This window comes from Scyliorhinus torazame, chromosome 4, assembly GCF_047496885.1.
Source record: "Scyliorhinus torazame isolate Kashiwa2021f chromosome 4, sScyTor2.1, whole genome shotgun sequence".
NCBI lineage: Eukaryota > Metazoa > Chordata > Chondrichthyes > Carcharhiniformes > Scyliorhinidae > Scyliorhinus > Scyliorhinus torazame.
In genome coordinates this window covers 80,500,175-80,572,263 of record NC_092710.1, presented here as the reverse complement: position 1 = coordinate 80,572,263, position 72,089 = coordinate 80,500,175, and the positions used below count along the sequence as shown (strand labels likewise).

The 72,089-nt window shown below is 52.8% G+C and overlaps 2 protein-coding genes and 1 long non-coding RNA gene across 3 annotated transcripts in view; 1 reads left to right on the top strand and 2 right to left on the bottom strand.

Annotated features, from left to right (window-relative positions):
- The window catches only part of cfap126 (cilia and flagella associated protein 126), a 49,886-nt gene extending 31,414 nt beyond the window's left edge, over positions 1 to 18,472 (bottom strand). Inside the window, exons 1-3 of the mRNA XM_072500515.1 lie at positions 17,242 to 18,472; positions 16,707 to 16,778; positions 16,520 to 16,600 (exon numbers count right to left, since the gene is read on the bottom strand). Of these exons, the coding sequence (XP_072356616.1) occupies positions 16,520 to 16,600; positions 16,707 to 16,778; positions 17,242 to 17,268 (180 nt within the window). The 5' untranslated portion in view covers positions 17,269 to 18,472. The remainder of the gene's footprint in view (positions 1 to 16,519; positions 16,601 to 16,706; positions 16,779 to 17,241) is intronic.
- A 10,714-nt stretch (positions 18,473 to 29,186) lies between these two features.
- LOC140410326 (uncharacterized) lies at positions 29,187 to 40,060 on the bottom strand. Its single transcript, XR_011940615.1, has 2 exons — positions 39,715 to 40,060; positions 29,187 to 31,364 (listed from the first exon to the last, which is right to left on the bottom strand). It is a non-coding gene; the product is annotated as an uncharacterized lncRNA (long non-coding RNA).
- A 128-nt stretch (positions 40,061 to 40,188) lies between these two features.
- Positions 40,189 to 58,601, top strand: eif3f (eukaryotic translation initiation factor 3, subunit F). Its single transcript, XM_072498318.1, has 8 exons — positions 40,189 to 40,365; positions 45,613 to 45,683; positions 45,877 to 45,956; positions 47,869 to 48,006; positions 48,133 to 48,224; positions 52,752 to 52,888; positions 56,070 to 56,183; positions 58,378 to 58,601. The coding sequence occupies exons 1-8, from the start codon at positions 40,254 to 40,256 to the stop codon at positions 58,453 to 58,455; spliced, it is 822 nt and encodes a 273-aa protein (XP_072354419.1). The 5' UTR covers positions 40,189 to 40,253; the 3' UTR covers positions 58,456 to 58,601.
- The last annotated feature ends 13,488 nt before the right edge of the window (positions 58,602 to 72,089 follow it).

Sequence of the window (72,089 nt, the reverse complement as noted above, 5' to 3'; positions counted from 1 at the left end):
CTGTAACCTCCCTCACTCCCTACACCCCTCCCTATCCCTGTAACCTCCCTCACTCACTACACCCCTCCCTATTCCTGTAACCTCCCTCACTCCCTACACCCCTCCCTATTCCTGTGACCTCCCTCACTCCCTACAACCCTCTCTAACCCTGTAACCTCCCTCACTCCCTCCAACACTCCCTATTCCTGTGACCTCCCTCACTCCCTACAACCCTCTCTAACCCTGTAACCTCCCTCACTCCCTACAACACTCCCTATCCCAGTAACCTCCTTCACTCCCTACAACCCTCCCTATTCCTGTAACCTCCCTCACTCCCTACAACCCTCCCTATCCCAGTAACCTCCTTCACTCCCTACAACCCTCCCTATTCCTGTAACCTCCCTCACTCTCTACAACCCTCCCTATTCCTATAACCTGTCTCACTCCCTACAACCCTCCCTATCCCAGCAACCTCCTTCACTCCTACAACCCTCCCTATTCCTGTAACCTCCCTCACTCCCTACAACCCTCCCTATCCCAGTAACCTCCTTCACACCCTACAACCCTCCCTATTCCTGTAACCTCCCTCACTCCCTACAACCCTCCCTATCCCTGTAACCTTCCTCAGTCCCTACAACCCTCCCTATCCCTGTAACCTCCCTCACTCCCTACAACCTACAGGACCCTACAGGTCCACAGGTCATTGAAAGGGGCAACACAGGTGGAGAAGGTAGTCAAGAAGGCATACGGCATGCTTGCCTTCATTGGCCGAGGCATTGAGTATAAGAATTGGCAAGTCATGTTGCAGCTGTATAGAACCTTAGTTAGGCCACACTTGGAGTATAGTGTTCAATTCTGGTCGCCACACTACCAGAAGGATGTGGAGGCTTTAGAGAGGGTGCAGAAGAGATTTACCAGAATGTTGCCTGGTATGGAGGGCATTAGCTATGTGGAGCGATTGAATAAACTCGGTTTGTTCTAAATGGAACGAAGGAGGTTGAGGGGAGACCTGATAGAGGTATATAAAATTATGAGGGGCATAGACAGAGTGGATAGTCAGAGGCTTTTCCCCAGGGTAGAGGGGTCAATTACTAGGGGGCATAGGTTTAAGGTGAGAGGGGCAAGGTTTAGAGTAGATGTACGAGGCAAGTTTTTTACGCAGAGGGTAGTGGGTGCCTGGAACTCGCTACCGGAGGAGGTAGTGGAAGCAGGGACGATAGGGACATTTAAGGGGCATCTTGACAAATATATGAATAGGATGGGAATAGAAGGATACGGACCCAGGAAGTGTAGAAGATTGTAGTTTAGTCGGGCAGCATGGTCGGCACTGGCTTGGAGGGCCGAAGGGCCTGTTCCTGTGCTGTACATTTCTTTGTTCTTTGTTCTTTGTTGAGTGACCTAATGGAGTGTAGGGCATCGGGTAGGACCTCCTGCCAGCGGGTGGTTGGGAGATTTCTCGACCGCAGGGCCAGAAGGACAGCCTTCCACACGGTCGCGTTCTCCCTCTCCACCTGCCCGTTTCCCCGTGGGTTATAGCTGGTCGTTCTGCTCGAGGCGATGCCTTTGCTGAGCAGATACTGACGCACATGAACGATGTACCCCGGTCGCTGTGGATATAAGCAGGGAAACCGAACAGGGTGAAGATGCTGTGCAGTGCCTTAATCACAGTGGCTGAGGTCATGTCGGTGCAGGGAATGGCGAATGGGAAACGGGAGAACTCATCGATCACGGTGAGGAAATAGGCATAACGGTTGGTGGACGGGAGGGGCCCCTTGAAGTCCACGCTCAGTCGCTCAAAGGGACCCGAGGCCTTCACGAGCTGAACCTTGTCTGGCCGATAGAAGTGTGGTTTGCACTCTGCACAGACCTGACAGGCCCTGACCATGGCCTTGACCTCCTTGGTTGAGTAAGGTAGGTTGCGGGACTTGATGAAATGGACGAGCCGGGTAACCCCCGGGTGGCAGAGGTCATTGTGGATGGCTTGCAGGCGGTCCTCCTGCGCGTTGGCGCATGTGCCGCGGGACAGGGCATCTGGGGGCTCGTTGAGCTCCCCTGGACGATACTTTATATCGTACGAGTAGGTGGAGAGTTCGATCCTCCACCTCAAAATTTTATCGTTTTTTATTTTGCCCCGTTGCGTGTTATCGAACATATAGGCGACCGACCGTTGGTCGGTGACGAGGGTAAACCTCCTACCGGCGAGGTAGTGTCTCCAGCGCCGCACAGCCTCCACAATGGCTTGTGCCTCCTTTTCGACTGCAGAGTGTCGAATCTCGGAGGCGGTGAGGGTTCGGGAGAAGAACGCTACTGGTCTGCCTCCTTGATTGAGGGTAGCAGCCAGGGCGATGTCTGATGCATCGCTCTCTACCTGTAAAGGGATGGTTTCGTCCACCGCGTGCATGGCGGCCTTGATGATGTCGGCCTTGATGCGGTTGAAGGCCAATTGAGCCTCAGCCGAGAGGGGAAAAGTGGTGGTCTTTAGGAGTGGGCGGGCTTTGTCCGCATACTTGGGGACCCACTGGGCATATTAGGAGAAAAGCCCCAAGCACCGTTTGAGGGCCTTGAGGCTGGGGGGGAGAGGGAGTTCCTTAAGGGGGTGCATGCGGTCGGGGTCGGGACCTAGGACCCCGTCTTCCACGACATAGCCGAGGATGGCCAGCCGGGTGGTGTGGAAAATGCATTTGCCCTCGTTATAGGTCAGGTTAAGGGCTCGGGCGGTCTGGAGGAACTTTTTGAGGTTAGCGTCATGGTCCTGCTGATCATGGCCGCAGATGGTGACATTGTCCAAGTACGGGTATGTAGCCCGCAAACCGTACTGGTCCACCATTTGGTCCATCGCCCTTTGAAAGACGGAGACCCCATTTGTGACACCAAAGGGGACCCTGAGGAAGTGGAAGAGCCGGCCGGCTGCTTCGAAGGCAGTATAGGGGCGGTCTTTTGGTCGGATGGGGAGCTGGTGGTAGGCAGATTTGAGGTCGACCGTGGACAAGACTCGGTATTGGGCGATCCGATTTACCATTTCCGCGATGCGAGGAAGGGGGTACGCATCAAGCTGCGTGAATCGGTTTATGGTCTGGCTATAATCCACGACCATCCGTTTCTTCTCCCCGGACCGGACTACCACCACTTGCGCTCTCCAAGGGCTGTTGCTAGCCTCGATGACCCCCTCTCCCAGTAAACGCTGGACCTCTGACTTGATAAAAGCCATATCTTGGGCACTGTAGCGCCGGCTCCTGGTGGCGACGGGCTTACAGTCGTGAGTGAGGTTAGCGAATAGCGAGGGGGGTGCGACTTTCAGTGTCGCAAGGCAGCACACCGTGAGGGGGGGCAAGGGTCCGCCGAACTTCAGTGTCAGGCTTCGGTGGCTGCACTGGAAATCCAGTCCGAGCAGCAGGGGGGCACAGAGGTGAGGGAGGATAAAAAATTTGAAACGGGTGTATTTGGCACCCTGGATCGAGAGATCCGCAATACAGTACCCCGTGATTTGTACCGAGTGGGACCCAGATGCGAGGGCTATGGTTTGGGATGTGGGATGGGTGCGTAGAGAGCAGCGCCTTACCGTTTCAGGGTGGATAAAGCTCTCCGTGCTCCCGGAGTCGAAGAGGCATGCAGTGTCGTGCCCGTTGACCTGGACCTGCATCATGGAGTTCTGCAGGTGTTTTGGCCGAGTTTGATCGAGGGTGATCGCACCCAGTCGCGAGTAGTCGGAGTCGTAAAATGGCCGCTGCCGTTGGTCGCACGTGTCGGGTCGAGAAGATGGCCGCCGACTAGATGGCCGCTCCCATGATTCGCACGAGGCTGATGACGCGTCAGAAGAGGACGTGTCGGGTCGGTGCGCAGCAGCATTGCGAGGCCTGCGGGCCTGAGAGCCTGATTTTTGGGCCGGCTGTTCTTTGTTTTTCTGGCCCCAGGGTCTGGCCAGGCAGACCCTCGCAAAATGCCCTTTCTTCCCGCAGTCGCTGCAGATCGCGGAGCGGGCTGGGCAGCGTGGGCGTGGGTGCTGGCCCTGCCCGCAGAAGTAGCAAGGTGTGCCCCCATGGTGAGCGGGTCGCCGCGTGGCGCAGGCCTGTAATACGGGCAAGTCTGAGGAAGTCCGGGGGGGGCTGGCAGAGTCCGCGGGGTACGTACCCAAGTAGTGTCGGGCCACCTCCAGCGAGGAGGCGAGCGTTAGCGTCTCCTGGAGGTCTTTTGCCCCGTTTTCGAGCAGTCGCTGCCGGATGTAGGTCGAGCTGATTCCGGACACGAAAGCATCCCTGATGTGCAGGTTCATATGGACTTCCCCTGTCACATCCTGATAGTCACAGTCCCTGGCCAGTGCGGTGAGTTTCTCAACAAACTCGTCGAGCGATTCCCCCGAGCGCTGCCGACAGGTAGAGAGCAGATGCCGGGCGTGCACCTCATTGACGGGTTTGACAAACCGCTTGCGGAGCAACTCAATCGCTTCCTCATAAGTCGTTGCCTTTTCGAGCGTGGCGGAGATTCTGTGACTCACCCGGGCGTGGAGTAGGCGCTGCTTGCGTGGCCCCAGGATGGGAGTCTCTGAGGAGTCCAGGTAGGCCTCGAAGCACCGCAGCCAGTATTTAAAACTTCCCTTTGCCTCCGGCGTTCGTGCTTACAGATTGAGCTTTTCTGGTTTTAGGCCTGCGTCCATCCTGAATCTAGTTTAACTTAATAAATTGAGGTACCCTCAATAATGATGCTTGGAGGTTAAACTGTAAAGAAGGCTTTATTAAGCTAATAACTGTGCACCAGACATGTACGAGAGCTGACTGCTATACAGACCATGAGGCAGGCCTTTATGTATGGCTCCCAAATGGGCGGAGCCAGAGGCAGAGTCCCCAGGGTTCCAAGCCTGGTCTTAAAGGGGACATCACCTTACATGATGATAAGGCAGTAACCGTTCATCACAACAGGTCCAGCATCGAGTAAGATACAGAGTATAACTCGCTTACACTGTCCCCATCAAACACTCCCAGGACAGGTACAGCACGGGGTTAGATACAGAATAAAGCTCCCTCGACACTGTCCCCATCAAACACTCCCAGGACAGGTACAGCACGGGGTTAGATACAGAGTAAGTCTCCCAATACACTGTCCCTATCAAACACGCCCAGCCCTATCAAACACTCCCAGGACAGGTACAGCACGAGGTTAGATACAGAGTAACGCTCCCTCTACACTGTCCCCATCAAACACTCCCAGGAGAGGTACAGCATGGGGTAAGATACAGAGTAAAGCTCCCTCTTCACTGACCCCATCAAACTCACCCAGGACAGGTACAGCACGGAGTTAGATACAGAGTAAAGCTCCAACTACACTGTCCCCATCAAACACTCCCAGGACAGGTACAGCACGGGGTTAGATACAGAGTAAAGCTCCTTCTACACTGTCCTCATCAAACACTCCCAGGGCAGGTACAGCACGGGGTTAGATACAGAGTAAGTCTCCCAATACACTGTCCCTATCAAACACGCCCAGCCCTATCAAACACTCCCAGGACAGGTACAGCACGAGGTTAGATACAGAGTAACGCTCCCTCTACACTGTCCCCATCAAACACTCCCAGGAGAGGTACAGCATGGGGTAAGATACAGAGTAAAGCTCCCTCTTCACTGACCCCATCAAACTCACCCAGGACAGGTACAGCACGGAGTTAGATACAGAGTAAAGCTCCAACTACACTGTCCCCATCAAACACTCCCAGGACAGGTACAGCACGGGGTTAGATACAGAGTAAAGCTCCTTCTACACTGTCCTCATCAAACACTCCAAGGGCAGGTACAGCACGGGGTTAGATACAGAGTAAAGCTCCCTCTACACTGTCCCCATCAAACACTCCCAGGACAGGTACAGCATGGGGTAAGATACAGAGTAAAGCTCCCTCTACACTGTCCCCATCAAACACTCCCAGGACAGGTACAGTATGGAGTAAGATACAGAGTAAAGCTCCCACTACGCTGACCCCATCAAACACTCCCAGGACAGATACTGCACAGGGTTAGATACTGTGGTGGTATGTATTAGGGGTCATGTGGGACCTGTGAAGCCGAGATGCTATTGGCTGACAGATCCCGGGTCCTGGTTGGATCTGCCGACTTCTGGCTCCGCCCTGAAGGCGGAGTATAAGAACCCGAGCTTCTACCTGCAGCTTCATTCTGTTGCTGAGCTGCTGGGGACAAGCATCGCTTAATAAAGCCTGGATTGACTTCTTCACTTCTCGTCTCTCGTAAGTCATTGTGCGCTACAGATGTTTTACAGAGTAAAGTTCCCTCTACACTGTCCCCATCCAACACTACGAGGACAGGTGCAGTATGGTATAAGATTCAGAGTATAACTCCCTTACACTGTCCCCATCAAACACTTCCAGGACAGGTACAACACTGGGTTAGATACAGAGTAAAGCTCCCTCTACACTGTCCCCATCAAACCCTCCCAGGACAGGTACAGCACGGGGTTAGATACAGAGTCAAGCTCCCTCTACACTGTCCCCATCAAACCCTCCCAGGATAGGTACAGCACGGGGTTAGATACAGAGTAAAGCTCCCTCTACACTGTCCCCATCAAACACTCCCAAGACAGGAACAGCACGGGGTTAGATACAGAGTAAAGCTCCTTCTACACTGTCCCCATCAAACACTCCCAGGACAGGTACAGAGCGGGGTTAGATACAGATTAAAGCTCCCTCTGCACTGCCCCCATCAAACACTCCCAGGACAGGTACAGCACGGGTTTGATACAGTGTAAATCTCCCAATACACTGTCCCTATCAAACACTCCCAGCCCTATCAAACACTCCCAGGACAGGTACAGCACGGGGTTAGATACAGAGTAAAGCTCCCTCTGCACTGTCCCCATCAAACACTCCCAGGAGAGGTGCAGCATGGGGTAAGATACAGAGTAAAGCTCCCTCTTCACTGACCCCATCAAACTCTCCCAGGACAGGTACAGCACGGAGTTAGATACAGAGTAAAGCTCCATCTACACTGTCCCCATCAAACACTCCCAGGACAGGTACAGCATGGGGTAAGATACAGAGTAAAGCTCCCACTACGCTGTCCCCATCAAACACTCCCAGGACAGATACTGCACGGGGTTAGATACAGTGTAAATCTCCCAATTGACTGTCCCTATCAAACACTCCCAGGACAGGTCCAGCATGGAGCAAGATACAGAGTATAACTCCCTTACACTGTCCCCATCAAACACTCCCAGGACAGGTACAGCACGGGGTTAGATACAGAGTAAAGCTCCCTCTACCCTGTCCCCATCAAACACTCCCAGGACAGGAACAGCACGGGGTTAGATACAGGGTAAAGCTCCTTCTACACTGTCCCCATCAAACACTCACAGGACAGGTACAGCACGGGGTTAGATACAGAGTAAAGCTCCCTCTACCCTGTCCCCATCAAACACTCCCAGGACAGGAACAGCACGGGGTTAGATACAGGGTAAAGCTCCCTCTACACTGTCCCCATCAAACACAACCAGGACAGGTACAGTATGGGGTAAGATACAGAGTAAAGCTCCCACTACGCTGTCCCCATCAAACACTCCCAGGACAGGTACAGTATGGGGTAAGATGCAGAGTAAAGCTCCCTCTACACTGTCCCCATCAAACACTACCAGGGCAGGTACAGTATGGGGTAAGATACAGAGTAAAGCTCCCTCTACACTGTCCCCATCAAACACTACCAGGACAGGTACAGTATGGAGTAAGAAACAGAGTAAAGCTCCCACTACGCTGACCCCATCAAACACTCCCAGGACAGATACTGCACAGGGTTAGATACTGTGGTGGTATGTATTAGGGGTCATGTGGGACCTGTGAAGCCGAGATGCTATTGGCTGACAGATCCCGGGTCCTGGTTGGATCTGCCGACTTCTGGATCCGCCCTGAAGGCGGAGTATAAGAACCCGAGCTTCTCCCTGCAGCTTCATTCTGTTGCTGAGCTGCTGGGGACAAGCATCGCTTAATAAAGCCTGGATCGACGTCTTCACTTCTCGTCTCTCCTAAGTCATTGTGCGCGACAGATACAGATTAGATAAAACTCTGATTTACAGAGTAAAGCTCCCTCTACACTGTCCCCATCCAACACTACCAGGACAGGTGCAGTATGGGGTAAGATACAGAGTAAAGCTCCCTTTATACTGTCCCCATTAAACACTCCCAGGACAGGTACAGCACGGGTTTGATACAAAGTAAATCTCCCAATACACTGTCCCTATCAAACACTCCCAGGACAGGTACAGCACGGGGTTAGATACAGAGTAAAGCTCCCTCTGCACTGTCCCCATCAAACACTCCCAGGACAGGTACAGCATGGAGTAAGTTACAGAGTATAACTCCCTTACACTGTCCCCATCAAACACTCCCAGGACAGGTCCAGCATGGAGCAAGTTACAGAGTATAACTCCCTTACACTGTCCCCATCAAACACTTCCAGGACAGGTACAACACTGGGTTAGATACAGAGTAAAGCTCCCTCTACACTGTCCCCATCAAACCCTCCCAGGACAGGTACAGCACGGGGTTAGATACAGAGTCAAGCTCCCTCTACACTGTCCCCATCAAACCCTCCCAGGATAGGTACAGCACGGGGTTAGATACAGAGTAAAGCTCCCTCTACACTGTCCCCATCAAACACTCCCAAGACAGGAACAGCACGGGGTTAGATACAGAGTAAAGCTCCTTCTACACTGTCCCCATCAAACACTCCCAGGACAGGTACAGAGCGGGGTTAGATACAGATTAAAGCTCCCTCTGCACTGCCCCCATCAAACACTCCCAGGACAGGTACAGCACGGGTTTGATACAGTGTAAATCTCCCAATACACTGTCCCTATCAAACACTCCCAGCCCTATCAAACACTCCCAGGACAGGTACAGCACGGGGTTAGATACAGAGTAAAGCTCCCTCTGCACTGTCCCCATCAAACACTCCCAGGAGAGGTGCAGCATGGGGTAAGATACAGAGTAAAGCTCCCTCTTCACTGACCCCATCAAACTCTCCCAGGACAGGTACAGCACGGAGTTAGATACAGAGTAAAGCTCCATCTACACTGTCCCCATCAAACACTCCCAGGACAGGTACAGCATGGGGTAAGATACAGAGTAAAGCTCCCACTACGCTGTCCCCATCAAACACTCCCAGGACAGATACTGCACGGGGTTAGATACAGTGTAAATCTCCCAATTGACTGTCCCTATCAAACACTCCCAGGACAGGTCCAGCATGGAGCAAGATACAGAGTATAACTCCCTTACACTGTCCCCATCAAACACTCCCAGGACAGGTACAGCACGGGGTTAGATACAGAGTAAAGCTCCCTCTACCCTGTCCCCATCAAACACTCCCAGGACAGGAACAGCACGGGGTTAGATACAGGGTAAAGCTCCTTCTACACTGTCCCCATCAAACACTCACAGGACAGGTACAGCACGGGGTTAGATACAGAGTAAAGCTCCCTCTACCCTGTCCCCATCAAACACTCCCAGGACAGGTACAGCACGGGGTTAGATACAGAGTAAAGCTCCCTCTACACTGTCCCCATCAAACACAACCAGGACAGGTACAGTATGGGGTAAGATACAGAGTAAAGCTCCCACTACGCTGTCCCCATCAAACACTCCCAGGACAGGTACAGTATGGGGTAAGATGCAGAGTAAAGCTCCCTCTACACTGTCCCCATCAAACACTACCAGGGCAGGTACAGTATGGGGTAAGATACAGAGTAAAGCTCCCTCTACACTGTCCCCATCAAACACTACCAGGACAGGTACAGTATGGAGTAAGAAACAGAGTAAAGCTCCCACTACGCTGACCCCATCAAACACTCCCAGGACAGATACTGCACAGGGTTAGATACTGTGGTGGTATGTATTAGGGGTCATGTGGGACCTGTGAAGCCGAGATGCTATTGGCTGACAGATCCCGGGTCCTGGTTGGATCTGCCGACTTCTGGATCCGCCCTGAAGGCGGAGTATAAGAACCCGAGCTTCTCCCTGCAGCTTCATTCTGTTGCTGAGCTGCTGGGGACAAGCATCGCTTAATAAAGCCTGGATTGACTTCTTCACTTCTCGTCTCTCCTAAGTCATTGTGCGCGACAGATACAGATTAGATAAAACTCTGATTTACAGAGTAAAGCTCCCTCTACACTGTCCCCATCCAACACTACCAGGACAGGTGCAGTATGGGGTAAGATACAGAGTAAAGCTCCCTTTATACTGTCCCCATTAAACACTCCCAGGACAGGTACAGCACGGGTTTGATACAAAGTAAATCTCCCAATACACTGTCCCTATCAAACACTCCCAGGACAGGTACAGCACGGGGTTAGATACAGAGTAAAGCTCCCTCTACACTGTCCCCATCAAACACTCCCAGGACAGGTACAGCACGGGGTTAGATACAGAGTAAAGCTCCCTCTGCACTGTCCCCATCAAACACTCCCAGGACAGGTACAGCATGGAGTAAGTTACAGAGTATAACTCCCTTACACTGTCCCCATCAAACACTCCCAGGACAGGTCCAGCATGGAGCAAGTTACAGAGTATAACTCCCTTACACTGTCCCCATCAAACACTCCCAGGACAGGTACAGCACGGGGTTAGATACAGAGTAAAGCTCCCTCTACACTGTCCCCATCAAACACTCCCAGGACAGGTACAGCACGGGGTTAGATACAGAGTAAAGCTCCCTCTGCACTGTCCCCATCAAACACTCCCAGGACAGGTACAGCATGGAGTAAGTTACAGAGTATAACTCCCTTACACTGTCCCCATCAAACACTCCCAGGACAGGTCCAGCATGGAGCAAGTTACAGAGTATAACTCCCTTACACTGTCCCCATCAAACACTCCCAGGACAGGTCCAGCATGGAGCAAGTTACAGAGTATAACTCCCTTACACTGTCCCCATCAAACACTCCCAGGACAGGTACAGCACGGGGTTAGATACAGAGTAAAGCTCCTTCTACACTGTCCCCATCAAACACTCCCAGGACAGGTCCAGCATGGAGTAAGATACAGAGTATAACTCCCTTACACTGTCCCCATCAAACACTCCCAGGACAGGTACAGCACGGGGTTAGATACAGAGTAAAGCTCCTTCTACACTGTCCCCATCAAACACTCCCAGGACAGGTACAGCACGGGGTTAGATAGAGAGTAAAGCTCCCTCTACACTGTCCCATTCAAACACTCCCAGGACAGGTACAGCACAGGGTTAGATACAGAGTAAAGCTCCTTCTACACTGTCCCCATCAAACACTCCCAGGACAGGTACAGCACGTGGGTTAGATACAGAGTAAATCTCCCAATAGACTGTTCCTTTCAAACACTCCCAGGACAGGTCCAGCATGGAGTAAGTTACAGAGTATAACTCCCTTAAACTGTCCCCATCAAACACTCCCAGGACAGGTACAGCACGGGGTTAGATACAGAGTAAAGCTCCTTCTACACCGTCCCCATCAAACACTCCCAAGACAGGTACAGCACGGGGTTAGATACAGAGTAAAGCTCCCTCTACACTATCCCCATCAATCACTCCCAGGACAGGTACAGCACAGTGTTAGATACAGAGTACTACTCCCGCTACACTGTCCCCATCAAACACTCCCAGGACAGGTACAGCACAGGGTTAGATACAGGGTAAAGCTCCCTCTACACTGTCCCATTCAAACACTCCCAGGACAGGTACAGCACAGTGTTAGATACAGAGTACTGCTCCCGCTACACTGTCCCCATCAAACACTCCCAGGACAGGTACAGCACGGGGTTAGATACAGAATAAAGCTCCCTCTACACTGTCCCCATCAAACGCTCCCTGGACAGGTACAGCATGGGGTTAGATACAGAGTACTGCTCCCGCTACACTGTCCCCATCAAACACTCCCAGGACAGGTACAGCATGGGGTAAGATACAGAGTAAAGCTCCCTCTACACTGTCCCCATCAAACACTCCCAGGACAGGTACAGCATGGGGTAAGATACAGAGTAAAGCTCCCTCTACACTGTCCCCATCAATCACTCCCAGGACAGGTACAGTATGGAGTAAGATAAAGAGTAAAGCTCCCACTACGCTGACCCCATCAAACACTCCCAGGACAGATACTGCACAGGGTTAGATACTGTGGTGGTATGTATTAGGGGTCATGTGGGACCTGTGAAGCCGAGATGCTATTGGCTGACAGATCCCGGGTCCTGGTTGGATCTGCCGACTTCTGGCTCCGCCCTGAAGGCGGAGTATAAGAACCCGAGCTTCTCCCTGCAGCTTCATTCTGTTGCTGAGCTGCTGGGGACAAGCATCGCTTAATAAAGCCTGGATTGACTTCTTCACTTCTCGTCTCTCGTAAGTCATTGTGCGCTACAGATGTTTTACAGAGTAAAGTTCCCTCTACACTGTCCCCATCCAACACTACGAGGACAGGTGCAGTATGGTGTAAGATTCAGAGTATAACTCCCTTACACTGTCCCCATCAAACACTCCCAGGACAGGTACAACACTGGGTTAGATACAGAGTAAAGCTCCCTCTACACTGTCCCCATCAAACCCTCCCAAGACAGGAACAGCACGGGGTTAGATACAGAGTAAAGCTCCTTCTACACTGTCCCCATCAAACACTCCCAGGACAGGTACAGAGCGGGGTTAGATACAGATTAAAGCTCCCTCTGCACTGCCCCCATCAAACACTCCCAGGACAGGTACAGCACGGGTTTGATACAGTGTAAATCTCCCAATACACTGTCCCTATCAAACACTCCCAGCCCTATCAAACACTCCCAGGACAGGTACAGCACGGGGTGAGATACAGAGTAAAGCTCCCTCTTCACTGACCCCATCAAACTCTCCCAGGACAGGTACAGTACGGAGTTAGATACAGAGTAAAGCTCCATCTACACTGTCCCCATCAAACACTCCCAGGACAGGTACAGCAAGGGGTATGATACAGAGTAAAGCTCCCTCCACACTGTCCCCATTAAACACTCCCAGGACAGGTACAGCACGGGGTTAGATACAGAGTAAAGCTCCCTCTACACTGTCCCCATCAAACACTCCCAGGACAGGTACAGCACGGGGTTAGATACAGAGTAAAGCTCCCTCTACACTGTCCCCATCAAACACTCCCAGGACAGGTACAGCACGGGGTTAGATACAGAGTAAAGCTCCCTTACACTGTCCCCATCAAACACTCCCAGGACAGGTACAGCATGGGGTAAGATACAGAGTAAAGCTCCCACTACGCTGTCCCCATCAAACACTCCCAGGACAGATACTGCACGGGGTTAGATACAGTGTAAATCTCCCAATTGACTGTCCCTATCAAACACTCCCAGGACAGGTCCAGCATGGAGCAAGATACAGAGTATAACTCCCTTACACTGTCCCCATCAAACACTCCCAGGACAGGTACAGCACGGGGTTAGATACAGAGTAAAGCTCCCTCTACCCTGTCCCCATCAAACACTCCAAGGACAGGAACAGCACGGGGTTAGATACAGGGTAAAGCTCCTTCTACACTGTCCCCATCAAACACTCACAGGACAGGTACAGAACGGGGTTACATACAGATTAAAGCTCCCTCTGCACTGCCCCCATCAAACACTCACAGGACAGGTACAGCACGGGGTTAGATACAGAGTAAAGCTCCCTCTACACTGTCCCCATCAAACACAACCAGGACAGGTACAGTATGGGGTAAGATACAGAGTAAAGCTCCCACTACGCTGTCCCCATCAAACACTCCCAGGACAGGTACAGTATGGGGTAAGATGCAGAGTAAAGCTCCCTCTACACTGTCCCCATCAAACACTACCAGGGCAGGTACAGTATGGGGTAAGATACAGAGTAAAGCTCCCTCTACGCTGTCCCCATCAAACACTACCAGGACAGGTACAGTATGGAGTAAGAAACAGAGTAAAGCTCCCACTACGCTGACCCCATCAAACACTCCCAGGACAGATACTGCACAGGGTTAGATACTGTGGTGGTATGTATTAGGGGTCATGTGGGACCTGTGAAGCCGAGATGCTATTGGCTGACAGATCCCGGGTCCTGGTTGGATCTGCCGACTTCTGGATCCGCCCTGAAGGCGGAGTATAAGAACCCGAGCTTCTCCCTGCAGCTTCATTCTGTTGCTGAGCTGCTGGGGACAAGCATCGCTTAATAAAGCCTGGATTGACTTCTTCACTTCTCGTCTCTCCTAAGTCATTGTGCGCGACAGATACAGATTAGATAAAACTCTGATTTACAGAGTAAAGCTCCCTCTACACTGTCCCCATCCAACACTACCAGGACAGGTGCAGTATGGGGTAAGATACAGAGTAAAGCTCCCTCTACACTGTCCCCATCAAACACTCCCAGGACAGGTACAGCACGGGGTTAGAGACAGAGTAAAGCTCCTTCTACACTGTCCCCATCAAACACTCCCAGGACAGGTCCAGCATGGAGTAAGATACAGAGTATAACTCCCTTACACTGTCCCCATCAAACACTCCCAGGACAGGTACAGCACGGGGTTAGAGACAGAGTAAAGCTCCTTCTACACTGTCCCCATCAAACACTCCCAGGACAGGTCCAGCATGGAGCAAGTTACAGAGTATAACTCCCTTACACTGTCCCCATCAAACACTCCCAGGACAGGTACAGCACGGGGTTAGATACAGAGTAAAGCTCCTTCTACACTGTCCCCATCAAACACTCCCAGGACAGGTCCAGCATGGAGTAAGATACAGAGTATAACTCCCTTACACTGTCCCCATCAAACACTCCCAGGACAGGTACAGCACGTGGGTTAGATACAGAGTAAATCTCCCAATAGACTGTTCCTTTCAAACACTCCCAGGACAGGTCCAGCATGGAGTAAGTTACAGAGTATAACTCCCTTAAACTGTCCCCATCAAACACTCCCAGGACAGGTACAGCACGGGGTTAGATACAGAGTAAAGCTCTTCTACACCGTCCCCATCAAACACTCCCAAGACAGGTACAGCACGGGGTTAGATACAGAGTAAAGCTCCCTCTACACTGTCCCCATCAATCACTCCCAGGACAGGTACAGCACAGTGTTAGATACAGAGTACTGCTCCCGCTACACTGTCCCCATCAAACACTCCCAGGACAGGTACAGCACAGGGTTAGATACAGGGTAAAGCTCCCTCTACACTGTCCCATTCAAACACTCCCAGGACAGGTACAGCACAGTGTTAGATACAGAGTACTGCTCCCGCTACACTGTCCCCATCAAACACTCCCAGGACAGGTACAGCACGGGGTTAGATACAGAGTAAAGCTCCCTCTACACTGTCCCCATCAAACGCTCCCTGGACAGGTACAGCATGGGGTTAGATACAGAGTACTGCTCCCGCTACACTGTCCCCATCAAACACTCCCAGATCAGGTACAGCACGGGGTTAGATACAGAGTAAAGCTCCCGCTACACTGTCCCCATCAAACACTCCCAGGACAGGTACAGCACGGGGTTAGATACAGAGTAAAGCTCCCTCTACACTGTCCCCATCAAACACTCCCTGGACAGGTACAGCATGGGGTTAGATACAGAGTACTGCTCCTTCTACACTGTCCCTATCAAACACTCCCAGGACAGGTACAGCACGGGTTTAGATACAGAGTAAAACTCCCTCTACACTGTCCCTATCAAACACTCCCAGGACGGATACAGCACGGGGTTAGATACAGAGTACTGCTCCTTCTACACTGTCCCTATCAAACACTCCCAGGACAGGTACAGCACGGCGTTAGATACAGAGTAAAACTCCCTCTACACTGTCCCCATCAAACACTCCCAGGACAGCTACAGCACGGGGTTAGATACAGAGTAAAGCTCCCTCTACACTGTCCCTATCAAACACTCCCAGGACAGGTACAGCACGGGGATAGATACAGAGTAAAGCTCCCTCTACACTGTCCCCATCAAACACTCCCAGGACAAGTACAGCACGGGGATAGATACAGAGTAAAGCTCCCTCTACACTGTCCCCATCAAACACTCCCAGGACAGGTACAGCACGGGGATAGATACAGAGTAAAGCTCCCTCTACACTGTCCCCATCAAACACTCCCAGGACAGCTACAGCACGGGGTTAGATACAGAGTAAAGCTCCCTCTACACTGTCCCTATCAAACACTCCCAGGACAGGTACAGCACGGGGATAGATACAGAGTAAAGCTCCCTCTACACTGTCCCCATCAAACACTCCCAGGACAAGTACAGCACGGGGATAGATACAGAGTAAAGCTCCCTCTACACTGTCCCCATCAAACACTCCCAGGACAGGTACAGCACGGGGATAGATACAGAGTAAAGCTCCCTCGACACTGTCCCCATCAAACACTCCCAGGACAGGTACAGCACGGGGATAGATACAGAGTAAAGCTCCCTCGACACTGTCCCCATCAAACATTCCCAGGACAGGTACAGCACGGGGTTAGATACAGAGTAAAGCTCCCTCTACACTGTCCCCATCAAACACTCCCAGGACAGGTACAGGCGGATTGATTGCACAGAGAGATGTTCTCACCTTTGACCTGGGGACCCCAGGTTTCAGGTACCCACGGTCATCGGCAATGTAGTAACTCGAACCCTCTCGCATTTTCGGCATCTGTGGAGAGAGAGGGGAGAGAATTGAGCACGGTGCCCATCCTCCTGGCCTTTGCACTCAGTGCCGGCTTGTCAGTTTGAGCAGGGTGATTGCTGGAGCTTCTCACCTTGGCTGTGCGGTCCTTGGCCTTGGGTACACACCAGCTGGACATGCGGGTGTTGTTGTAGGCGTTTTCATACTGCGGAGAGGGGAATGAGGACACCATGTTTAATTGAAGCTCCGTGCACAATCTTCCCGGGCCCTCTGTCAACCTGCGCCCCCCCCACAAGTCGCATAGCTCTTTGGAAGGCAGTGACGTTGAGGTGGAGATTTTACTGAGTGGCCCGCTGACTCCGAACGGACCCTGGTGTTCCCAGTGGCTGTGCTTTAAACCCCCTCCCCTACCCCCTCTCCCACACCATGGCCTCATATTTGTAATGCTCCGTCATGGAGGTGGACCATTTAGCCTCTGATTTTAGGTAAGCCTCGCTCAACTGTGCCCCCACCCACCCACGGTCATCCCCTGCCTCACTCAAGGCCCCAGCCTGTGAGCAAGTCGAGCTTCAAGCCTTTGCATCCCCTCTGCCCTTGTCGATGGGTGGCGAGGGTATGGTTTGTTGGGAGTAGAGATGTGAGGGCAGTGATGAGGGTGCCCGAGCTACCTGATTGGCATGGAAGCTGCGTGCCATTTTCTTGCCAGTCCCCTGTCTTGTTTACACTTTCACTCTTCCCGTCTGTGTGTCTCTCTCTCTCTCTGTCGGTCTCTCTACTCCCACAGTTTGTCTGTCTCTCTCTCTACTCAGTTTGTCTGTCTCTCTCTGTCTCTCTCTGTACTCTCGCAATTTCTCTGTCTCTCTCTCTCTACTCAGTTTGTCTGTCTCTCTGTCGGTCTCTCTACTCTCGCAATTTCTCTGTCTCTCTCTGTCTCTCTCTCTCTACTCAGTTTGTCTGTCTCTCTCTCTCCTCAGTTTGTCTGTCTCTCTGCCGGTCTCTCTACTCTCGCAATTTCTCTGTCTCTCTCTGTCTCTCTCTCTCTACTCACTTTGTCTGTCTCTCTCTACTCAGTTTGTCTGTCTCTCTGTCGGTCTCTACTCTCGCAATCTGTCTGTCTCTCTCTCTCTACTCAGTTTGTCTGTCTCTCTGTCGGTCTCTCTACTCTCGCAATTTCTCTGTCTCTCTCTGTCTCTCTCTCTCTACTCAGTTTGTCTGTCTCTCTCTCTCTACTCAGTTTGTCTGTCTCTCTCTCTACTCAGTTTGTCTGTCTCTCTCTGTCTCTCTCTCTACTCAGTTTGTCTGTCTCTTTGTCTCTCTCTCTCTCTCTACTCTCACAGTTTGTCTCTCTCTCTCTGTGTCGGTCTCTCGCCCCCTCTTCGTAACTCTCTGTCTGTCTTTGGAACTCTTGTCGCTCTTTCTCTTTATCTACCTACCTCTCCGGCTCTCTCCCTCCCTCCCTGACTCGCTCTCGTTTGCTGTCTCAACTTTCGCTGTCTCTATCAGTCCCTCTTCCTCTGTCTCTCACGCTTTCCGCCTCTCTGTGTGTTTGTGTATTTCGCTCTACTTGCTGCCTCTCTGTCAGTCTCTCTCCCTCAACATCTCCCCCTCTCTGATCTCACTGTCTCTCTCTCCCTTCCCCTTCTCTCTCTGTCTCTCTCTCTCTGTCTCTGGCTCTCTCCCGCCCTCCTTCAGTCCCTTCCTATGTCTCTCTTTCTCTGTCTCTTTCTCCTTCTCTCTGTCTATCTCTCTCTCGCTCCCTCTCTCTGTCTATCTCTCTCTCCCTTCCCCTCTCTGTCTCTATCTCTGGCTCTCTCTCTCCCTCCTTCAGTCCCTTCCTCTGTCTCTCCCTCTCTCTCTCCTTCTCTCTCTCTCTCTGTCTCTCTCTCCCCCTCTCTCTCTCTCTCTCTGTCTCTCGGATGCCTTTCTTCGGAATTGTTTACCCTTTGTTGTCGCAGCAACTGGAGGCCATCTCCCCAGCAACCGTGCCTCACCGCCCACAGGTATTCCAGTGACCTGCAGTATGTTTGAAAGCTGGGAGAGTTTCGACTGAGCAGTTATCAGAGGTACTGCAGGTGTGAACAGAATGTGTTCAGATATCGATCTATTTGTCTGTGCAAAATTGTCTGGCACAGCTTTACTGAACTCACTGGTCTCGACAGGATGTAATAGCCAACTCGCTCTCTCTCTCTATCTATCTCTCCCGTCCCTCTTTTGTCGTAGTCAGTGGTTTGTCGGTACAATTCACTCTCAGAAATTAGAGCACAGAAAATTTCGGCTGACACTCCGAAGTGAGATTTTTAACTTAAAAACGTCAAATAAGAGTGCAGTTAAAAAGGTCAATAAAACACCCCACTGGGCACAGGAAGCCTCGATGGTGCCCGTGGACCACAGCATGATCCCTCTCCAGGGAGACCTGTAGAAGCCAGGTATTTCGAATACAACTAGTATAGGTAAAAGATAGCTGTTTAAGCATAAATGTTGAGCCCCAGTTTTAAATACCCATTTATACAGCATAATTCACTTTTACTGAAGTCCGTTGTTCTGGCAAATGCATATTTTCAAGATAATGACACTGTCTTGTGCTAATTGTCAAGGTCAAGGGATTGAATACACAGCACCATTGTTCACAATGCAGATAACAGCTAGGTCAGAAAAGCTGATGTTGCACATTGAAGATGGACGGCTTGCCATCAAATCAAATGTGTTTGAGTCTAACCCAAACCAATTAGGATTATATTGGGGTGTAATTAGACGATTTAAGACAGATATGAAAGTGTATAACTAAAAAGTTTCTTCCGGCCATTTTAGGTTAGGTTAGGTTAGGTTGGGGTTTTGTTGTCTTTGTGAGTATTGTCTTTGTAGCTTAAGTTTTGTCTTTCTGTTAGTTTAGTCAGTTTTTGCCTTTGATTCTAGTCTCCATTTTAGTTTATGTCTTTTGGGGGTTGTCAGTTTAACAGTCTGTGCCAGTGATGTTAGTCCACTTTTGACTTTGAGTTTGAGTTTAGCTGAAGATTAGCTTTCTCTCTCTCTTCATGTTTCATTGCCAGACTTTGACCTTTAAAAAGTTACTTTCGAGCTGTCTGCCTAAGCAAAGAAAGATAATGTCTGTAATTCTCTGAAAGCTTCGAATTGTCTACGAATTGCCTTTTAAATGACTTTCAAATTGTCTACGAATTGCCTTTTAAATGACTTTCAAATTGTAATCAAGCGACTACAAATAAAACAATTCTTTTTGGCACCTGAGGAGTTTATACTGCAAATTTCTGCTGAGTTGCAGTATTCGCAAAGTGCTACTGATAACCGAATAGCAGAGATGATATAAATTCCTTCAACTTTACACAGTCGAATAATACAAGGAATCGAACAACTTAACACAGTCTACAAATAGTACAAATCTTATAACTTGTCGTATTGCGCCAGGACTTGATTCATCAACTAAGCTTCCCCCAAACTTGGCGTAGTTCGACAGGTTAAGATCCCATAAATTAAAGTTTCATTTTGGCGAGCCAGCCAGGAGTCGAACCTAGAATCTTCTGATTACAAGTTATTCCTTATAAATTAAAGATTCTTTCAAGACCCGGCCGCAAATGTAGCCGCGGAAGAGGGGCAGACAGTCTGGCCGGATGATGCCCTATCAATTACCACAAAGACGAGGGTAGTGGAATAATCGAGGCTTTATTGAGCAAAGATGTGCCTCCTGTAGCTGGAACCAGAATGGCTGCAGCACCGGCAAGCACACACATTTATACACCACCTATTGGGCGGAGCCAGCAGGCAGGGATTTACCCATGTACCTCTAGTAAATGTGTCTTACCGTAATACATATAATGCTGCTAGTGGTGACTACCACATTCACCCCCTGTTAAAAAAAAAAAAGAGTCCGGCGGGGGTGGTGGAAAACATTACAAGTTAAGTCTGTCGGGGGCCTTGACCCTCCTCTGCGATTGCCTCAGTCCTGGCGGTGATGTGGGCCATGACCTGTGACTCCGGGAGCCTGTTGTCCTCGTCCTCGTCACCCCTGAGTGGAACCAGTGGGAGGACGGATCCTACTGGTGGGGGCTGCGGTGAGGTTCGCTGGAGGGAGGGTGAGTGGCACAGGGGTGAATGAGGCAACGGGGAGGGGGTCGGGTCAGGGGCCGTGGGTGGGGATCCCGCGGGTGTCAGGTCCCGGAGGGAGACCGTGTCCTGTCGGCCGTCAGGGTACACCATGTAGGCATACTGAGGGTTAGCATGGAGGAGATGGACCCTCTCGACCAATGGGTCCGACTTGTGCACCCACACGTGTTTTCGGAGCAGGACAGGTCCGGGAGCTGCCAGCCAGGTTGGGAGCGAGGTCCCGGAGAAGGACTTCCTAGGGAAGACAAGGAGACATTCGTGAGATGCTTGGTTGGTCGTGGTACACAGCAGTGATCGGATGGAGCAGAGAGCACCTGGGAGGACTTAAGCCAGCGGGAGACTGGAAGATTCCTGGAACACAGGGCCAGTAGGACGGTCTTCCAGACCGTTCCGTTCTCCCTCTCCACCTGTCTGTTTCCCCTGGGGTTGTAACTGGTCATCCTGCTTGAGGCGATGCCCTTGCTGAGCAGGAATTGACGCAGTTCGTCGCTCATAAAGGAGGACCCCCTATCACTGTGTGTGTAGGTGGGGAAACCGAACAGTGTAAAGATACCCTGGAGGGCCTTGGTGACGGTGTTTGTGGTCATGTCTGGGCAGGGAATGGCGAATGGGAACCGGGAGTACTCGTCAATCACGTTCAGGATGTACGTGTTGCGGTCGGTGGAGGGGAGGGGCCCTTTGAAATCCAGACTGAGACATTCATAGGGACGGGAAGCCTTTATCAGGTGTGCTGTACCTGCAAATCCATCTCGACTTTTATTGAGGCCAGACTGACGGGGAAAGAAATTTGGGATTTGTCATTTGGTGCCAAAAACCCGGGATTTCTCAAGACGGTTCTGACCAACTGCGAAATCAGAATTAGACTGATTATGAACAGGAGGATGGGAACAAGGGGCCCACAATGTACAGCTGGAAAATGACCGCGCATTGATTTTTCCCCTCTTCTTATCGTCTGATTAGTCTGGTCACTCGCGGTTGGTATGGAAAGATCGTCTCGACGAAATCAAAGGTCAGTGGTGGATTAGAAATTTAATTGATGGGATTTCATATTGTTGATTCGGCTTGGGTTAGGTTTTGGGTTGATGGGACATCTAAAAGATGATTCAATTCCAAGTATAAGTGTTTTTAGGGCTGATGTGACTTCAGTAGATGGAGGTACAGTTCAATAAGTGTTTTTAAATCTGAAGATGATTCAATTCCATGTGTGAGTGTTTTAAATCTATAGTTGATTAAGCTAAAATTGTACCCTTGGACTGTAGTGGTGAAAAACGCAGTTCTGAGGACTAGTTGAGATTATGGGAAATTCCTTGGATAGCACAAATGATCCAGGCATGCCACTGCAAATATTATGCGATATGTATCCGGATAAAGCAAAAGATTTCAGGAAAATGTCAGCAACGTTAAGGAGTAAAATGGGGGATGAATGGCCACTAGGGGGCACCAAAGACCTAGAGATTATTAAGAAAATTCAGGGACACATCTGGAAAAAGAGTCAAAGTATGAAAGCAAAAGAATTAATTGGATTATGGAGACAATATTGTCAAGAGGAAAGAGATAAGATCATGTTATCAAGTTGGCAGGACAATGCCCTTAAAATGGGAATTCCAATTAGGGTAACCAAAAAACATTACAGGTCTCGAAAAAGGAATGTGCATTCAAAAAACGCGCAAGTAAAGACAGGAAAGGCTCGGGTCAAACAAAAGATGGGCTACGTAGTTCAATGGCTGGCCTTGAATTGACAGAAAATGATCAATCCGATGATTTAAAAATGTCAGTAAAAGTTCCGACTGCACCTGTAGCATTGTCTGCACTAATTCCAGAACCACCAGAGTATAATAATTTATATCCAGTCACTGATCCCCAGATTCCAATCATGCCAGTAACTCCAGCCCTTTTGGTTGATAGTGTGGGTCCCGATTTACCATCTTCACGATCAGTAGGGGAAGAGGAGCTCTGTTCCGCAAGCCCAGTTAGCTCTCGGACCCGATCTCGGACAGCGAGAGAAGGGTTTGATCCTAACCAGAAACAATTAAGCATACCACCTAAATCCCTCCAGACCAAGGGGAAACCGCAAATTTCGAGAACAAAGGGAGATGCAACAGATGATTTTGAAGAGAAAGAACTCCCTCTAGTGACAGGGAGGGACGTCGAAGTCTTGGAAGAACCAGAGGAAATAGCTAGAGTGCCCCCTGGTGAGACTCGGAGACAGTTGCCGATTAGGAAGATACCAAACCCGGACGCGGTGACTGCCGGGGCGCAGCCCACGATCGACGTTTACTTCCCATGGACACCCAGTGAGATGATGGCTATTATGGCTACAATCCCAGATAGAAAAAAAATCTCCTGCTGCTTTCGTGGATTCCTTGAGAACTACCATCTCAATTTATCACGCTGATTCTAGGGACCTCTGGGCCCTAGTCCAGCAGGTTTTAACCCCAGCAGAGTACCGCAATTATCTTAATCACTTGAATTATGCTAGCCACGCCGCACTTCAGCAAGCCCATGCATTAGACGACGATAGACGGACACAGATCCTGAATGCGTTGAATAGCACATTTCAAAAGCCCATAAATATTTCTGCTATCTTAGACCTAAAACCTAAGAAGATTGAAGAGCCAGAGGAATTTCTGGAGAGTTTTAATGAAATCTACCGTGGGCAGTCAGGCGACTTGCCATATCAAAATGGTCAGAATTCCCCTCAATATTGTGCTATGTTAATGCATTGCCTACCACCTTCTGTGGCTACTGCTGTGAAATGTAATAACATGAATTGGACAGAGAACGACCCTTCTCAGATGGCAAGGGCAGTCAGATTTTATTGGAAGGAGGGTGTAGGCCAGGAAGGAGTCTCAGTTACAAAAGTTAAGACTGAGCATGTAATGAAAAAGGATGATCTGCGACCCCAACAAGCGGCAGAAATGGTAGTTTACCAGCAGGATCCCCAATATTGTGACTTTGGGTGGGTGGATCAGCGAGGGGGAGGATATCAAACCCACCCAAATGGACCCTCAGCTCCTCTTTATGGCCCACCATATGCACCAACAGCTTCACAACCGCTGCCCCCTCTGAGGGGCCATTGGTCTACTGGGAGACGAGGACGGGGCAGATATAGAGGGAGCAATGCATGTTATAATTGTGGCCGTGCAGATCACTGGCAACAGGAATGCCCCTTTAAAAGACAGGCAGCAGTGTAATGCTTATGTACGTGTAAAAAAACCTTGGGATTTTCCTTAACCCTATTTGCTAATGACTTTTTGTGACCCCTTCTAACCCTCCTGACTCTTTGCTTAAGTTCCTTCCTACTTTCCTTATATTCCACACAGGCTTCGTCTGTTCCCAGCCTTTTAGCCCTGACAAATGCCTCCTTTTTCTTTTTGACGAGGCCTACAATATCTCTCATTATCCAAGGTTCCCGAAATTTGCCGTATTTATCCTTCTTCCTCACAGGAACATGCCGGTCCTGAATTCCTTTCAACTGACACTTGAAAGCCTCCCATATGTCAGACGTTTATTTACCCTCAAACATCCGCCCCTAATCTAGGTTCTTCAGTTCCCGCCTAATATTGTTATAATTAGCCTTCCCCCAATTTAGCACATTCACCCTAGGACCACTCTTATCCTTGTCCAGCAGCACTTTAAAACTTACTGAATTGTGGTCACTGTTCCCGAAATACTCCCCTAATGAAACTTCTACCGCCTGGCCGGGTTCATTCCCCAATACTAGGTCCAGTACCGCCCCTTCCCTAGTTGGACTGTCTACATGTTGTTTTAAGAAGCCCTCCTGGATGCTCCTTACAAACTCTGCCCTGTCTAAGCCCCTGGCACTAAGTGAGTCCCAGTCAATATTGGGGAAGTTGAAGTCTCCCATCACAACAACCCTGTTGTTTTTACTCTTTTCCAAAATCTGTCTACCTATCTGCTCCTCTATCTCCTGCTGGCTGTTGGGAGGCCTGTAGTAAACCCCCAACATTGTGACTGCACCCTTCTTATTCCTGATCTCTACCCATATAACTTCACTGCCCTCGGAGGTGTCCTCCCGTAGTGCAGCTGTGATATTCTCCCTAACCAGTAGCGCAACTCCGCCACCCCTTTTACATCCCCCTCTATCCCGCCTGAAACATCTAAATCCTGGAACGTTTAGCTGCCAACCCTGCCCTTCCCTCAACCAGGTCTCTGTAATGGCAACAACATCATAGTTCCAAGTACTAATCCAAGCTCTAAGTTCATCTGCCTTACCCGTAATACTTCTTGCATTAAAACATATGCACTTCAGGCCACCAGACCCACTGTGTTCAGCAACTTCTCCTTGTCTGCTCTGCCTCAGAGCCATACTGGCCCTATTCCCTAGTTCTCCCTCAATGCTTTCACCTTCTGACCTACTGCTCCGGTGCCCATCCCCCTGCCATACTAGTTTAAACCCTCCCGTGTGACAGTAGCAAAGCAGGCTAGCCATTGGTCAAAAGCGGACATAGTGTTGGCTGCTTGAGGGCTCAGCTGCAGGGGATCAGGCGAAGATCCATCGTTTTAAAAATCTTTGCTCAATAAATTGATGTACCATCAATAACCACAAAGACGAGAGTAGTGGAATAATCGAGGCTTTATTGAGCAAAGATGTTGTGCCTCCTGTAGCTGCTACCAGAATGGCTGCAGCACCGCGTGCACACACATTTATACGCCGCCTACTGGGCGGAGCCAGCAGGCAGGGATTTACCCATGTACCTCTAGTATATGTGTCTTACCATAATACATATGTGGTGAATGTATTCATCATAATATAAGTTGTCTGTATAGTACTGTGGCCTATGGCCATGGAATGGTAATATGATCTCCTTCGGTGTATTGTACTGGAACCCTGGTGGGCTCCGCCTCTGGCTCCACCCTCCCGGATGGTATATAGACCGTCCGCCTGGTAGCGGCACTCAGTTGTTACAGCAGTCGCAGGCAGGCAAGTTCTTGGATAATAAAGCCTATGTTCACTCGCTCTCAACGTCATAATTGATGGTACATCAACATATAATTCTGATAGTTGTGACTACCACACAGGACGACCCCCTCGGTCGCCCACTGCCTAGACCTATAAATGGCGCGCTTCGCCAGGAGCAGGTCCACGAGGAGGTCCCCTGCCTTCCCCGCCCCTCTCTGCAGCGGATGCCCGTAGATTAGGAGCGTGGGGCTGAAGCACAAACAAAACTCCAGCAAATGATTGGTTAGAAAACTAAAATGGGAGTGCAGCCAAAAACATGTAACATAGACAAGGTCCACGGTCTCCACAAGGCCCCACGAGGCGGCTAGGATTGCAGGGCACCAGCACCCGAGGGAGGTTTCGGGGCCTGGGGCCAATGTGGAATTCCGTCCGGGCAGGGGTTCGTCCAGACGGGATACCACCACACACCTGCGCGTCCTCCAAACCACGAGTGCCATCGGGTCCGAGCACGACCGTTTTGAGGTCTCGGGTGGCATTGGCTGCAAGCCGGACGTCCACCGCTGCATGTTGTGCTAACTCGTGGGGTGTCATCCAGCCCACTCCTCCGCCCCCCCAGCACGCCCCCAATCCTGGTCACCCCGGCAGCCACAGCTCACTCCTCTGACAGCCACTCAAACTGGTATTGGTGGCGCTGCGTATTCCTGAGCAGCGGCTCCCTGACGACAGCCACCACTCCTGACGGGGGGAAGCTGCAGCGCGAGGTGACCATGTTCCAGACTTTGAGCAGGTCCTGGTAGAAGACGAGCAGCGCCTGCAGAGGGTAATGAAGACCCTGCAGATCTATGAACAGGAGCTGCACGTCATAGTTCAGGCCGTGCACCAGGTAGAAGAAATGCGTCCCCAGGGCACACCATCGTGGAGGGGGCTGAAAGGACCACCCCAATGCCCGGCCCGCGCAGAAGCAGTCCCGACAGCCTCCTCCGCAGGAGGCGCAGGAAAGGCTCCACGCAAATAGAATAAAGTTGGCCAGAGAAGGGGCAGCCCTGACGCACTCCTCTCTCAAAGCGAAGGGGCGCCAGTTAACCTGGGGATGTAAAAGGGGTGGCGGAGTTGCGCTACTGGTTAGGGAGGATATCACAGTTAACCTTAACGAGACCCTCTGCGGCAGTGTATAGAAGTCGGATCCAGGCGACAAATTGTGTCCCAAACCCGAATGCTTGCAGAGTCCCAAATAAATACTCGTGATCCACCCCGTCGAACGCCTTCTCCTGATCAAGGGACAGGAAGGTGCTCGACATACCAGCCCGCTGGGAATGATGGACCAGGTCACAGACCAGATGGATGTTGCCGTGGATCGTGCAGCCCGGGACCGTGTAGGACTGGTCAGGGTGGATCATGTGGTCCAGCACGGTGCCAAGGCGCAAACAAATTGCCTTGGCAAAAAATCTTGTAATCCGTGCTGAGGAGGGAGACCGGATGCCAGTTTTTAAGGTGGCGGAGATCCCCCCTCTTTGGCAGCAAGGTAATGGTGGCTCTGGACCACGAGAGGGGCATCTCCCCGGTCGCAATACTTTCCCCCAGGACCCCCGTATAGTCGCTCCCCAGCACATCCCAGATCGCCCTGAAGAACTCCACGGTCAGCCCGTCCAGCCCTGGGGTTTTGCCCCTGGATAGGCTGTCGAGGGCGGCGGTTAGCTCCCCTAGGGGTATCAAGCCTACCGGCGCCCTCCGGTCCGACGTGCGGCAGGTCCTCCCCACAAAACCCTGCAAGCATCCTCGCTGGACGGATCCGGAGAGAAGAGAGCGCTGTAGAAGCTTCGGATTTGGGCCCGAACGTCCTCCGGATCCGAGACGAGGGACCCGTCGTTGGCCAGCAGCGTAAGGAGCTGCTGATGGACCCGCCCTTTTTCCAGCGAGTAGAAGGGGGGAGCCGCGGTCCATGGTCCGTGAGGATCTGGATCCGCGACCTCACATCCACGCCCCGGGACCCGACGAGTTACAGGCCCCGCAGCATGCCCTTCTTCTCTCTGTACACCCGCCCCCGGGTCTTCGTCGGGCTGACCGAGATGTGACTCCAGGTCCCGCACCTCCTTCTCCAACTCCTCGATCCTGGATTTTTGCCTCTTTGTCGACCCCCTTGCATACTCCTGACAGAAGGTACGCACATGAGTCTTGCCCAAGTCCCACCATAGCCTCAGGAGGGGAAGCCTCCAACCTTCCTTCTCCAGCCTGATATGGGCCAGGGTTTAGAAAACTCCAAAGTATATCATGGAGTTCACCTGACCTACAACTGTTGATTGATTTTGGGTAGGCCGAGCACAAGGTGCTGCCTTTCAGGTGTTATTAACAGAGTTCTTAGGAGCTTTTAATGAAAAAATAAGCTTTATTCTACAAATTTAGTTAACATTTTTATGAACACACACAGTAAGCATTTTTATCAACTACAAACATAAATACCCCACACAGCTACAGTTCTCTATGGATAACCCTTAATAAATTCCCCCCTTGAACTGTTCCAATTCAATAACAAGATCCAAGTAGAAACCAGAAATCCCTTTTCAAAGGTGTGGCCTAGCACACAGCACTCTTACTGTCTTTAAGCTCTTGTTTCATTTCCAAAACAGCAAGTTTGAATTCCTTCCAGGAAACACTCATCTCTTTTAAGTTATCAAGTAATCTTAAAACAGCTTTTAAAATGCAGATTGAGACATGAAAGTAAAACCAACTCCCAGAGCCACAGCCCAGCTCCACCCACACAATGACATCACTGAAGCCATGTGATAAGACAAAAACATTTCTTAAAGGGGCACCCCCTATGACAAGCCGGTCCAGAAGTGACAAAACGAGCCCAGGAACCGCACGTCCTCCAGCAGCAGGTTGTTAAAATGCCAGTACGCGGACCGCGACTGAGCGCGAGACAGGGCGAGCCCCGCCCACACCAGACGGTGGTCCGAGCACGGCACCTGCTGCACAGAGGCCGTCGGGACACGGGGCACGTACGTCCTTGAAATGTAGAGGCGGTCGATTCTGGGCGCTCCGACCCCAGGCCTCACAAATGTGAAGAAGCTGGAGTCAGGATGGAGAGTCTGCCAGGCGTCCACCAAGTCAAAGAACCCGACCAGGTTCCTTAACGTCACCCCCGCACGAGAGCTGCACTGGGTACCAAGGCGGTCCTTTGTCCCGAGGGTGCAACTAAAATCCCCCCCCCTCCAGGACGATGCACTCGCCCGCGGCGATGGTGCCAAGATGAGTGGACACTTGCTCGAAGTCGTCTGCTGGCCAGCCTGGGGAGCGTCGACATTCACAAAGTGACCCCCTCGCGGACTGTCAGGTGCAGCAACCTGCCTGGCACTGGCTCCTTGACCCCCAAGATCTCTGCATGAAAACGTGGCGCCAACAAGATAGCTACCCCGCCTAAACGTGAGGTTAGGAGACTCATGTAGACCCCTCCCCCCCCATTGCCGCTCCAGGAGCCATGGGGCGACGTCTCCCGGAGCGGTGTGGGTTCTGTCGTGGTTCCCCAGGACGACAATTCGTTCACACCGATTAAAACAGAGAGTCTGAGCAGCAATCTTCCAAGCAGTAGACTTTATTCACCTAGCACAAGAGAATAAAATCGGGATGTCCGGAACAATCCGATGAGCCCTCAGGCTTACAGTCTTTTTATGTACATTTCAGCTCCGTATCTCAAGATTCTTATCTTTCTTATCTTACTTTACAGCCGGACCTTGCTTTGGCCACCATTGTTTTTAGTTGACTTTTATCTGTCTTATTCAAGATTGGTCGCTTCCTTTTTCCTCTCTTTGTCTCTTAAACCATGGTGGTTATAACTCTTGCCCTTATCTACACTTCTCTACTTGTGCAACAATCGTGGTTTAGCTGACTTAGGCCGAATGTGTGGAAACACCTGCTCACTTTATTCTCTCTTTTTTATTATGGTCAACTACTAAAGTGAGCCACTGAGCAGTATTCATTGTTCCCCCAAGTGACTATTGTTTGCCTTCGTTAATTAGTGACTGCTATACTACTTTTCTGGGTCCTCTGCTTTGATCATATCAACTATACTTGATTACATTAGGTCATCTATTCTATGTTTGATTACGTTAGGTCACACGAGGTTACTCTAAATTACATTAGGTTACATAGGTTACATACCCATTTCACTACTCACCTAAATCTGCTTTATCATTTCACTAAAACCTATGATTCTGAATTCCATACCTAGCTCATACAATATCCAGTACAAATTCCCAACATGTCCCCCCTTTGAGGCTATTTCCTAGCCTCATCTCAATTACCAAGCTCAAATAACCCCCTCGCTTGATCCCATTCGCATTTTTATTTTAATCACTCTTTGCAGGCAATGTGGAGGAGCCGAATACTTTGGTCAGGGATCAATGCCCCTATTCTAACTTTATCATAATGTGTCTATCCAGGTTCTGATTCTTGGGTTGCTCCCCCAGATTGCCTGCTCCTGACAGTCATCAGCCAAAAACCTTCCCACCCTTGTCGAGGGAAGGGAAAAAGACTGATTCCTGTGTACAGACTAAGTTCTCTTGGTCCCGCGGATTTCAGCAAGGTGCTTATCGTTGTCACCAGACGATCTTCCACTATCGTAGTTAGTTTACAGAGTGACGAGTTTCAACTTCGACCAAGGTCATGGTAAATTCGCTCAGCGGGGGCGGCTCAAAGTTTCCCCATTCCTCTGTTTTTCCTTTTGAGCGAGAATTGCGTATCACCCGAGTCACCATCTGCCGTGCTGCCACCCTGGTAAGGAAGGATCTCAGGACGGGTAGAAAGCAACAAAATATTAATCCCAGAATGATTATTGATGTGATTGCTACAGCTCCAGCCTTGACAAACCATGCCCCCCAACTTCCGAACATTCTATCCAGCCAACTCCGTGCCCCCTGTCCAAACCCAGCATTTTCTTTCATTTCTTTCGCAAGATTCTTTAACTTATTCATGGCTTGTGTAAATGACCCCTCTGGACTAGTGTTATTAGGGATAAATGTGCAACACTGATCCCCAAACATAACAGCTACTTGGGTGCGTGGTCTTTCTGCCGCACATATCACACAGTCTTTCCCATCACTGTTTTTCTTACCAGTATACTCAGCCCATTTCCACCAGATGTTTTTCTGTGCTTTCTCCCACATATTATCTGTGCTCACTGACCGTCTACGTCTTGCTTGTCTTAATACTCCACCTTCCTGATTCTGCACCCTTATGTCCTCTGCATCCCACTTTCCTTTGTTACGGGTCAATGAAGTCCTCAAAGGAAATAGTTTCCAAGTCCCAGGTGGGGAACGAGGCCCCCTCCCTGTTCTCACCTCCCCCGGCACCTTGACTAACAGGCCCAGGCTGGGCATTTGTATCATCAGCCAGCTCATGCACAGAATTACTTTCATCATCCTCTACTCTTTCTGTTCTACTTTGGCTCTGTTCCTCCTCCCCACGATTCTCCCCGTGTAGTTCTATCTCTTCCTCGCTGCTACTTCTATCCGCACTGCCACTGTCTTCAATCTCCCTTCTCTCCCCTACCCCTGTTATCGTTCTGGTACAATGGTTCAAGTGATACCACAGTGTACTGCCTTCCACTTGCAACGCCGTGGGAGACACTTTGGTGACTTCAAACGGTCCTTCTCGTCTCGGTTCGTTCCAACGTCTCCGGAACTTCCTGATGTATACTTGATCTCCAAGTTTGATCTGGTGTTCCGTTGCAGGGCTCTCCTCCTCCTTGGCCTTTTCCTGTTCAAATATAGTTTTATGTATAATAGTTAATTGTCGTACATACTCCCTTGCGTCCTGATCTAAACATTCCAGCGCGGGGCCCCCTGCTCCCCTGATCTTTGGCACCGGCATTACTCTTCCTGTCATCATTTCATGTGGGCTCAAATGTGTGATTCTGTTTTCCTGACTCCTGTATTGCATTAGAGCCAATGGCAGAGCATCCATCCAGTTTTTCCCTGTCTCGCTGCAAATTTTGCTTATTTTAGCCTTAAGGGTCCCGTTTGCTCTCTCCACCATTCCTTGGGATTGAGGATGATACACACATCCAAACTTCTGCTTTATTCGGAGCGCTGAGAGCGTCTCTCTCAGTGCCCTTCCTATAAAAGCAGATCCATTATCTGAACTTAATTGCATGGGTATGCCAAATCTTGGGATAATTTCTTTTGACAGGAAGTTAATCACCGTTCCAGATCCTTGATCTTTGGATGGTGTTGCTTCTATCCATCTGCTGAATCTATCAATAATCACTAGCATGTATCTTTTCCCCCTCACCACCTTTCCCATATCCACATAGTCCATGCATAGATGTTTAAATGGTCCTTCGGGAATGGGTATATGCCCTATTGGGGCAGTAATGCCCTTCCTGATATTATTCTGAGCACACACCTCACACTGACTTAGTATGTAGTCAATTGAATTTTGCAGGTATGGTGACCAGAATCCTTCTTTCTTGATCTTTCTAGCCACCTCTCCTCTGGCACAGTGGTCCACTCCATGTGCTTCGCTGATTAGTATGGTTAGTAATGATGTGGGTGCTATGACTAATCCCTCCCCATTTCTCCATATTTTGTCATGTTGTCCCTGTATTGCTCCTCTATCTTTCCACATTGTCTTTTCAGCTACAGGGGCTTCCTCCTGTAACTGTGCCACATCGTCTAATGTGATTTGAGGTTCGATATTCCCCACACCTGGCCCTGGGTGTGGCCTTGCTATTGCTACTGGGGCTATCGTAGCCTCAATGCATCCTGACGCTTCTTTAGCTGCCTTGTCGGCTTTGGTGTTTCCCTGTGTGATGCTATCCGTTCCCTTTTTATGCGCCTGACACTTAATTATGGCTAATTCCCTTGGACCCATCATGGCCCTTATTAAAGCCCTGATTTGACCTTCGTGGTGTATTGGTCCTCCTCCACTTTTCATAAATCCCCTTTGCTTCCATATTGCCCCAAACAGGTGACAGACCCCGTGGGCATAGGCCGAATCAGTATAAATTTCCACCGCTTCCCCGTTTGCTAACTCACATGCTCTGGTCAGTGCTTCAAGCTCCGCTAACTGGGCTGAGCATGGCTGCTCACATTCTTTTGCCTCTATTACCTCAAATGATTCCCCTCTCTGTTCAACTACTGCATAGCCAGCATGATTTCCCCTATGATCCCTATAACACGAACCATCAACGTACAACGTCCTCTTCTCTTCTGTGCTTAATCTATCTGCCTTCAAGTCTTTCCTCAGTTTCATAAACACTCTTGTCTCTTTTACACACTCATGCTCCTCTCCCTCATGTGGTAATGGCATATAGTCAGCTGGGTTGGCCCTATTACACTTCACTATCGTAATGTCCGGGAATGTGGTCAGCATTTGAAAATGATGAATTCTAGCCGGCGTCAGAACAAACTTCCCTTTTTCAATCAATTCAGCTACCTTATGGTACACATGTATGTTTATCGGATATCCCATTGTGACTGTAGCTGCCTTTTCGTACGCCCACCAAGCTGCTGCCAGGCCTTGATAGCACGGAGGATATCCCATTGCTACGTCGTCTAGCTTGGTACTGTAATATGCTACAGCCTGCCTTCGTCTACCCTTGCAATTTTCCTGCGTTAATACTGCTGTAGCAAATCCGGCTTCTCTGTTACTCACAAATAAGTCAAAGGGTTTGTCATAGGTCGGTAAAGCCAATGCTGGTGCCTGTGCCATCTCTTTCTTTATATTCTCAAATGCGTCTGAAGCATCTTTATCCCATCTTAGTTTGGTTCTTAATTCTTCGCACCCTGCCTCCTTCATTACCTTTCGTAGTGCCTGCGTTTTTTCCGCATAGCTTTCCACCCATTCTGAACTGAATCCTGTCATTCCCAAAAATGTCATCATTTGTCCCACCGTCTGTGGTTTCGGAACTTTTAGTACAGCTTCTATCTGCTGAAAAGCTATCCCTTTCTGCCCTGCTGATATTTCTCTCCCCAAGTACTCTACTTTTTTCTGGCACAGCTGCAGCTTTTTCCTGGATACTTTATGGCCCCCTTCTGCTAGTCTTTCCAATAGTTTTAAACTATCCTTCCTGCATTGTTCTTGTGTTTCTGTGCATAATAATAATAAATCATCCACATATTGTATCAGTGTTCCTTCCAACTGCACTCCTTTTAAATCTGCTCTCAACACCTGATTGAATACATGTGGGGAGTGTTTAAATCCTTGGGGCATCCTATTGTATGTGTATTGTTTCCCCTCGAACGTAAATGCAAAGAGATACTGACTTTCTTGAGCTAACGGCACACTAAAAAATGCCGAACATAGGTCTATCACAGTAAACCATCTACTTTCAGGTGGTATATTTGTCAACAAGGTGTAAGGGTTTGGAACCTCTACTGGCATATCTTCCACTACCTCATTAATTGCTCTGAGGTCATGCACCAATCTCCATTTTTCTCCGTCCGCCTTCTTTACCGGTAGCAGCGGTGTATTACACCTGCTCCGGGTTTCTTTTAATACCCCTGCTTCTATCAATCCCTTAATCGTCTCTCTAATTCCTTCAATTGCTTCTGTCTTGATTGGGTATTGCGGCCTATAAGGCCCCTGGCGTCCTGTCTTTAATCTGACTTCAACTGGATTAGCGGTTTTGACCCTCCCTACATCCGTGTCCCGTCTGGACCACAACTCCTGCGGGAGGGAGTTCAAATCCTGCTCTAAACTCTCTCTCCACTCCAGTTCCTGTTTCTCAATTTGCACTCCTATTGTTATTTGCTTTGGTTTCCCAAGCATCTTAACATCCAAAATTATTTTCATCATTTGTCCATCGCTGGACGTCCAAATATCTACATTGTCTGTCTGGACAAATTCTAAGTCTTGTGCTCTCAACACCATTGGTCCTAGGTCTTTTGATCTATATCCCGGATTCACTTTCAATGTGACATGTGGCTCCGCTCCAGATACAGAGAACCATTTGTCAACCCATTCATTCCTAACGATTGTGAGGGCCGCTCCCTCTAGTCCGATTAAAATACTTCTTGACTTTATTTCCTGTTCTCGTCCCGCCTCCCTTTCCCATTTCTCCTGTACCTCAGGTTCCTGTTTTTCATCAAATATCATGGTACTGTGTAATTCTGTTCTTGGCCATTTGGCTTGTGGTATCCAGGCGTCTATAAGTTTTCCCCAAACTTCCCATATCTGTTTTTTAACTTGTTCCTCTATATCTCCCAACCAATATACATTAACCCTTTCTTTTCCTGGTATTTCAAGTGGATACATTCCCATCAAATCAATTCCTTGTTCAGTGCATTCTAATTTCAGTCCTAGACCTAGGATTGCATCCCTTCCCAATAGATTTAAAGGAGTTTTATCACATACTAAAATAGGTACATGGGTAGTCTTATTTCCAATGGTAACAGGCACCGGCGTCGTCATTCGAGCTAATGTTACTTTCCCCGAGAACCCCACAGTTTTTACAAACTGGTTTGACAATGGTAAGTGATCCGCATATTTCGTTTGTATGCACGTACATGTGGCGCCGGTGTCTATCATCATGGGGACCTCGATCCCTCCTACTCTAACGTTAACTATAGGTTCCTGCTCTGCGGTTTCTGTTATTTGTACGTACTGTCCTACCATTTTGGGGTTCTCTGGGCCTCCCTATGGGGAACTCTGATGGTTTACCGGCCCTTGAAACATCGGGATGCTGTTCGGCGACACTTGGATCAGTTGCTGGCCTGTCTGCTGCTGGTTTTCTCCCTGCCTGTGGGAATTCCGCGGGCAATTCCTTTTTATGTGCCCTGCCTCCCCGCACCCCCAACACACACCTGGAGGGCCAGGCAATGGTCCCTGTCTCGGAGTCTGATGATTAACCTGTCCCTGTCCTCTCTGATTCTGATAGGGTGGCCTACCACCTCCCTGTCCTTTCCCATTTCTATTCCAGTCAGTCTGACTTTGCAGGGCGTATGTGTTTTGATAATTTAGGCCATAGGCTTCTGGGTTCATGGACAGTGGGAAGGCAGAAATGTTATAGGTTATGATGGGCCGGCCTCCATCTCCGCTCCCCCCTAATATTGGTGCAGGTATTTCCTCTGACTTTTGCTCCACCATCATCGGTGCTATTTTTCTGGGTGCGAGATCCTCTTTTGCCTTTATTTTATCCTTGCTTTTGATCTCCTCCAATTGTGCCTGAAGGAGTTTACGTTGTATCTCCTTCAGCTGTTTGTCTGCATTCTTTTCATCTTTGCGATGTCTTTCTACTGCATGGGCAACATAATCCACAAACTCTCGGTAGCTTTTTGAGTCCAAGCCCACTACTTCAAAGAACAAACAAAGAACAAAGAACAAAGAAATGTACAGCACAGGAACAGGCCCTTCGGCCCTCCAAGCCCGTGCCGACCATACTGCCCGACTAAACTACAATCTTCTACACTTCCTGGGTCCGTATCCTTCTATTCCCATCCTATTCATATATTTGTCAAGATGCCCCTTAAATGTCCCTATCGTCCCTGCCTCCACTACCTCCTCCGGTAGTGAGTTCCAGGCACCCACTACCCTCTGCGTAAAAAACTTGCCTCGTACATCTACTCTAAACTTTGCCCCTCTCACCTTAAACCTATGCCCCCTAGTAATTGACCCCTCTACCCTGGGGAAAAGCCTCTGACTATCCAGTCTTGTCTTAGCTGAGACTGGCAAGCCCTCTAGGATTGCAGCCCGGAACATGGAGTTGGTCAGCGGGTCTATTAGAATGTCCCTTTCCGTGTCCCTTCTCCATCTTTTTAACTGCTTTTCCACATACACAGCTGCATTCTCCTCCTCACCCAATGGCTCTCCCCTTAGGGTTTTTACATCCATTCGGTTGGGGTATATATCCCGCAGTGCCTGCCAGATGTCGTGGCGATACGGGTCCATGAGTGTCCCATCTACCTCTGGGTCATAAGCTGCGGTCGGGATGCCAGCACGTCTCATTACTTCCGCCATTTGGTCCATTCCTAGCACCTTTGTCAGGAGAGCTTTGATGTCGCCCAGTGCCATCCTTTTTCCCACCATTCCTGCCTCCAACTGTCCAATCCACCTTCCAGCTCCATCCAAAATACTGGGTAATTCATTAATTAAACAAGGCAAATCCAGACCTGACCAAGGGATATACTGCAGTCTGCCACCCTTCAGAATCACCGGGAGCATCCTTTTCTCTCTCCTATCCTCAGCTGGAAACTTCACAGGTTTGTGTTTTTTTCCGCGTTGATTTTCTTTGTTCCCCTAACACTGATTGTCCCCCTTCGTCTTCACTACTTTCTTCTGTCTCTCCTTCCATCTTTCCCTCTATTCTATTTTTCTCTGGGTGCTTCCACATCCATGGTTTCCCCAATCTTCGTCTGTCTGCCCCTTTGTGCACTTCCCAGCATATTTCCTCTCTTTCTTTTTCCTCTCTGTTCACTCCGACTCTCTTTCCTTCTATTTTTCCCTGTGATGTCTCACTTCCACACTCGGAGAGATCATCTTCTGTTCTCCACTCACATTCTTTTCTAACATTCTTTCCTTTCCCTTCTCGTTCCTTATCCACTTTCATTACCGTCTTTGCCCATTTCAAAAGTTCTACCACATTTACTTCTTCCTCCAACTCCTTTCTTCTTTGACTCAGCCCATCCAAATCCTCTTCTGTTTTCCTAGCCGCTTCTTCTATACCTTGTTTCTTTTCTCTCTCCCTTTGTGCCCATTCCTCCTTCGTCATCTGTTCTATGTTATATTCTCCCTCAAAATTCATTGTGCCTGATATAACTGGGTACAGTCCCGTGGAGCTCTGTTCCCCTAAGTATGGGGGCGGGGCTACGTTTGGATCTTCCAATTCTGCTTTTTCCTGAAGTTGCACTGGCATCTGCCTCCTACCTCCCCTCCATACCCTTCTTCTCTCTTTCCCCTCTCGTTCGAATAGTGCTAGTATCTCTAACTCCTTTTCTCGCTTCTCCCTTCTTTTGCTCGACCTATCCTTAATTTTATAGTTCTTTATCATTCCCTTCTGGTCCCCACACCTCTCTATGTCCCATGTGCCTTCCTCCGGCCACTGTGTATTGGTCTTACTTGTTCTTTTGGCCCATTTTTTAGAGACGTGTTCTATATCTCCCCTGAGGGCTGGGAACTTATCCCCTAGTATCTCCACTGGTGTTTTATCTTTGTGTGCCATTACTCGTCTTTTCGGACTACTGTCACAATTTTTATCACTTAATCTGTCAGAGTTAGGTATCACAGTGATTATTACTCGCTGTATTATTTTCCCGTGCTCAGTCCCCTGTTCACCTTTCTTTTGGGTTTCCCTTGCCAATATCTGTAACTCTAACCGGGGTCCCGATATCCACTTCCCCGTAGTCCCCTGTCCCGGCACTATCTTCCTCTCCCGGGCTATAGGGTAGTAGGTTTTCACTTGCTCGTCTATGTGTACAGAAACCCTGTATCGGTCAGATTCCTTTATTAATTTCTCTAGAGTTTCCAATTTTATTTCGTCTATCCAATTCCTATCGGCTATTCCTTCCCAGTTTACATACGGCCACTCATTCTTTATCTCCTCTAAGTTAGTTATATGTGTAATCTTTTTCCAATCCAGTGTTGCTTCCGTTTTTGTTATTATCCTTTTTAATCCCCTGACTTTTCTTCTCAACCGGTTGTACCAATCTCGCCACTAGGCGGTTTTGTCAGTGTAATTTTTCCAAGTTGTTAGTTATTACCCTACCTGTGTTCCGACTCTCCCTCTTATTTCTGTCCTCCACGCCGCTACCTCAGATCAGTTTGTTCAAATTGGTCTTTTACTTCCTCTATTCTAGCTGCTAATCCCCTTCTCTGGGTTAGATTCCACTCCTGTGCTTTTGACTACCGTATTAGGTCAGAGAGCGATCTCTCACTGATCTCTCTCCCTCTCGGTTGACGTCCCTTACCCGAGGCCCTGGGTAGGTTTGGACTGGCAGATTTTCCCACACTTACTCTCTTCTGGGCAAGTCGTAACCTGAAAAACCCGCTCCAAACCGCTTGACTTAACCTAATTGCATTACTTTAGCGTTCGGCCTTTTTCCCGTCTCACTTTTTACCCATTCACAGACAATACAGTATTCTCAGCGCGCTTTTGCATGCAAAGCTCTACTCTTCAGATCAGACTCAGTCTCTCAAAATATTTTACACAATTTAGTTTTACCTATGCAGGATATCTTTTGGGTTGGGGAGATCCAGGACCAGTAGAGAGCCGGGTGCGCCGAGCCTCGAGATCCCTTTTCCGACAGCAAGGATTTACATGCAATACAAATCTGCTCACCTTGCTGTCAGAATGCCGGCTTTGGGATGTCCAGCCCCGGTCGGACCTCCGCCTCCGCCACTCCTTCCAGATGCTTTTCTGGGCGATCTCTCACCAACCCTGCTCGCAGCGCCAATTTTGTCGTGGTTCCCCAGGACGACAATTCGTTCACACCGATTAAAACAGAGAGTCTGAGCAGCGATCTTCCAAGCAGTAGACTTTATTCACCTAGCACAAGAGAATAAAATCGGGATGTCCGGAACAATCCGATGAGCCCTCAGGCTTACAGTCTTTTTATGTACATTTCAGCTCCGTATCTCAAGATTCTTATCTTTCTTATCTTACTTTACAGCCGGACCTTGCTTTGGCCACCATTGTTTTTAGTTGACTTTTATCTGTCTTATTCAAGATTGGTCGCTTCCTTTTTCCTCTCTTTGTCTCTTAAACCATGGTGGTTATAACTCTTGCCCTTATCTACACTTCTCTACTTGTGCAACAATCGTGGTTTAGCTGACTTAGGCCGAATGTGTGGAAACACCTGCTCACTTTATTCTCTCTTTTTTATTATGGTCAACTACTAAAGTGAGCCACTGAGCAGTATTCATTGTTCCCCCAAGTGACTATTGTTTGCCTTCGTTAATGAGTGACTGCTATACTACTTTTCTGGGTCCTCTGCTTTGATCATATCAACTATACTTGATTACATTAGGTCATCTATTCTATGTTTGATTACGTTAGGTCACACGAGGTTACTCTAAATTACATTAGGTTACCTAGGTTACATACCCATTTCACTACTCACCTAAATCTGCTTTATCATTTCACTAAAACCTATGATTCTGAATTCCATACCTAGCTCATACAATATCCAGTACAAATTCCCAACAGTTCCTTGCAGGAAGCACGCCGCATACTCGCCGTCCCGGAGGACGGAGAAGTTGTGGAGCCCGCGGAGCGCGTCGCTGCCGCCGCTGATGTTGAGGCCGGCGATGGTCTGGCGGGAAACACTCCCGCCAGCGCTGCTCACAACCGTCCGCGTGAAGGTGAGGTTTGCGGGCTGTCGTCGAATGGGACGGCGAGTCTGGAATGATTGACAGCGGCAAGCGGCCCAATGGGCGTGCGGGAAATGGCTGGGGCACGTGGGCCCAACATTGTGACGCACGCAGGGTTTGTCATCCAATCACAAGCCCGTCGGGATCGGGTACTGGGCGTGGCGCAATCTCTAATGAGTGAGCTGACCTGGCTAATGGACGGCCGGTCTGTCGAAGGAGGATGGGGCTTGGCTGACGGACAGGAGGACTGACCAATCGCCGCCGGGCGCCCTCTGCCAGCCGCGCCCCTCCCGCACGCCCTCGTGTTGGCAGGCCCCGCCCCTCCCTCTCTCCGGCGCCATGGCGGGTTACGGGCCTCTGCTCCGCATCCACCCGGTGGTCCTCTGCTCCATCGCCGACAGCAGCGAGCGGCGCAACGAGGAGGCCAAGCGGGTGATCGGCACCCTCCTGGGTGAGAGGGAGGAGGAGACCCCCCCCGCCTGTCTCCCCCCCCCCCCCGCCTGTCTCCCCCCCCCCCCCCGCCTGTCTCCCCCCCCCCCCCGCCTGTCTCCCCCCCCCCCCCCCGCCTGTCTCCCCCCCCCCCCCCGCCTGTCTCCCCCCCCCCCCGCCTGTCTCCCCCCCCCCCGCCTGTCTCCCCCCCCCCCCGCCTGTCTCCCCCCCCCCCCCCCCGCCTGTCTCCCCCCCCCCCCCCCCGCCTGTCTCCCCCCCCCCCCGCCTGTCTCCCCCCCCCCCGCCTGTCTCCCCCCCCCCCGCCTGTCTCCCCCCCCCCCCCCGCCTGTCTCCCCCCCCCCCCCGCCTGTCTCCCCCCCCCCGCCTGTCTCCCCCCCCCCCCGCCTGTCTCCCCCCCCCCCCCCCGCCTGTCTCCCCCCCCCCCCGCCTGTCTCCCCCCCCCCCCCCCGCCTGTCTCCCCCCCCCCCCGCCTGTCTCCCCCCCCCCCGCCTGTCTCCCCCCCCCGCCTGTCTCCCCCCCCCCCGCCTGTCTCCCCCCCCCCCCGCCTGTCTCCCCCCCCCCCCGCCTGTCTCCCCCCCCCGCCTGTCTCCCCCCCCCCCCCGCCTGTCTCCCCCCCCCCCCGCCTGTCTCCCCCCCCCCCCCGCCTGTCTCCCCCCCCCCCCGCCTGTCTCCCCCCCCCCGCCTGTCTCCCCCCCCCCCGCCTGTCTCCCCCCCCCCGCCTGTCTCCCCCCCCCCGCCTGTCTCCCCCCCCCCGCCTGTCTCCCCCCCCCCCCGCCTGTCTCCCCCCCCCCCGCCTGTCTCCCCCCCCCCCCGCCTGTCTCCCCCCCCCCCGCCTGTCTACCCCCCCCCCCCGCCTGTCTCCCCCCCCCCCCCCGCCTGTCTCCCCCCCCCCCCCGCCTGTCTCCCCCCCCCCCGCCTGTCTCCCCCCCCCCGCCTGTCTCCCCCCCCCCCCGCCTGTCTCCCCCCCCCCCCGCCTGTCTCCCCCCCCCCCGCCTGTCTCCCCCCCCCCCCGCCTGTCTCCCCCCCCCCCCCCGCCTGTCTCCCCCCCCCCCCCCGCCTGTCTCCCCCCCCCCCCCCCCGCCTGTCTCCCCCCCCCCCCGCCTGTCTCTCCCCCCCCCCCCGCCTGTCTCTCCCCCCCCCCCCCGCCTGTCTCCCCCCCCCCCCGCCTGTCTCCCCCCCCCCCCCGCCTGTCTCCCCCCCCCCCCGCCTGTCTCCCCCCCCCCCGCCTGTCTCCCCCCCCCCCCGCCTGTCTCCCCCCCCCCCCCGCCTGTCTCCCCCCCCCCCCGCCTGTCTCTCCCCCCCCCCCGCCTGTCTCCCCCCCCCCCCGCCTGTGTCTCCCCCCCCCCCGCCTGTCTCCCCCCCCCCCCGCCTGTCTCTCCCCCCCCCCGCCTGTCTCCCCCCCCCCCCGCCTGTCTCCCCCCCCCCCCGCCTGTCTCCCCCCCCCCCCGCCTGTCTCCCCCCCCCCCCGCCTGTCTCCCCCCCCCCCCCGCCTGTCTCCCCCCCCCCCCCGCCTGTCTCCCCCCCCCCCCCGCCTGTCGTTCCCCCCCCCCCCGCCTGTCTCCCCCCCCCCCCCGCCTGTCTCCCCCCCCCCCCCGCCTGTCCCCCCCCCCCCCCCGCCTGTCCCCCCCCCCCCCCGCCTGTCCCCCCCCCCCCGCCTGTCCCCCCCCCCCCGCCTGTCCCCCCCCCCCCCCCCGCCTGTCCCCCCCCCCCCCCCCCCCCCCCCCCGCCTGTCCCCCCCCGCCTGTCTCCCCCCCCCCCGCCTGTCTCCCCCCCCCGCCTGTCTCCCCCCCCCCGCCTGTCTCCCCCCCCCCCCGCCTGTCTCCCCCCCCCGCCTGTCTGTCTCCCCCCCCGCCTGTCTGTCTCCCCCCCCCGCCTGTCTCCTCCCCCCCCCCCCCGCCTGTCTCCTCCCCCCCCCGCCTGTCTCCTCCCCCCCCCCCCCCCCCCCGCCTGTCTCCTCCCCCCCCCCCGCCTGTCTCCTCCCCCCCCCCCGCCTGTCTCCCCCCCCGCCTGTCTCCCCCCCCCCGCCTGTCTCCCCCCCCCCCCGCCTGTCTCCCCCCCCGCCTGTCTCCCCCCCCCCCCCGCCTGTCTCCCCCCCCCCGCCTGTCTCCCCCCCCCCCGCCTGTCTCCCCCCCCCCCGCCTGTCTCCCCCCCCCCCGCCTGTCTCCCCCCCCCCCCGCCTGTCTCCCCCCCCCCGCCTGTCTCCCCCCCCCCGCCTGTCTCCCCCCCCCCGCCTGTCTCCCCCCCCCGCCTGTCTCCCCCCCCCCCGCCTGTCTCCCCCCCCCGCCTGTCTCCCCCCCCCCCGCCTGTCTCCCCCCCCCCCCGCCTGTCTCCCCCCCCCCCCCGCCTGTCTCCCCCCCCCCCCCGCCTGTCTCCCCCCCCCCCCGCCTGTCTCCCCCCCCCCCCCCGCCTGTCTCCCCCCCGCCTGTCTCCCCCCCCCCGTCTCCCCCCCCCCCCGCCTGTCTCCCCCCCCGCCTGTCTCCCCCCCCCGCCTGTCTCCCCCCCCCCGCCTGTCTCTCCCCCCCCGCCTGTCTCCCCCCGCCTGTCTCCCCCCGCCTGTCTCCTCCCCCGCCTGTGTCTCTCCCCCCCCGCCTGTGTCCTCTCCCCCCCCCCCCCCCCCCCCCGCCTGTGTCTCTCTTTCCCCCCCTCCCCCGGCTGTCTCCCCCCCCTCCCCCGGCTGTGTCCCCCCCCCCCCCTCCCCCGGCTGTGGTCCCCCCCCCCCTCCCCCGGCTGTGTCCCCCCCCCCCCCCTCCCCCGGCTGTGTCCCCCCCCCCCCCCTCCCCCGGCTGTGTCCCCCCCCCCCCCCGGCTGTGTCCCCCCCTCCCCCGGCTGTGTCCCCCCCTCCCCCGGCTGTGTCCCCCCCTCCCCCGGCTGTGTCCCCCCCTCCCCCGGCTGTGTCCCCCCCTCCCCCGGCTGTGTCTCCCTCCCCGTCTGTGTCTCTTCCCCCCCCCCCCCCCGCCTGTGTCTCTCTTTCCCCCCCCCCCTCCCCCGGCTGTCTCCCCCCCTCCCCCGGCTGTGTCTCCCCCCCTCCCCCGGCTGTGTCTCCCCCCCCCCCCCCTCCCGGCTGTGTCTCTCTTCTCCCCCCCCCCCTCCCCCGGCTGTGTGTCCCCCCCCCCCCGGCTGTGTCCCCCCCCCCCCCCGGCTGTGTGTGTCCCCCCCCCCCCCGGCTGTGTCCCCCCCCCCCCCCCCCCCCCCCGGCTGTGTCCCTCCCCCCCCCCCCCCCCCCCCCCGGCTGTGTCCCCCCCCCTCCCGGCTGTGTCTCTCCCTCCCCCCCCCTCCCAGGCTGTGTCTCCCCCCCCCCCCCGGCTGTGTCTGTCGTCGTCCCCCGGCTGTGCCCCCCCCCAGCTGTGTCATCCCCCATCCCCCCCCCCCGGCTGTCTTCCCCCCCCCCCCCCCCCCCCGGCCTGTGTGTCCCCCCCCCCCCCCCCCCCCCCCCCCCGGCCTGTGTGTGTGTCCCCCTCCGGCCTGTGTCTCCCTCCCCCGGCTGTGTCCCCCCCCCCCCCCCCCGGCTGTGGCTTCCCCCGGCTGTGTCCCGTCCCCACCCCCGTCTGTGTCCCGTCACCCGGCTGTGCCCCCCCCCCACCCCACCGGCTGTGTCTCCCCCTCCCCCGGCTGTGTCTCTCCCCCCCCCCCCCCCCCCCCCCCGGCCTGTGTCTCTCTTCTATCCCCCCCCCCCCCCCCCGGGCCTGTGTCCCGCCCCCCCCCCCCCGGCCTGTGCCCCGTCGTCCCCCGGCCTGTGTCCCCCCCCCCCCCCCCCCCGCTCCCGTCCCCCCGCCCCCCCCGGCCCCCCCCCCCCCGTCCCCTCCCCCCCCCCCCCCCCCCCCCCCGCCCCCCCCCCCCCCCCCCCCCCCTCCCCCCGCTCCCCCCCCCCCCCCCCCCCCCCCCCCCCCCCCCCCCCCCCCCCCCCCCCCCCCCCCCCCCCCCCCCCCCCCCCCCCCCCCCCCCCCCCCCCCCCCCCCCCCCCCCCCCCCCCCCCCCCCCCCCCCCCCCCCCCCCCCCCCCCCCCCCTCCCCCCCCCCCCCCCCCCCCCCCCCCCCCCCCCCCCCCCCCCCCCCCCCCCCCGGCTGTGTCCCGTCCCCCCGACCCCCCCCGGCTGCCCCCCCCCGCTGGTCCCCCCCCCTTCCCGCTGTCTCTCTTCCCCCCCCCCCCCCCCCCCCCCCCCCCTGGCCTGTGTGTGTGTCTCCCCACCCCCTCCCCCGGACCTGAGTCGTGTCCCCCCCCCCCCCCGGGCCTGTGTCTCTCTTCCCCCCACCCCGGCCTGTGTCTCTCCCCCCCCCCCCGTCCCCCCCCCCCCCCCGTCCCCCCCCCCCCCCGCCTTGTCCCCCCCCCCCCCCCCCCGGCCTGTGCCCGTCGTCCCCCGGCCTGTGTCCCCCCCCCCCCCCCCCCCCCCCCGGGCCTGTGTCTCTCTTCCCCCACCCCGGCCTGTGTCTCCTCCCCCCCCCCCCCCCCGCCTTGTCCCCCCCCCCCCCCCCCCGGGCCTGTGCCCGTCGTCCCCCCGGCCTGTGTGTCCCCCCCCCCCCCCCCCCCCCCCCCCCCCCCCGGCTGTGTCCGTCCCCCCGACCCCCCCCCCCCCCCCCCCCCGGCTGTGTCCCCCACCCCCACCCCCCCCTTCCCGGCTGCGTGTCCCCCCCCCCCCCCCCCCCCCCCCCCGGCCTGTGTGTGTGTCCCGCCCCGGCCTGTGTCTCCCTCCCCCGGCTGTGTCTCCCCCCCCCCTCCCCCCGGCTGTGTGTTCTCCCCCCCCGGCTGTGTCTCTCCCCCCCCCGGCCTGTGTCTCTTCCCGCCCCCCCCCCCGGCTGTGTCCCTCCCCCCCCCGGCCTGTGTGTCGTCCCCCCTCCCCGGCTGTGTCTCTCTCCCCCCCCCCCCCGGCTGTGTCTGTCTCCCCCCCCCCCCCCCCCCGGCTGTGTCGTCCCCGCCCCCCCGGCTGTGTCCGCCCCCCCCCCCCCCCCCCCCCCCCCGGCCTGTCGTCTCTCCTCTTTCCCCCCAGCCTCCCTGTCTCTCCTCTCTTTCCCCCCCCCCCCCACCCCGTCTGCCTGTCTCTCCTCCTCCCACCCCCCCCACCCCCGTCTGCCTGTCTCTTCCCCACTTCCCCCCCCCCCCACCCCGTCTGCCTATCTGTCTCTTCCCCCTTCCCAACTCCCCTCAGTCTACCTGTCTAGCCTTGCTAGCACCCCTCCAAATGCCAGGGACTCATTCATGTCTGGCGATTGTATACCTTTGTCGGGTTATTTATTCCGTTATTTCTCTTTCTCAGGCACCGTGGATAAACATACTGTAGAGATCACAAATTGTTTCTCTGTTCCACACAACGAGTCCGAGGATGAGGTACGGTAACCTGGGACTGGAGGGGGGCAATGATTGTGGTTTAATTGAGGGACGTGTCAGTTTTGCAGCTTCATTGAAATGCACATTCTTTCTTGTTTAACTCGGGTAAAAGTGATGTTTTGTTGTCTGCGCTGTCCTCTCCCCTGCAGCCCCCAAATGTGACCTTGCACTTTTATTTTCATACAATTCGCAGGTGGCTGTTGACATGGAGTTCGCCAAGAACATGTACGAGTTGCACAAGAAAGTGGCACCCAACGAGGTGATAGTGGGCTGGTAAGTACAGCAAGCATGGGAGATGGAGAGAGCAACACCAGTCAGTGTACAGATATATCCCTGAGAGCGAGGGACTGGGAGACACCAGTCAGTGTACAGATATCTCCCTGAGAGAGAGGGACTGACAGACACCAGTCAGTGCACAGATATCTCCCTGAGAGAGAGGGACTGAGAAACACCAGTCAGGGTACAGATATCTCCCTGAGAGAGAGGCACTGAGAGACAACAGTCAGTGCACAGATATCTCCCTGAGAGAGAGGGACTGGGAGACACCAGTCAGTGGACAGATATCTCCCTGAGAGAGAGGGACTGGCAGACACCAGTCAGTGTACAGATATCTCGCTGAGAGACACCAGTCAGTGTACAGATATCTCCCTGAGAGAGAGGGACTGAGAGACACCTGTCAGTGTACAGATAGCTCCCTGAGAGAGAGGGACTGAGAGACACCAGTCAGTGTCCAGATATCTCCCTGAGAGAGACTGATAGACACCAGTCAGTGTACAGATATCTCCCTGAGCGAGAGGGACTGAGAGACACCAGTCAGTGTCCAGATATCTCCCTGAGAGAGTGACTGAGAGACACCAGTCAGTGTACAGATATCTCCCTGAGAGAGAGGGACTGAGAGACACCAGTCAGTGTCCAGATATCTCCCTGAGAGAGTGACTGAGAGACACCAGTCAGTGTACAGATATCTCCCTGAGAGAGAGACTTGGAGACACCAGTCAGTGTACAGATATCTCCCTGAGAGAGGGGACCGAGAGACACCAGTGAACAGATATCTCCCTGACAGAGGGACTGAGAGACACCAGTCAGTGTACAGATATCTCCCTGAGAGAGACTGAGAGACACCAGTCAGTGTACAGATGCAGATATCTCCCTGAGAGGGATTGAGAGACACCAGTCAGTGTACAGATATCTCCGAGAGAGAGAGAGTTACTGAGAGACACCAGTCAGTGTACAGATATCTCCCTGAGAGAGAGACTGAGAGACACCAGTCAGTGTACAGATATCTCCCTGAGAGAGAGGGACTGTGAGACACCAGTCAGTGTACAGATATCTCCGAGAGAGAGACTGAGAGACACCAGTCAGTGTACAGATATCTCCCTGAGAGAGAGGAACTGAGACACACCAGTCAGTGTACAGATATCTCCGAGAGAGAGAGAGAGTTACTGAGAGACACCAGTCAGTGTACAGATATCTCCCGGAGAGAGAGGGACTGAGAGACACCAGTCAGTGTACAGATATCCCTGAGAGAGAGGAACTGAGACCCACCAGTCAGTGTACAGATATCTCCGAGAGAGAGAGAGAGTTACTGAGAGACACCAGTCAGTGTACAGATGCAGATATCTCCCTGAGAGAGAGGGATTGAGAGACCCCAGTCAGTGTACAGATATCTCCCTGAGAGACAGGGACTGAGAGACACCAGTCAGTGTACAGATATCTCCGAGAGAGAGAGAAAGACTGAGAGACACCAGTCAGTGTACAGATATCTCCCTGAGAGAGGGGACTGAGAGACACCAGTCAGTGTACAGATATTTCCCTGAGAGAGAGAGACTGAGAGACACCAGTCAGTGTGCAGATATCTCCCTGAGAGAGAGAGAGACTGAGAGACACCAGTCAGTGTACAGATATCTCCCTGAGAGAGAGAGACTGAGTGACACCAGTCAGTGTACAGATATCTCCCTGAGAGAGAGGGACTGAGAGACACCAGTCAGTGTGCAGATATCTCCCTGAGAGAGAGAGACTGAGAGACACCAGTCAGTGTACAGATATCTCCCTGAGAGAGAGAGACTGAGAGACACCAGTCAGTGTGCAGATATCTCCCTGAGAGAGAGAGACTGAGAGACACCAGTCAGTGTACAGATATCTCCTTGGGGAAGTGAGCTGGAATTAACCTGTTTTTGAATTCCAGGTTTGCTACTGGTCATGATATCACTGAGCACTCGGTGCTCATTCACGAATATTACAGTCGGGAAGCCCAGAATCCTGTCCACATCACCGTGGATACGATGTTACAAGATGGACGAATGATCATTAAGGCTTATGTCAGGTAAGCACGAGTGGCCCAGGCTGGAGTTCAGGGCCTGCGCCATGTTGTGGTGCCTTATTTCAACATGTTTACGATTAGAAATGTATGGTGAATATTCTCGAAAAATCTCTCTCTTTTCTCTCTCAGCACGCCCCTTGGAGTTCCTGGGAAGACAATGGGAGTGATGTTCACACCCCTGACTGTGAAGTATGTGTATTACGACACTGAACGAATCGGAGGTAAGTGATTTCCCAGCTCAGGGCCCCCAGAGTCTCCCCTCGGTGAGACAGGATCGAGAGACCCCTGTCTCCAGACACTCCCCTCGGTGAGAGACGGGATTGAGAGACTCCTGTCTCCAGACTCTCCCCTCGGTGAGAGACGGGACTGAGAGGCTCCTGTCGCCAGACTCTCCCTCAGTGAGACGGGATTGAGAGGCTCCTGTCCCCAGACACTCCCCTCGGTGAGAGACGGGATTGAGAGGCTCCTTTCTCCAGACTCTCCCCTCTGTGAGAGACGGGATTGAGAGACTCCTGTAGAAAGATGAGGGGGGATCTTATAGAAATATAATATAATATACAATTATGAAGGGAATAGACAGGATAGATGCGGGCAGGTTGTTTCCACTGGCGGGTGAAAGCAGAACTAGGGGGCATAGCCTCAAAATAAGGGGAAGTAGATTTAGGACTGAGTTTAGGAGGAACTTCTTCACCCAAAGGGTTGTGAATCTATGGAATTCCTTGCCCAGTGAAGCAGTAGAGGCTCCTTCATTAAATGTTTTTAAGATAAAGATAGATAGTTTTTTGACGAATAAAGGGATTAAGGGTTATGGTGTTCGGGCCGGAAAGTGGAGCTGAGTCCACAAAAGATCAGCCATGATCTCATTGAATGGTGGAGCAGGCTCGAGGGGCCAGATGGCCTACTCCTGCTCCTAGTTCTTATGTTCTTATGTCTCCAGACTCTCCCCTCGGTGGAAGACGGGATTGAGAGACTCCTGTCCCCAGACTCTCCCCTCGGTGAGAGACGGGATTGGGAGACTCCTGTCTCCAGACTCTCCCCTCGGTGAGAGACGGGATTGGGAGACTCCTGTCTCCAGACTCTCCCCTCGGTGAGAGACGGGATTGGGAGACTCCTGTCTCCAGACTCTCCCCTCGGTGAGAGACGGGATTGGGAGACTCCTGTCTCCAGACTCTCCCCTCGGTGAGAGACGGGATTGGGAGACTCCTGTCTCCAGACTCTCCCCTCGGTGAGAGACAGGACTGAGAGGCTCCTGTCTCCAGACTCTCCCCTCGGTGGAAGACGGGATTGAGAGACTCCTGTCCCCAGACTCTCCCCTCGGTGAGAGACGGGATTGGGAGACTCCTGTCTCCAGACTCTCCCCTCGGTGAGAGACGGGATTGGGAGACTCCTGTCTCCAGACTCTCCCCTCGGTGAGAGACGGGATTGGGAGACTCCTGTCTCCAGACTCTCCCCTCGGTGAGAGACGGGATTGGGAGACTCCTGTCTCCAGACTCTCCCCTCGGTGAGAGACGGGACCGAGAGGCTCCTGTTCCCAGACTCTCCCCTCGGTGAGAGACGGGATTGGGAGACTCCTGTCTCCAGACTCTCCCCTGGGTGAGAGACTGGGTTGAGAGGCTCCTGTCTCTAGACCCCTCCTCGGTGAGAGACGGGATTGAGAGACTCCTGTCCCCAGACTCTCCCCTCGGTGAGACGGGATCGAGAGACCCCTGTCCCCAGACTCTCCCCTCGGTGAGAGACGGGATTGAGAGGCTCCTGCCTCTAGACTCTCCCCTCGGTGAGAGACGGGACCGAGAGACTCCTGTCCCCAGACTCTCCCCTCGGTGAGAGACGGGACTGAGAGACTCCTGTCTCCAGACGCTCCTCTCGGTGAGAGACGGGATCGAGAGACTCCTGTCCCCAGACTCTCCCCTCGGTGAGAGACGGGACCGAGAGACTCCTGTCCCCAGACTCTCCCCTCGGTGAGAGACGGGACTGAGAGACTCCTGTCCCCAGACGCTCCCCTCGGTGAGAGACGGCATTGAGAGGCTCCTGTCTCCAGACTCTCCCCTCGGTGAGAGACGGGACTGAGAGGCTCCTGTCCCCGGACTCTCCCCTCGGTGAGAGACGGGACTGAGAGGCTCCTGTCCCCGAACTCTAACCTCGGTGAGAGACCGGATTTAGAGACTCCTGTCTCCAGACTCTCCCCTCGGTGAGAGATGGGATTGAGTGACTCCTGTCTCCAGACTCTCCACTCGGTGAGTGTCGGGATTGAGAGACTCCTGTCTCCAGACTCCCCTCGGTGAGAGACGGGGTTGAGAGGCTCCTGTCTCCCGACTCTCGACTCGGTGAGAGCCGGGATTGAGAGGCTCCTGTCTCCAGACTCTCCCCTCGGTGAGAGACGGGATTGAGTGACTCCTGTCTCCAGACTCTCCCCTCGGTGAGAGACGGGATTGAGAGACTCCTGTCTCCAGACTCTCCCCTCGGTGAGTGTCAGATTGAGAGACTCCTGTCTCCAGACTCTCCCCTCGGTGAGAGACGGGACTGAGAGGCTCCTGTCCCCACACCCTCCCCTTGGTGAGAGCCGGGATTGAGAGGCTCCTGTCCCCAGACTCTTCCCTCGGTGAGAGATGGGATTGGGAGACTCCTGTCTCCAGACTCTTCCCTCGGTGAGAGACGGGACTGAGGGGCTCCTGTCCCCAGACTCTCCCCTCGGTGAGAGACGGGATTGAGAGGCTCCTGTCTCCAGACGCTCCCCTCGGTGAGAGACGGGATTGAGAGGCTCCTGTCTCCAGACTCTCCCCTCGGTGAGAGACGGGATTGAGAGACTCCTGTCTCCAGACTCTCCCCTCGGTGAGAGACGGGATTGAGAGACTCCTGTCTCCAGACTCTCCCCTCGGTGAGAGACGAGATTGAGAGGCTCCTGTCCCCAGACTCTCCCCTTGGTGAGAGACGGGACTGAGAGGCTCCTGTCTCCAGACTCTCCCCTCGGTGACAGGCAGGATTGAGAGGCTCCTGTCTCCAGACTCTCCCCTCGGTGACAGGTGGGATTGAGAGGCTCCTGTCCCCAGACTCTCCCCTCGGTGACAGGTGGGATTGAGAGGCTCCTGTCTCCAGACTCTCCCCTCGGTGACAGGTGGGATTGAGAGGCTCCTGTCTCCAGACTCTCCCCTCGGTGAGAGACGGGATTGAGAGACTCCTGTCTCCAGACTCTCCCCTCGGTGACAGGTGGGATTGAGAGGCTCCTGTCTCTAGACTCTCCCCTCGGTGACAGGTGGGATTGGGAGACTCCTGTCTCCAGACACTCCCCTCGGTGACAGGCGGGATTGAGAGGCTCCTGTCTCCAGACTCTCCCCTCGGTGAGAGACGGGACTGAGAGGCTCCTGTCTCCAGACTCTCCCCTCGGTGAGAGACGGGACCGAGAGACTCCTGTCTCCAGACTCTCCCCTCGGTGACAGGTGGGATTGGGAGACTCCTGTCTCCAGACACTCCCCTCGGTGACAGGTGGGATTGAGAGGCTCCTGTCTCCAGACTCTCCCCTCGGTGAGAGACGGGACTGAGAGGCTCCTGTCTCCAGACTCTCCCCTCGGTGGGAGACGGGCTGCGAACATGTACTGGGGAAACCTTTGCCGGTGACACAAGGAAATTCTGAGTACCGCGATCGCTTCAAGCGGACATCGGCTTGTGGATTTGTGCCAGATGAAAATTGTGAAGTGACTTCTTTGGATAGGAAGAACATGGAGAGGCATAGGAAAGGGCGGGCGGTGGAGCAGAAGGACCTCCTAGTCTGATGTGCCTGGATTGTATGCTGAACATTACTTTTCAGTGTACCTCGATAAATCTAAATCTATTACAAGAAGGATTTGATTGCACTGAAGAGAGTGCAGAGGATGTTTACCAGGAAGTTACCTGGGGTCTGAGCTACGAGGAAAGATTGGAGGGACTGGAGCTGTTTTCCTTTGGAGCAGTGACGGTTGAGTGGGAACCTGACAGAGGGTTTATAAGATTATGAGGGGTTAGAGATCGGGTGTTTAGGAAAGAAGGCACTTTTTCCATTAGCTGAGGGGTCGATAACCAGGGGCATGGATTTAAGGGAGGAGGCTCGGACGGGAGTTGAGGAGAATCCTTTTCACCCAGAGGGTGGTGGGAGTCTGGAATTCACTGCCAAAGGGTGGTGGAGTCAGAAACTCTCAGAACATTCCAGAAGTATTCAGATATGCACTTGCACTGCCACAACCTCTAGGGTCTTAAGCGCTGTAAAATGGGATTGGTGGTGTCAGATCTTCGAGCGACATGGACACGATGGGCCGAATGGCCTCCTGAGCTGTAAACGCCTCTGATTGGTTCCCAGGATGGGAAACTTCCGTTCTGAGGATTGGGGAAGTTGGAACTGTTGCCCTTGGTTAGAAAACCCAGAGGACATTTAATAAAGATGTTCAACATCATGGAGGATGAAAAAACATTCCCATTGGTGGAAGGGTCGAGTATGCGAGAGGCGGATCGTGACTGTTGAAAGCAGCAGCGGAGTCATGAGAAGAAAACGCTTTACCCATCGAGTGGTTCGGGTCTGGGAAAGACACTGTACGAGCGCGTGGTGGAGGCAGCTTCAGTCGAGGCTTTCGAGAAAAGCGTTGGGTGGGGGAAGTGGCACACTGGGTGATTCGCCTCTTGGCTGAGGTGAAATGGGCTGAATGGCCTCTTGTGGTTGAATTCCTTGGGTCTGGTTATAATTGCTCTTTGTGTCCTTGCTTCTCCCCCCCACCCTGCCTCAGTGGACGTGATCCAGAGGACAAGGACCAGCCCCAATCGGACCATCACCTTGTCCAGTGATCTGCAGCAAGTGGGCACTTCAGCCGCCCACATCCAGGACATGCTGAGCACCATCCTTCAATATGCCGAGGAGGTTCTGGTGAGTCCGGGGTGGGGTGCGGCGCCGGCGAGTTTCTGTCCTCCATTGTCCAACCACACGTTCCACCCCACTCCTCACTCGCCACCTAAGGGTAGGAAATTCCCCGTGCCGAATCCTCAGCAAATCCCAGTGATTCATCAAACCCCACCTCTGTGCGAGCTGACCAACATTACTTCCCAGCCCAGCAAAGCCTCAATTTTAATATTCTTGCCCTTCGATTCAAATTCCTCATCAATCCCTTCCCTATCTCTGTAACCTCCTCCATCCCCTACAACCCTCCCTATCTCTGTAACCTCCTACAACCCCTCCAACCCTCCCTATCTCTGTAACCTCCTCCAGCCCCTACAACCCTCCTTATCTCTGGAACCCCCTCTAGCCAATAGAATCCTTTTTACTTAGTAAAAGTGTGTATCGGTGGTGGAGGGAGTGAATGTTTGTGGAGGGGGAGCAATCAAGTGGGGCTGCTTTGTCCTGGCTGGTGTTGAGCTTCAGTGTTGTTGGAGCTGCACTCACCCAGGCAAGTGGGGAGTATTCCATCACACTCCTGACTTGTGCCTTACAGCGGCCCCCTTGCATCGATAGAATAGTCTAATATACATAGGAGATAGGAGCAGGAGGAGGCCTTTTGGCCCTTCAAGCCTGCTCCGCCATTCATCACGATCAGGGCTGATCATCCAACTCAATAGCCTAATCCTGCTTTCTCCCCATAGCCTTTGATCCCATTCTCCCCAAGTGCTATATCCAGCCGCCTCTTGAATATATTCAAAGTTTTAGCATCAACTACTTCCTGTGGTGATGAATTCCACAGGCTCACCACTTTTTGTGTGAAGAAATGTCTCCTTATCTCGGTCTGAAATGGTTTACCCTGAATCCTCAGGCTGTGCCCCCTGGTTCTGGACACACCATCATTGGTGACATCTTCCCTGCATCTACCCTGTCTAGTCCTCTTAGAATTTTATAAGTGTCTCTGAGATCCCCCCTCATTCTTCTGAACTCCAGCGAGAACAATCCCAACCCTGTCACTCTCCTCATATGACAGTCCCGCCATCCCTGGAATCAGTCTGGTAAACCTTCGCTGCACTCCCTCGAGAACAAGAACATCCTTCCTCAGAGAAGGAGACCAAAACTGCACACAATACTCCCAAGTCCTCACCAAGGCCCGATACAATTGCAGCAACACATCCCTGCTGCTATACTCAAAACCTCTCGCAATGAAGGCCAACATACCATTAGCCTTCTTTACCGCCTGCTGCACCTGCATGTTTACCTTCAGCGAATGGTGCACAAGGACACCCAGGTCTCGCTGCACACACCCCTCTCCCAATTTACAACCATTCAGGTAGTAATCTGCCTTCCTGTTTTTGCTTCCAAAATGAATAACCTCACATTTATCCAAATTATACTGCATCTGCCATTGGTTTGCCCACTCGCCCAACCTGTCCAGATCTTGCTGTAGGATTCCTGCATCCTCGTCACAATTCACCCTCCCACCCAACTTGGTATCATCTGCAAACTTTGAGATGTTACATTTTGTTCCCTCATCTAAATCATTAATATATATTGTGAATAGCTGGTGTCCCAGCACCGATCCCGGTGGTACCCCACTAGTTACTGTCTGCCAATTTGAAAAGGACCCATTAATCCCTACTCTTTGTTCCCTCTCTGCCAACCAGTTTTCTATCCACCTCAGTACGTTTCCCCAATCCCATGCGCTTTAATTTTGCACAATAATATCTTATGCGGGACTTTGTCAAATGCCTTCTGAAAGTCCAAATAGACTGGCTCCCCCTTGTCGACTGTACTGGTTACCTCTTCAAAGATTTCCGACAGATTAATGTCAAGCATGATTTTCCCTTCATAAATCTATGCTGACTCTGACTGATCCCGCCACTGCTTTCTAAATGTTCCGTTATGAAGTCCTTGATAATGGATTCAAGAATTTTCCCCTCTACCGATGTTAGGCTTACTGGTCTATAATTCCCTGCTTTCTCTCTACCTCCCTTTTTGAAGATCGGAGTGACGTGAGCTACCCTCCAATCTGCAGGGACAGTTCCAGAGTCTACAGAATCCCGGAAGATGACCACCAATGCATCCACTATTTCCAGAGCCACCTCCTTCAGCACTCTGGGATGCAGATTCTCAGGCCCTGGGGATTTATCCGCCTTCAATCCCATCAGTTTTCCCAGCACCATTTCTCTACTAATGTTGATCTCCCTCAGTTCCTCCCTCTCACTAAACCTTTCATTCTCCAACATTTCTGGGATCTGATTTGTGTCCTCATTTGTGAAGACAGAACCAAAGTATGTATTCAATTGCTCAGCCATTTCTTTGTCCCTTATTATGAATTCCCCTATTTCTGTCTGTAGGGGGCCTACATTTCTCTTTACCAACCTCTTTCTCTTCACATATCTGTAGAAACTCTTTCTGTCAGTCTTTATGTTCCCTGCAAGCTTCCTTTCATACTGTACTTTACCCTTCTTAATCAATCCCTTTGTCCTTCTTTGCTGAATTCTAAACTGCTCCCAATCCTATTATTTTTCTTGGCCAATATGTATGCTTCTTCCTTGTATCGGATGCTATTTCTAATTTCCTTTTATAAGCTATGGATTGGCCCTCTTACCCCCTTTGCTTTTGTGCCAGACAGCAATGAACAGTTGCTGTAGTTCCCCCATGTGTTCCTTGAATGTTTGCCATTGTCTATCCACTGTCATCCCTTTAAGTAACTCTCCCCTTGATGGTACTCCCTGCACCACCGATGCACTGTGGCAGCCCTATGTACCATCTTCAAGATACAGGAACTCCTTCGACAGCACCTTCCAAACCCACGACCCCTACCATCTAGAAGGACAAGAGCAGTAGATACCTGGGAACCCCACCACCTGGAGGTTCCCCTCCAAGTCACTCACCACCCTGACTTGGAAATATATCGCCGTTCCTTCACTGTCGCTGGGGCAACATCCTGGAACTCCCTCCCTCACAGCACAGCGGGTGTACCTACACCTCAGGGACTGCAGCGGTTCAAGAAGGCAGCTCACCATCTTCTGAAGGGCAATTAGGGATGGGGAATAAATTGCTGACTTTGCCAGATACAACAAGAGGCTGTCAATAATGTTAAAAAAAAAAAACCAGCCATTAGGCCAGCTGGTACACAATTAATAAATTCCATTCCGTCCCTCTCCAGTCAGGCAAAGTCACAGCGGACAACACGGTCGGCAGATTTCTCATCGATTTGGTTAACAAGGTGCCAAAGATTTCAGCCCAGGATTTCGAAGCTATGCTGAATAGCAACATCAATGTGAGTCCCCAAAATCTAATATGATCGACATATACTGGTGGTTTACATATAGGATAACAGATACCCGGGAGTGAGTTACAGACTGGAATCTAATCGAGAGGTTTGGGGTGGTTTATATACAGAACAACGGATACCCAGGAGTGAGTTACAGACTGAAATCTAATCAAAGGGTTCAGGGTGGTTTATATATAGAATAACAGATACCCAGGACTGAGTTACAGACTGGAATCTAATCGAGGGGTTCGGGTGGTTTATATATAGAATAACAGACACCCAGGAGTGAGTTACAGACTGGAATCTAATCGAGGGGTTCGGGTGGTTTATATATAGAATAACAGATACCCGGAAGTGAGTTACAGACTGGAATCTAATCGAGGGGTTCGGGTGGTTTATATATAGAATAACAGATACCCGGGAGTGAGTTACAGACTGGAATCTAATCGAGGGGTTCGGGTGGTTTATATATAGAACAACAGATACCCGGGAGTGAGTTACAGACTGGAAACTAATCGAGGGGTTCAGGGTGGTTTTTATAGAATAACAGATACCCGGGAGTGAGCTACAGACTGGAATCTAATTGAGGGATTTGGGGTGGTTTATATATAGAATAACAGATACCCGGGAGTGAATTACAGTCTGGAATCTAATCGAGGGATTTGGGGTGGTTTATATATAGAATAACAGATACCCGGGAGTGAGTTACAGACTGGAATCTAATCGAGGGATTTGGGGTGGTTTATATATAGAATAACAGATACCCGAGAGTGAGTTACAGACTGGAAACTAATCGAGGGGTTCAGGGTGGTTTATATATAGAATAACAGATACCCGGGAGTGAGCTACAGACTGGAATCTAATTGAGGGATTTGGGGTGGTTTATATATAGAATAACAGATACCCAGGAGTGAGTTACAGACTGGAAACTAATCGAGGGGTTCAGGGTGGTTTATATATAGAATAACAGATACCCGGGTGTGAGCTACAGACTGGAATCTAATTGAGGGATTTGGGGTGGTTTATATATAGAATAACAGATACCCAGGAGTGAGTTACAGACTGGACTCTAATCGAGGGATTTGGGGTGGTTTATATATAGAATAACAGATACCCGGGAGTGAGTTACAGACTGGAAACTAATCGAGGGGTTTGGGGTGGTTTATATATAGAATAACAGATACCCAGGAGTGAGTTACAGACTGGACTCTAATCGAGGGGTTCGGGTGGTTTATATATAGAACAACAGATACCCGGGAGTGAGTTACAGACTGGAAACTAATCGAGGGGTTCAGGGTGGTTTTTATAGAATAACAGATACCCGGGAGTGAGCTACAGACTGGAATCTAATCGAGGGATTTGGGGTGGTTTATATATAGAATAACAGATACCCGGGAGTGAATTACAGTCTGGAATCTAATCGAGGGATTTGGGGTGGTTTATATATAGAATAACAGATACCCGGGAGTGAGTTACAGACTGGAATCTAATCGAGGGATTTGGGGTGGTTTATATATAGAATAACAGATACCCGAGAGTGAGTTACAGACTGGAAACTAATCGAGGGGTTCAGGGTGGTTTATATATAGAATAACAGATACCCGGGAGTGAGCTACAGACTGGAATCTAATTGAGGGATTTGGGGTGGTTTATATATAGAATAACAGATACCCAGGAGTGAGTTACAGACTGGAAACTAATCGAGGGGTTCAGGGTGGTTTATATATAGAATAACAGATACCCGGGTGTGAGCTACAGACTGGAAATCTAATCGAGGGGTTCGGGTGGTTTAAATATTGAACAACAGATACCCGGGAGTGAGTTACAGACTGGAATCTAATCGAGGGGTTCGGGTGGTTGATATATAGAATAACTGAAACCCGGGAGTGAGTTACAGACTGGAATCTAATCGAGAGGTTCGGGGTGGTTTATAGAAAAATAACAGATACCCGGAAGTGAGTTACAGACTGGAATCTAATCGAGGGGTTCAGGGTGGTTTATATATAGAATAACAGATACCCGGGAGTGAGATACAGACTGGAATCTAATCGAGAGGTTCGGGGTGGTTTATAGAAAAATAACAGATACCCGGGAGTGAGTTACAGACGGGAATCTAATCGAGGGGTTTGGGGAGGATTTATTCTTCACCATGCAGTAACATTCCAGGATTATTTAATGGTCTCTTTCTCTCCCCGAGCAGGACTTGCTGATGGTGACGTACCTCTCGAATCTCACCCAGGCTCAGATTTCCTTGAACGAGAAGCTGGTGGCTTTATAGGTGTCTTGGAGTGTGTGAGAGCCTCCAGTTGAGGGGAATGCACTGGAAGGAATGAGCAATTCTAGTTTGACTAATCTTTTTCTGTTGTGAAAATAAAGCATTGTTGTGTTTAATAATTCCCAAAAAATAAAGTTTCGCTGGTAGAATTCATGCTGTATGTCGCCCTGTTACTCACTCTCTATTTCAAGGTGTGCTCTCTGTATCTGTCCCTTTTCAAAAACCTTCTCACCTCCATCTATCTCTGTCACCAGCCCCTGCAAGCCTCACTATCCCTGTAACCTCATTGAGACCCTACGACCCTCCCTATCGGTGACACGGTTAGCACTGCTGCCTCACAGCACCAGAGACCCGGGTTCAATTCATGTCTTGACCGTCTGTGGAGTCTGCACGTTCTCACTGTGCCCCTGTGGGTTTCCTCCGGGTGCTCCGGTTTCCTCCCACAGTCCGAAGATGTGCAGGTTAGGTGGATTGGCCATGAAAAATTTGCCCTTGGTGTCCAAAAAGGTTAGGTGGGGTTACTGGGATAGGTCGGGTGAGTGGGCTTAGGTAGGGTGTCCTTTCAGAGCTCCAGTACAAACCCGGCGGCCTGCACTGTTTTATTTCTGTGATTTCTTTTTAGAATTTAGAGTACCCAATTCATTATTTTTGCCAATTTAGGGGACCTTAGCAGGGCCAATTTACCTACCCTGCACATCCTTTGGGTTGTGGGGGCGAGACCCACGCAGATACGGGAGAATGCAAACTCCTCACGGACAGGAATGAACCCGAATCCTTGGTGTTGTGAGGCCGCAGTGCTAACCACTGTGCTGCCTGGGGATTCCATATCTCTAACCTTCAGCCCCTACAACCCTCCCTTGCTGGTTTAGCTCAGTGGGCTAGACAGCTGGTTTGTGATGCAAAACAAGGCCAGCAGCGCAGGTTCAATTCCCGTACCAGCTGAGGTGTCTGAATTCTCTTTCTGTGCACAGGCGACGGGGATTTTCACAGTAACTTCATTACAGTGTTAATGTAAGCCTACTTGTGACAACAAAGGTTTTTTATTTATTTCTGTAACCTCCAACCCCAGCAACCCATCCTATCTCTAACCTTCTTGAGCCCTACAACCCCCACCCCATCTCTAACCTTCAGCCCCTGCACCCACCCCGGGGGGGGGGGGGGGGGCACTGCAAATGGCCACACCAATCAGACATCGACTGGGGGAGTGACACACTGCAAATGGCCACACCAATCGGACATCGACTGGGAGAGTGACACACTGCAAATGGCCACACCAATCGGACATCGACTGGGAGAGTGACACACTGCAAATGGCCACACCAATCGGACATCGACTGGGAGGGTGACACACTGCAAATGGCCGCACCAATCAGACATCGACTGGGAGAGTGACACACTGCAAATGGCCGCACCAATCAAACATCGACTGGGAGAGTGACACACTGCAAATGGCCGCACCAATCAAACATCGACTGGGAGAGTGACACACTGCAAATGGCCACACCAATCAAACATCGACTGGGAGAGTGACACACTGCAAATGGCCACACCAATCAAACATCGACTGGGAGAGTAACACACTGCAAATGGCCGCACCAATCAAACATCGACTGGGAGAGTGACACACTGCAAATGGCCGCACCAATCAGACATCGACTGGGAGAGTGACACACTGCAAATGGCCGCACCAATCAGACATCGACTGGGAGAGTGACACACTGCAAATGGCCACACCAATCAGACATCGACTGGGAGGGTGACACACTGCAAATGGCCGCACCAATCAGACATCGACTGGGAGGGTGACACACTGCAAATGGCCGCACCAATCAAACATCGACTGGGAGAGTGACACACTGCAAATGGCCTCACCAATCAAACATCGACTGGGAGAGTAACACACTGCAAATGGCCACACCAATCAGACATCGACTGGGAGAGTGACACACTGCAAATGGCCACACCAATCAGACATCGACTGGGAGAGTGACACACTGCAAATGGCCGCACCAATCAGACATCGACTGGGAGAGTGACACACTGCAAATGGCCACACCAATCAGACATCGACTGGGAGAGTGACACACTGCAAATGGCCGCACCAATCAGACATCGACTGGGAGAGTGACACACTGCAAATGGCCGCACCAATCAGACATCGACTGGGAGAGTGGCACACTGCAAATGGCCGCTCCAATCAAACATCGACTGGGAGAGTGACACACTGCAAATGGCCGCACCAATCAAACATCGACTGGGAGAGTAACACACTGCAAATGGCCACACCAATCAGACATCGACTGGGAGAGTGACACACTGCAAATGGCCACACCAATCAGAAATCGACTGGGAGAGTGACACACTGCAAATGGCCGCACCAAACAAACACCGACTGGGAGAGCGACGCACTGCAAATGGCCGCACCAATCAAACATCGACTGGGAGCGTGACGCACTGCAAATGGCTGCACCAATCAGAAATCGACTGGGAGAGTGACGCACTGCAAATGGCCGCACCAAACAAACACCGACTGGGAGAGCGACGCACTGCAAATGGCCGCACCAATCAAACATCGACTGGGAGAGTGACACACTGCAAATGGCCACACCAATCAGACATCGACTGGGAGAGTGACACACTGCAAATGGCCACACCAATCAGACATCGACTGGGAGAGTGACACACTGCAAATGGCCGCACCAATCAAACATCGACTGGGAGAGTGACGCACTGCAAATGGCCGCACCAATCTAACATCGACTGGGACAGTGACACACTGCAAATGGCCACACCAATCAAACATCGACTGGGACAGTGACACACTGCAAATGGCCACACCAATCAGACATCGACTGGGAGAGTGACACACTGCAAATGGCCGCACCAATCAAACATCGACTGGGAGAGTGACACACTGCAAATGGCCACACCAATCAGACATCGACTGGGAGAGTGACACATTGCAAATGGCCACACCAATCAGAAATCGACTGGGAGAGTGACACACTGCAAATGGCCGCACCAAACAAACACCGACTGGGAGAGCGACACACTGCAAATGGCCGCACCAATCAGACATCGACTGGGAGAGTGACGCACTGCAAATGGCCGCACCAATCAAACATTGACTGGGAGAGTGACGCACTGCAAATGGCTGCACCAATCAGAAATCGACTGGGAGAGTGACGCACTGCAAATGGCCACACCAATCAAACATCGACTGGGAGAGTGACACACTGCAAATGGCCGCACCAATCAAACATCGACTGGGAGAGTGACACACTGCAAATGGCCGCACCAATCAAACATCGACTGGGAGAGTGACACACTGCAAATGGCCACACCAATCGGACATCGACTTGGAGAGTGGCACACTGCAAATGGCCACACCAATCAGACATCGACTGGGAGAGTGACACACTGCAAATGGCAGCACCAATCAAACATCGACTGGGAGAGTGACACACTGCAAATGGCCGCACCAATCAGAAATCGACTGGGAGAGTGACACACTGCAAATGGCAGCACCAATCAAACATCGACTGGGAGAGTGACACACTGCAAATGGCCACACAAATCAGACATCGACTGGGAGAGTGACGCACTGCAAATGGCCACACCAATCAAACCGACTGGGAGAGTGACACACTGCAAATGGCCGCACCAATCAAACATCGACTGGGAGAGTGACACACTGCAAATGGCTGCACCAATCAGAAATCGACTGGGAGAGTGACGCACTGCAAATGGCCACACCAATCAAACATCGACTGGGAGAGTGACACACTGCAAATGGCCACACCAATCAGAAATCGACTGGGAGAGTGACACACTGCAAATGGCCGCACCATTCAGTCATCGACTGGGAGAGTGACACACTGCAAATGGCCACACCAATCAGACATCGACTGGGAGAGTGACACACTGCAAATGGCCGCACCATTCAGTCATCGACTGGGAGAGTGACACACTGCAAATGGCCACACCAATCAGACATCGACTGGGAGAGTGACACACTGCAAATGGCCACACCAATCAGAAATCGACTGGGAGAGTGACACACTACAAATGGCCGCACCAAACAAACACCGACTGGGAGAGCGACGCACTGCAAATGGCCGCACAAATCAGACATCGACTGGGAGAGTGACGCACTGCAAATGGCCGCACCAATCAAACATCGACTGGGAGCGTGACGCACTGCAAATGGCTGCACCAATCAGAAATCGACTGGGAGAGTGACGCACTGCAAATGGCCACACCAATCAAACATCGACTGGGAGAGTGACACACTGCAAATGGCCGCACCATTCAGTCATCGACTGGGAGAGTGACGCACTGCAAATGGCCACACCAATCAAACATCGACTGGGAGAGTGACACACTGCAAATGGCCGCACCATTCAGTCATCGACTGGGGGAGTGACACACTGCAAATGGCCACACCAATCAGACATCGACTGGGAGAGTGACACACTGCAAATGGCCACACCAATCAGAAATCGACTGGGAGAGTGACACACTGCAAATGGCCGCACCAAACAAACACCGACTGGGAGAGCGACGCACTGCAAATGGCCGCACAAATCAGACATCGACTGGGAGAGTGACGCACTGCAAATGGCCGCACCAATCAAACATCGACTGGGAGCGTGACGCACTGCAAATGGCTGCACCAATCAGAAATCGACTGGGAGAGTGACGCACTGCAAATGGCCACACCAATCAAACATCGACTGGGAGAGTGACACACTGCAAATGGCCGCACCAATCAAACATCGACTGGGACAGTGACACACTGCAAATGGCCACACCAATCAGACATCGACTGGGAGAGTGACACACTGCAAATGGCCACACAAATCAGAAATCGACTGGGAGAGTGACACACTGCAAATGGCCGCACCAATCAGACATCGACTGGGAGGGTGACACACTGCAAATGGCCGCACCAATCAAACATCGACTGGGAGAGTGACACACTGCAAATGGCCTCACCAATCAAACATCGACTGGGAGAGTAACACACTGCAAATGGCCACACCAATCAGACATCGACTGGGAGAGTGACACACTGCAAATGGCCACACCAATCAGACATCGACTGGGAGAGTGACACACTGCAAATGGCCGCACCAATCAGACATCGACTGGGAGAGTGACACACTGCAAATGGCCACACCAATCAGACATCGACTGGGAGAGTGACACACTGCAAATGGCCGCACCAATCAGACATCGACTGGGAGAGTAACACACTGCAAATGGCCGCACCAATCAGACATCGACTGGGAGAGTGACACACTGCAAATGGCCGCACCAATCAAACATCGACTGGGAGAGTGGCACACTGCAAATGGCCGCTCCAATCAAACATCGACTGGGAGAGTGACACACTGCAAATGGCCGCACCAATCAGACATCGACTGGGACAGTGACACACTGCAAATGGCCACACCAATCAGACATCGACTGGGAGAGTGACACACTGCAAATGGCCGCACCAATCAAACATCGACTGGGAGAGTGACGCACTGCAAATGGCCGCACCAATCAAACATCGACTGGGACAGTGACACACTGCAAATGGCCACACCAATCAGACATCGACTGGGAGAGTGACACACTGCAAATGGCCACACCAATCAGACATCGACTGGGAGAGCGACGCACTGCAAATGGCCGCACCAAACAAACATTGACTGGGAGAGTGACACACTGCAAATGGCCACACCAATCAGACATCGACTGGGAGAGTGACACACTGCAAATGGCCACACAAATCAGACATCGACTGGGAGAGTGACGCACTGCAAATGGCCACACCAATCAAACCGACTGGGAGAGTGACACACTGCAAATGGCCGCACCAATCAAACATCGACTGGGAGAGTAACACACTGCAAATGGCCACACCAATCAGACATCGACTGGGAGAGTGACACACTGCAAATGGCCACACCAATCAGAAATCGACTGGGAGAGTGACACACTGCAAATGGCCGCACCAAACAAACACCGACTGGGAGAGCGACGCACTGCAAATGGCCGCACCAATCAGACATCGACTGGGAGAGTGACGCACTGCAAATGGCCGCACCAATCAAACATCGACTGGGAGCGTGACACACTGCAAATGGCCACACCAATCAGACATCGACTGGGAGAGTGACACACTGCAAATGGCCGCACCAATCAAACATCGACTGGGAGAGTGACGCACTGCAAATGGCCGCACCAATCAAACATCGACTGGGACAGTGACACACTGCAAATGGCCACACCAATCAGACATCGACTGGGAGAGTGACACACTGCAAATGGCCACACCAATCAGACATCGACTGGGAGAGCGACGCACTGCAAATGGCCGCACCAAACAAACATTGACTGGGAGAGTGACACACTGCAAATGGCCACACCAATCAGACATCGACTGGGAGAGTGACACACTGCAAATGGCCACACAAATCAGACATCGACTGGGAGAGTGACGCACTGCAAATGGCCACACCAATCAAACCGACTGGGAGAGTGACACACTGCAAATGGCCGCACCAATCAAACATCGACTGGGAGAGTAACACACTGCAAATGGCCACACCAATCAGACATCGACTGGGAGAGTGACACACTGCAAATGGCCGCACCAAACAAACACCGACTGGGAGAGCGACGCACTGCAAATGGCCGCACCAATCAGACATCGACTGGGAGAGTGACGCACTGCAAATGGCCGCACCAATCAAACATCGACTGGGAGCGTGACGCACTGCAAATGGCTGCACCAATCAGAAATCGACTGGGAGAGTGACGCACTGCAAATGGCCGCACCAAACAAACACCGACTGGGAGAGCGACGCACTGCAAATGGCCGCACCAATCAAACATCGACTGGGAGAGTGACACACTGCAAATGGCCACACCAATCAGACATCGACTGGGAGAGTGACACACTGCAAATGGCCACACCAATCAGACATCGACTGGGAGAGTGACACACTGCAAATGGCCGCACCAATCAAACATCGACTGGGAGAGTGACGCACTGCAAATGGCCGCACCAATCAAACATCGACTGGGACAGTGACACACTGCAAATGGCCACACCAATCAAACATCGACTGGGACAGTGACACACTGCAAATGGCCACACCAATCAGACATCGACTGGGAGAGTGACACACTGCAAATGGCCGCACCAATCAAACATCGACTGGGAGAGTGACACACTGCAAATGGCCACACCAATCAGACATCGACTGGGAGAGTGACACATTGCAAATGGCCACACCAATCAGAAATCGACTGGGAGAGTGACACACTGCAAATGGCCGCACCAAACAAACACCGACTGGGAGAGCGACACACTGCAAATGGCCGCACCAATCAGACATCGACTGGGAGAGTGACGCACTGCAAATGGCCGCACCAATCAAACATTGACTGGGAGAGTGACGCACTGCAAATGGCTGCACCAATCAGAAATCGACTGGGAGAGTGACGCACTGCAAATGGCCACACCAATCAAACATCGACTGGGAGAGTGACACACTGCAAATGGCCGCACCAATCAAACATCGACTGGGAGAGTGACACACTGCAAATGGCCGCACCAATCAAACATCGACTGGGAGAGTGACACACTGCAAATGGCCACACCAATCGGACATCGACTTGGAGAGTGGCACACTGCAAATGGCCACACCAATCAGACATCGACTGGGAGAGTGACACACTGCAAATGGCAGCACCAATCAAACATCGACTGGGAGAGTGACACACTGCAAATGGCCGCACCAATCAGAAATCGACTGGGAGAGTGACACACTGCAAATGGCAGCACCAATCAAACATCGACTGGGAGAGTGACACACTGCAAATGGCCACACAAATCAGACATCGACTGGGAGAGTGACGCACTGCAAATGGCCACACCAATCAAACCGACTGGGAGAGTGACACACTGCAAATGGCCGCACCAATCAAACATCGACTGGGAGAGTGACACACTGCAAATGGCTGCACCAATCAGAAATCGACTGGGAGAGTGACGCACTGCAAATGGCCACACCAATCAAACATCGACTGGGAGAGTGACACACTGCAAATGGCCACACCAATCAGAAATCGACTGGGAGAGTGACACACTGCAAATGGCCGCAACATTCAGTCATCGACTGGGAGAGTGACACACTGCAAATGGCCACACCAATCAGACATCGACTGGGAGAGTGACACACTGCAAATGGCCGCACCATTCAGTCATCGACTGGGAGAGTGACACACTGCAAATGGCCACACCAATCAGACATCGACTGGGAGAGTGACACACTGCAAATGGCCACACCAATCAGAAATCGACTGGGAGAGTGACACACTACAAATGGCCGCACCAAACAAACACCGACTGGGAGAGCGACGCACTGCAAATGGCCGCACAAATCAGACATCGACTGGGAGAGTGACGCACTGCAAATGGCCGCACCAATCAAACATCGACTGGGAGCGTGACGCACTGCAAATGGCTGCACCAATCAGAAATCGACTGGGAGAGTGACGCACTGCAAATGGCCACACCAATCAAACATCGACTGGGAGAGTGACACACTGCAAATGGCCACACCAATCAGACATTGACTGGGAGAGTGACACACTGCAAATGGCCGCACCAATCAGAAATCGACTGGGAGAGTGACACACTGCAAATGGCCGCACCATTCAGTCATCGACTGGGAGAGTGACGCACTGCAAATGGCCACACCAATCAAACATCGACTGGGAGAGTGACACACTGCAAATGGCCGCACCATTCAGTCATCGACTGGGGGAGTGACACACTGCAAATGGCCACACCAATCAGACATCGACTGGGAGAGTGACACACTGCAAATGGCCACACCAATCAGAAATCGACTGGGAGAGTGACACACTGCAAATGGCCGCACCAAACAAACACCGACTGGGAGAGCGACGCACTGCAAATGGCCGCACAAATCAGACATCGACTGGGAGAGTGACGCACTGCAAATGGCCGCACCAATCAAACATCGACTGGGAGCGTGACGCACTGCAAATGGCTGCACCAATCAGAAATCGACTGGGAGAGTGACGCACTGCAAATGGCCACACCAATCAAACATCGACTGGGAGAGTGACACACTGCAAATGGCCGCACCAATCAAACATCGACTGGGACAGTGACACACTGCAAATGGCCACACCAATCAGACATCGACTGGGAGAGTGACACACTGCAAATGGCCACACAAATCAGAAATCGACTGGGAGAGTGACACACTGCAAATGGCCGCACCAATCAGACATCGACTGGGAGGGTGACACACTGCAAATGGCCGCACCAATCAAACATCGACTGGGAGAGTGACACACTGCAAATGGCCTCACCAATCAAACATCGACTGGGAGAGTAACACACTGCAAATGGCCACACCAATCAGACATCGACTGGGAGAGTGACACACTGCAAATGGCCACACCAATCAGACATCGACTGGGAGAGTGACACACTGCAAATGGCCGCACCAATCAGACATCGACTGGGAGAGTGACACACTGCAAATGGCCACACCAATCAGACATCGACTGGGAGAGTGACACACTGCAAATGGCCGCACCAATCAGACATCGACTGGGAGAGTAACACACTGCAAATGGCCGCACCAATCAGACATCGACTGGGAGAGTGACACACTGCAAATGGCCGCACCAATCAAACATCGACTGGGAGAGTGGCACACTGCAAATGGCCGCTCCAATCAAACATCGACTGGGAGAGTGACACACTGCAAATGGCCGCACCAATCAGACATCGACTGGGACAGTGACACACTGCAAATGGCCACACCAATCAGACATCGACTGGGAGAGTGACACACTGCAAATGGCCGCACCAATCAAACATCGACTGGGAGAGTGACGCACTGCAAATGGCCGCACCAATCAAACATCGACTGGGACAGTGACACACTGCAAATGGCCACACCAATCAGACATCGACTGGGAGAGTGACACACTGCAAATGGCCACACCAATCAGACATCGACTGGGAGAGCGACGCACTGCAAATGGCCGCACCAAACAAACATTGACTGGGAGAGTGACACACTGCAAATGGCCACACCAATCAGACATCGACTGGGAGAGTGACACACTGCAAATGGCCACACAAATCAGACATCGACTGGGAGAGTGACGCACTGCAAATGGCCACACCAATCAAACCGACTGGGAGAGTGACACACTGCAAATGGCCGCACCAATCAAACATCGACTGGGAGAGTAACACACTGCAAATGGCCACACCAGTCAGACATCGACTGGGAGAGTGACACACTGCAAATGGCCACACCAATCAGAAATCGACTGGGAGAGTGACACACTGCAAATGGCCGCACCAAACAAACACCGACTGGGAGAGCGACGCACTGCAAATGGCCGCACCAATCAGACATCGACTGGGAGAGTGACGCACTGCAAATGGCCGCACCAATCAAACATCGACTGGGAGCGTGACGCACTGCAAATGGCTGCACCAATCAGAAATCGACTGGGAGAGTGACGCACTGCAAATGGCCGCACCAAACAAACACCGACTGGGAGAGCGACGCACTGCAAATGGCCGCACCAATCAAACATCGACTGGGAGAGTGACACACTGCAAATGGCCACACCAATCAGACATCGACTGGGAGAGTGACACACTGCAAATGGCCGCACCATTCAGTCATCGACTGGGAGAGTGACGCACTGCAAATGGCCACACCAATCAAACATCGACTGGGAGAGTGACACACTGCAAATGGCCGCACCATTCAGTCATCGACTGGGGGAGTGACACACTGCAAATGGCCACACCAATCAGACATCGACTGGGAGAGTGACACACTGCAAATGGCCACACCAATCAGAAATCGACTGGGAGAGTGACACACTGCAAATGGCCGCACCAAACAAACACCGACTGGGAGAGCGACGCACTGCAAATGGCCGCACAAATCAGACATCGACTGGGAGAGTGACGCACTGCAAATGGCCGCACCAATCAAACATCGACTGGGAGCGTGACGCACTGCAAATGGCTGCACCAATCAGAAATCGACTGGGAGAGTGACGCACTGCAAATGGCCACACCAATCAAACATCGACTGGGAGAGTGACACACTGCAAATGGCCGCACCAATCAAACATCGACTGGGACAGTGACACACTGCAAATGGCCACACCAATCAGACATCGACTGGGAGAGTGACACACTGCAAATGGCCACACAAATCAGAAATCGACTGGGAGAGTGACACACTGCAAATGGCCGCACCAATCAGACATCGACTGGGAGGGTGACACACTGCAAATGGCCGCACCAATCAAACATCGACTGGGAGAGTGACACACTGCAAATGGCCTCACCAATCAAACATCGACTGGGAGAGTAACACACTGCAAATGGCCACACCAATCAGACATCGACTGGGAGAGTGACACACTGCAAATGGCCACACCAATCAGACATCGACTGGGAGAGTGACACACTGCAAATGGCCGCACCAATCAGACATCGACTGGGAGAGTGACACACTGCAAATGGCCACACCAATCAGACATCGACTGGGAGAGTGACACACTGCAAATGGCCGCACCAATCAGACATCGACTGGGAGAGTAACACACTGCAAATGGCCGCACCAATCAGACATCGACTGGGAGAGTGACACACTGCAAATGGCCGCACCAATCAAACATCGACTGGGAGAGTGGCACACTGCAAATGGCCGCTCCAATCAAACATCGACTGGGAGAGTGACACACTGCAAATGGCCGCACCAATCAGACATCGACTGGGACAGTGACACACTGCAAATGGCCACACCAATCAGACATCGACTGGGAGAGTGACACACTGCAAATGGCCGCACCAATCAAACATCGACTGGGAGAGTGACGCACTGCAAATGGCCGCACCAATCAAACATCGACTGGGACAGTGACACACTGCAAATGGCCACACCAATCAGACATCGACTGGGAGAGTGACACACTGCAAATGGCCACACCAATCAGACATCGACTGGGAGAGCGACGCACTGCAAATGGCCGCACCAAACAAACATTGACTGGGAGAGTGACACACTGCAAATGGCCACACCAATCAGACATCGACTGGGAGAGTGACACACTGCAAATGGCCACACAAATCAGACATCGACTGGGAGAGTGACGCACTGCAAATGGCCACACCAATCAAACCGACTGGGAGAGTGACACACTGCAAATGGCCGCACCAATCAAACATCGACTGGGAGAGTAACACACTGCAAATGGCCACACCAGTCAGACATCGACTGGGAGAGTGACACACTGCAAATGGCCACACCAATCAGAAATCGACTGGGAGAGTGACACACTGCAAATGGCCGCACCAAACAAACACCGACTGGGAGAGCGACGCACTGCAAATGGCCGCACCAATCAGACATCGACTGGGAGAGTGACGCACTGCAAATGGCCGCACCAATCAAACATCGACTGGGAGCGTGACGCACTGCAAATGGCTGCACCAATCAGAAATCGACTGGGAGAGTGACGCACTGCAAATGGCCGCACCAAACAAACACCGACTGGGAGAGCGACGCACTGCAAATGGCCGCACCAATCAAACATCGACTGGGAGAGTGACACACTGCAAATGGCCACACCAATCAGACATCGACTGGGAGAGTGACACACTGCAAATGGCCACACCAATCAGACATCGACTGGGAGAGTGACACACTGCAAATGGCCGCACCAATCAAACATTGACTGGTTGAGTGACACACTGCAAATGGCCACACCAATCAGACATCGACTGGGAGAGTGACACACTGCAAATGGCCACACAAATCAGACATCGACTGGGAGAGTGACGCACTGCAAATGGCCACACCAATCAAACCGACTGGGAGAGTGACACACTGCAAATGGCCGCACCAATCAAACATCGACTGGGAGAGTGACACACTGCAAATGGCCACACCAATCAGACATCGACTGGGAGAGTGACACATTGCAAATGGCCACACCAATCAGAAATCGACTGGGAGAGTGACACACTGCAAATGGCCGCACCAAACAAACACCGACTGGGAGAGCGACACACTGCAAATGGCCGCACCAATCAGACATCGACTGGGAGAGTGACGCACTGCAAATGGCCGCACCAATCAAACATTGACTGGGAGAGTGACGCACTGCAAATGGCTGCACCAATCAGAAATCGACTGGGAGAGTGACGCACTGCAAATGGCCACACCAATCAAACATCGACTGGGAGAGTGACACACTGCAAATGGCCGCACCAATCAAACATCGACTGGGAGAGTGACACACTGCAAATGGCCGCACCAATCAAACATCGACTGGGAGAGTGACACACTGCAAATGGCCACACCAATCGGACATTGACTTGGAGAGTGGCACACTGCAAATGGCCACACCAATCAGACATCGACTGGGAGAGTGACACACTGCAAATGGCAGCACCAATCAAACATCGACTGGGAGAGTGACACACTGCAAATGGCCGCACCAATCAGAAATCGACTGGGAGAGTGACACACTGCAAATGGCAGCACCAA

Excerpts from the sequence above, each read along its gene's own strand:
- eif3f (XM_072498318.1), top strand. The coding sequence starts at position 40,254 with ATGGCGGGTTACGGGCCTCTGCTCCGCATCCACCCGGTGGTCCTCTGC. Across the intron at positions 48,007-48,132 it reads ATCATTAAGGCTTATGTCAG|CACGCCCCTTGGAGTTCCTG; the intron begins GTAAGCACGAGT and ends TTTCTCTCTCAG. Across the intron at positions 48,225-52,751 it reads CGACACTGAACGAATCGGAG|TGGACGTGATCCAGAGGACA; the intron begins GTAAGTGATTTC and ends ACCCTGCCTCAG.